The sequence below is a fragment of the Gossypium hirsutum genome, chromosome A08 (assembly GCF_007990345.1).
Source record: "Gossypium hirsutum isolate 1008001.06 chromosome A08, Gossypium_hirsutum_v2.1, whole genome shotgun sequence".
Taxonomy (NCBI): domain Eukaryota; kingdom Viridiplantae; phylum Streptophyta; class Magnoliopsida; order Malvales; family Malvaceae; genus Gossypium; species Gossypium hirsutum.
The window spans coordinates 16,805,132-16,877,220 of record NC_053431.1 but is presented as its reverse complement, the minus strand read 5'-3'; the positions used below and the strand labels follow the sequence as shown (position 1 = coordinate 16,877,220).

Genomic DNA, 72,089 nt, shown 5'->3' with positions numbered 1-72,089 from the left:
ATAGATTACCTACTTTCATATGAGCATATGTTAGAAGTTGTGACCCAAATTCTTGTTAAAGTAAATACAAGTGGAAAGATAAGGGGATCTACGAGGGCGAAGGCTGCACAAGTGAAATCTTTATAGAAGTTTACTTCTTTTATTTGATGTTGATTAGAATAAGGTGTTTTAACCTTACTGCATTACTTCTATTTGACTTTGATTAGAATATGATTTTACAAACCTATAAATAGATGTAGTCTATACTCTTCTTGTATCATTCAAATTCGACATAGTGAATTTTCTTCTCCTCTGCTCGTGGCTTTTTCAAAAAAAGGTTTCTACGTAAAATTTTGTGTTCTATTTTTCTTTCTTTTCTTTGCGATCCATTGTCATTATCAACGTTTTATTTTTATAGCATATATAAATGTCACATACCATATATTTTCACTTTCATTTGCAATTCATCAACTAAGGACATTAAGACACAAATAAGCTTGGCACAAACTCAAAACAAACCAAATTATTAAATCAACATTCAAGCCCTATTATATGCCAAAGCTAATATATATCATTTAACCTAAAAGTTTATCCAATATACCCTTAATGGTACCACAAGTTAACATCCAAATAAACTCAAACTCAATGCCATAAACTCATACTTTAACTTATAATACACATTTGTCATTTAACCACTTTATTCACACATCCATGAACTAAAAGCCATCTAAATCACAAGGCATTCACAAGTTACCAAAAGCCATACTTACGTGTATACATTTATAAGCCAACATTAAGGCATATAAACAAATAAACTTAAACCACATCACATTGGTAAATAGCATAAAATAACTCCTATTACATGCCATTTATAAACGTTAACCAAAACTACCAATATAAAGAATGGACAGTGTGATGGTACTCCGACGAGATTCCAATCGGTCAAGCTTTCCGATGACCTACAAGAAAAGAAAACAACTAACGTAAGTAATAATGCTTAGTAAGCTCGTATAAATCTTAAACGTAACTTACCAATTAAGCTTAATTAAAATAACTCATGTATACTACCATTAGCATGCTCAATAGTTAACCATTTCCTATAAACATCACCAAGTTCACAAGTTAGTGAATTTGTACATGAAACATATAATTTATCTATAAGCTCAAAACATAACAATAAACATTGCATTTATCATCTTTCTATCTTGTATCATTCATTCCTTTTCAATTAATTACACAAATACTTTCCATTTCATAATTTAATAAGTGACATATAATATATTTATGTTCTCTTGAATTAAACTATTCAAACGTTTCTCATAAATCATATGAATACTTTCCTTTCCTATCCTCAACATTCTACATGAATAGTAGATATAATTAAAAATATATCAACCTATAAAATATAGGACGACATGAATTAGATTTCAATGCATAAGCGGTCCATTACATATTTCACTTGTTATATTTTTCCATCCAATTACACATAATACATTTTCCTTTCTGTATTCTTAATAACATAAGTCATCTCATATACACACTTTTCCATTTTAAACTTTAATTACCTGTTGAACTAGCTAGAATAACATCGGATACTTGGGAAATGATTACACATAGTGTGTCTTTACATGTAATTGTAACCATATCATATAATGCTCATATGAGATGTGAAATGGGCCTACTCACACGAGCTATGGGTAGGGATGTTAGCTACACGATGCTGCTCGCATGAGTTGTGGAGAATCCGCAACAAATGCATGACCTCAGCCATCTGTAGGACATCTAGGACTAGCACCCGAAATCGTATAATCCTTAATGACATGTCATTCCCTAATGACATGTCATTTGTATCCTAAGTATTCACGAGGTTCAAATAAGACTAGTTTACATATCCATAGCCATAATTTTCATTCCATTATATCCTTTCCAAATATACATTTCCTAATCATAATACCATTTTTGAATATTTCATCCAAACCAAACCATTACGTTATTCAAATTACTTAACATCATACTTTGATCAATATTACCAAAATATTATGCAACTATTAATCTAATCTATTTGTAACATAATATTTATTAACATTGCATACAAAATAACACATAATAACTTAGTTATTATATGAACTTACCTAATATATACCAACGGTTGACTCATAGGGACTATTCCACAATTTTTCCTTTTCCTCGATTATCCGTACGAATCAAATCTTGATTTATAATAATTAAATTCAAGTTTATCAAACTCAAGTACATATTCCAACTCACTTTTATGCATATGACCCTTAAATTTTCATTATTTACAGATTTTTCCTGAACTTTTATATTCCTCACAATTTAATCTCTAAACCCAATGTAACACCCCTAACCCATAGCCGTCACCGAAATAGGGTTACGAGACATTACCGGACTTATACACTAACTTTTATACAAAACCGAGTCATAAATTAGCATTCCAAGTCAATTCTTTTCAAATTTCACCATAAAGTCCCTAATATGGGCCTACCAGGCCCAATACATGCTTTAGAAGTGGTTCGGGACTAAGCTGACAACTTTGGAAATTTTTCCTTGAAGATAGGGGCACATGCCTGTGTGGCCTGGGACATGGCTGTGCGGCTAGCCCGTGAGCAGATCTGACTTGCAATTTCTTAAGCATTAGAGAGGCACATGGCCTGGGCACACGCCCATGTGGCTAGGCCGTGTGATATACTAATTTTTCACCATTTTAAAGTCATTTTTATATGTTTTTGACACACGACCGTGCTTAAAACCCGTGTCCTTCACACGGCCAAGACACACGTTTGTGTCTTTTGCCCGTGTACTATCCTAACTTCACATTTAAGGATGCAGGGGACACACGGCCTAACAACACACCTATGTGCAAGTCGTGTATTTCACATGGTCTGGTCACACGCCTGTGTGTCAAACCATGTGGGCTCTAAATGAACTTTAAAATTCAAATTTACCAATCCTGCAAACTTTAAACGACAAGCAATCTAATATTCAAACTTTCAACTACTCCAAAATGTGATAAACACAATACTCAATAACCATCATACCATAGACTAACTTTTATATTTAATAACCCTTAAATAAACTACTTCAAAATTTGACTTAAGTACCATTCAATTCAATTCAAAAAGAACTATATTATAACACACACATTACATTAATTAGCTATCTATTAACATTCTTTACCAACATCACTTATAAACAAAATAACTTCAAAAATAACCTAGGTACATGTCATTTCTAAAGATTAGATACATCACTAAGTATTTGAGTTCGGGAGTTGGCTCGAATGTTGAAACGATATCTACTCCGTACCTAACCTGCACACGAAAACAAGCCGTACGCTGAGTATACACTTAGTGGTATTTCTATAAACTAATACTTAAAGCAATAAATAGTCATATACATATTTGGACTTGAAGATTCTATTTCCATCATCTTAAAGGTTCTTTTACTTATCTTCATCTTATAGCACTTAAATCGTGTTAATCACTTTCAGTATACCTTTCATATCATTCAATAACAGTCAACATTTAGTAAAATCACTTAATCAGTAACAGTCAGTCTTTAGTGCCTTCATTGACCCTTATTAACATAACTCGACTTGCACGGATACACGGATCTAAACCCACACACCGGGATATCATAGAGTGTTTCATTGGCTGAAGCCGAAATACACCGTAAGGGTAACAGTAACAGTAACAATAACAGTAGCGGTACACAGAGTTCCTCATCGGAAAAAATTCGAAATAGTAACAATAACAGTAAGGCAACACTTATAGTGTCTCATTGACACAAAGTCGGAATATCTCTTAACACTTCCAATCCTATGGCATGCCAACTATATCCGACTAGCCCGACTCTGTTAATAGGGTTTTCATAATTCGATAATAAATGTACTTACCTTTATGTTCATCTACTATACATTTTAGGGATAATAATAATTATGCATTAAGTTTAGTTTATAGAAATACAAACCGTAATTGCTCGGGTTTACTCGATATCCTCGTTTGCTTTCTCCTTTCCTTTCTTTGATGACGTTTCTGGTGCTACGTTGGTTACAGAAAAATTAACATTTAATATGATCAATACATATCATTTAATAACACACTCTTCTATTTTTCCATGTAACTTTTACATAAATTCCAATTTAGTCCTTCCACCATAATCATTATTTCTGTTTAAATAAATCTCATATTTTCATTTAATACCTACTTTAAACAAGTTTCAACTCTTATTATTCAATATAAAACATCAACTCTACAATTTAAACAATTTAGTCCCTACTATAACTAAACTTATATCTCTCTTTACAAATTAATCCTTCTCCCACTTCTAACTTGAATTTTCTATCATTTTATCTCATAATTTACTCAATAATTCAACTTAATCAACATCTAAAAATTCACTATCTTCTTAAATTTCAACATAATTCAAGTAGGGCTTTATTCCAAGATTCCAAAAACATCAAAATTACAAGAAAATGGATCAAATTGACTTACTAATCAAGCTTAAAATCTTAAAACCCTAATTTTCCCTTTTCTTTTTCTTTCTTTTTTTCCTTCTTTCTTTCCCTGCTCATTCGTGCCTTTCTTTTTCTTTTTCTTTGTTTTTATTTCTTTTATTCATTCTTTGTTAAATTAATATATTATAATTATATAATTTAAAATAATTTACTTTTTATAATTATTTACTTATATAATAAGTAAATTTATATATATAAATACATTTGTACCAATTAAAATATTACATATGTATTTTTACTTACCACCCACTTGTCTCTTAAGGTTTATTTGCTAACTTAGTCCCTTGGCTTTTCTTATAGTTTATAATTAAACTTTCACACTCTATTCAATCTAGTCCTTTCACTAAATTGACCTTAATTAAACTAAATTTGTTTAATTAAAATTTAATTAACCTCTCACTTAACTTCGTAAATATTTCTAATAAATATTTACGAATCTCATTTTCAGAATCGAATACCCGAAAATTCACTTTTTCGATGACCTTAAAATTTGGGTCGTTACATTTCTCCCCCTTAATAAATTTCGTCCTCGAAATTTACCTAAAAAGAGATGGGGGTACTATGATCTCATTGTATCTTTCGGTTTCCATGTTGCTTCTTCAATATTATGACTTCTCCATAACACTTTTACTAAGGGAACTAGTTTATTATGTAATTCCTTTACCTCACGTGCCAATATCTTAACCGGTTCTTCTTCATATGACAAATCAGGTCGAATCTCTATATCTTCAGTTGAAATCACATGAGATGGATCTGATCGGTATCTTCTTAACATAGAAACATGGAAAACATCATGAATCTTCTTTAATTCAGGAGGTAGAGCTATACGATATGCCACCGATCCAATTCTTTCTATAGTCTCATATGGTCCAATATATCATGGACTCAATTTACCCTTCCGACTAAATCTCAAGATTTTCTTCCAAGGAGAGACTTTAAGAAATACTTTGTCTCCAACTGAGTACTCAATGTCCCGTTGTTTTAGATCTGCGTATGATTTCTGCTTATCAAAAGCTGCTTTCAATCGTTCTCGAATCTTTCTAAAAGTGTTTTCTGTTTCTTGAATTAACTCTGGACCAACCACTTTTCTTTCATTCAATTCCGTCCAACACAATGGTGATCGACATCTCCGACCATATAGAGCTTCATACGGTGCCATTTGAATACTTGATTGGTAACTATTGTTATACACAAACTCAACCACGGTAAATACCGTTCCCAATTAGATTCAAAGTCAATCATGTAGGCTCAGAGCATGTCTTCCAAAATCTGTATTACCCATTCAGATTGTCCGTCAGTTTGTGGATGAAAAGCTGTACTGAAATGAAGTTGAATACCAAGAGACTCATGTAATTGCTTCTAAAACCTCGACGTAAATCGTGGATTTTTGTAAAAAATTATTGATTCTAGAATACCGTGTAACCTTACAATTTCTCGAATATACACCTCCGCAAGTTTCTGTAGTGACCAGTTAGTTTGACGGCTATAAAATGAGCTGATTTCGTAGGTCGGTCAATGATTACCCAGATAGCATTCTTTTCACTCGTAGACAGTGGCAACCTAGTTACAAAATCTATTGTTATTCGGCCGTATTTCCATTCAGGAATACTAATAGGCTGAAGCAGCCCTGTCGGAACTTGATGTTCCGCCTTTACCCGTTGACAAGTCAAACATTTAGCTACATATTCAATTATATTCTTTTTCATTCCTGGCCACAAATAAAATTCTCGTAAATTACGATACATTTTTATGCCTTCGGGATGTAAGGAAAATTGACCATTGTGAGCTTCTTGAAGAATTAATTCCTTTATTTCAGAAGTAGTTGGAATACAGAGCTGATTTTGAAATCTCAAACAATCATTTTCGTCCCTGCTGTATCGTTTTGTACCATCTCTCTTTTCTTCATTAATTTGTCATCTTTCAACTGTGCTGATCTAATATGATCAAACATTACTGGTTTCACTCTTAATTCGGCCAAGAGTCCTCCGTCATCAGTAATACTGAGCTGTGCAAACATCACTTTCAGTTCTATTGTGGCTTTTCTACTCAGTGCATCAGCTACAACATTAGTTTTACCTGGGTGATAATCTATGACACAGTCATAATCTTTCAATAGCTCTATCCATCGTCTCTGCCTCAGGTTCCGTTCCTTTTGAGAAAGTAGGTATTTCATACTTTTATGATCAGTATAAATATAGCACTTTTCACCGTATAGGTAATGTCTCCAAATTTTCAAGGCAAATATCACAGCTGCTAATTCTAGATCATGTGTTGGATAATTGCGTTCATACAATTTCAATTACTGTGAAGCATAAGCAAGTACCTTTCCGTTTTGCATCAGTACACACCCGAGACCATTTAAAGAAGCATCACTGTATACAACGAAGTCTTTTCCTGACTCTGGCAAAGTCAATACTGGTGCTTCTGTCAACATTTGCTTCAACATTTCACAACTTTTCTGACACTGCTCACCCCAAACAAAAGGAACATTCTTTTGCAGTAACTTTGTCATTGGTAAAGCTATTTTTGAAAATCCATTCACAAACCTTCGATAATATCCAACCAACCCAAGGAAACTACCTACCTCTGACACATTTCTGGGAATTTTCCACTGAAGTATGGCTTCAATCTTCTTTGGATCTACTCTTATCCCATCTGCTGATACTACATGACCAAGGATACAACCTCCATTAACCAAAACTCACACTTACTCAATTTCCCATATAATTGTTTCTTTCGCAATATTTGCAAAACAATTCGAAGATGCTGCTCATGTTCAGTTTCAGACTTTGAATATACTAGAATATCATCTATAAAAACCACTACAAATTGATCCAAGTATGGTTGAAAAATTTGGTTTATAAGATCCATAAAAGCAACCAGAGCATTGGTTAACCCAAATGGCTCACCAAAAATTCATAATGTCCATAACATGTATGAAATGCTATCTTCGGTACATTGCTCTCCTTTACCTTCAACTGATAATATCCCGACCTCAAATCAATTTTTTAAAATACAAAAGCTCCTTTTAGTTGATCAAATAGATCATCAATGCGAGGTAACGGGTATTTATTCTTGATAGTCACATTATTCAACTGTCGATAATAAATACACAATCGCATCGAATCATCTTCCTTTTTAACGAATAACACTGAAGCTTCCCATGGTGACATACTAGGTCGTATAAAACCTCGATCCAATAAGTCTTGCAGTTGTACCTTCAGCTCCTTTAACTCAATAGGTGACATTTGATATGGATGTATTGACACCGGATTCCTACCCGTGTATACTTCAATCACAAATTCAACTTCCCGATTAGGAGGTAATCCAGACAATTCTTCAGGAAACACATCAGGAAATTCACATACAGTTCGAACTTTACTGCACTGACTCTCAACTGGATCAGAATTAATAACATATGCTAAGAAAGCAACACATCCCTGATTAAGAAGCTTACTTGATTTAATTGCTGAAATAACACGAACAGTCCCACTGGTCCGAATACCTTTTGCTTCGACTTGATCACCATTTTCATTCTGAATAGTGAATTTCTTTTTATAACAGTCCAAAATTACTCCATGTTCTGACAGCCAATCCATACCTAGTATAATATCAAAGTTGCCAAATGGCATAATCAACAGATCAACAGAAAGGATTTTATCCTGAATCATTAATGAACATCTTCGACATATCTGATTCACTAACATAGTTTGCCCCAATGGACTAGACACTTTTATTGTTACTTTAGACAATTCAGGTTTTGTATTGACATAAGAATGTGACGATCCTGGATCTATTAAAACATAAATGGGTTCTGAATGTAATAAAAATATATCTGTTACCACATCATGAGCATCTCCCTCATCTCGAGTTTTTACAACATATGCTCGGCCTGGAGCTCTTACTTCAGATTGTTGTGTAGCATTTTCACTAGTTCTTCTAGTACCTCCTCTAGTAACTGGACGACTTCGACCTAAACCTCGACTTCTAGATGCAGATTCTGATATTTGGGAAACCGTTGGTGTTGCTTTATTAAGCTTCGGGCAGTCCTTTACAAAATGATCAGTGGATCCACATCGGAAACAACCCCCAGTTAACTTTCTACATTCTTCCCTATGTCTGTTTCCATAATATTCACATTTTGGAATTTCAGTGTTCTGAGCTGGGCTTCTAATACTGCCAGTAGATACAGTAGTTTGTCTCTTTCGACTTTTGTCTCCCCTTTCTGATCTTGAACTGAATCTTCCACTACCATGAGATTCCTTTGATCGTTTGAATTGCGGACTTGAAATAGTAGTTCCAGGACGTTTTCCAACTGAACGGGCAGTTTCGGACTTTTTACTCTTTCCCAGCACTTGCTTAATCATTTTAGCTCTTTCTATTAAGTTTGCAAACTTTGTAATCCGTAGAGGCATCAATTGTAGTTGGAATTCATCTCGCAGTCCTCTTAGAAATCTCTTACATCTGTCAGCTTCAGTCAGTACAAATTCGGTTACATATCTACTTAGTCTCAGAAATTCCCATTCATAATCCACTATGGACATATCTCTCTGTTTCAGCATCAAAAACTCCTATTTCCAGTCTTCCACATATGTCTTTCCCAAATACTTCTTCTGAAATTCCCGTTGAAAGAATCCACAGTTTATTTGTTCTTCAGGTATATTTTGAATCACTGATTCCCACCATATGTAGGCCTCTTCTTGTAACAGAGAAATAATACTACTAAAATTTCTTGTGGTGTGCATTCTAATTGCTTCAAAATCTCTTGGTAGTCTCTAACCAATTTTCAGCTGTTGTTGAATCAATTCCCTTTGAACCTAGAAATTCTGTAGCTCCATACTTTCGCAGTTCCTTAATAGGGGCTCGTCGGGTAACAAGGGTAGAAGTAGTAACAGGCATACTTCCTACTGCTTTTTGAAGAGCTTCAGCAATCATTCTAAATATTTATGTATTATCCCTTCCAATATTCGGTGGTTGGTTACCTACCAGGTTTATACTTGGGGTTGCAGATTCAGATTCATTTACATCACGTGATTCATCTCTACTGTACATTTCTTGATCAGTACCCTCGAAACTTTCGTCAAACATCTTTTACTCACTATAAAACAGAATTAATTTATCAATATATATATATTAGCATCCAATCCCGACTCAATTTAACATAAAAATTACATGTACCTCATGACTCCTTTTAATACTCGACTTAATCCTAGAATCGACTAAATCAGGTTAGCTTTGATACCACTAAATGCCATACCCTTAACCCATATCTATCACCAAAATAGGGTTACGAGATATTACCAAACTTATACACTAATTTTTATACAAAACCGAGTCATAAATCAGCATTCCAGATCAATTCTTTTCAAATTTCACTAGAAAGTCCCTAATATGGGCCTACGGGGCCCAATACATGCTTTAGAAGTGGTTCGGGACTAAACTGGAAACTTTGGAAATTTTTCCTTAAAGATAGGGGCACATGCCCGTGTGGCCTAGGACATGGCTGTGTGGCCAGCCCGTAGGTAGATCTGACTTGCAATTTCTTAAGCATCAGAGGGGCACACGGCCTGGGCACACGCCCATGTGGCTAGGCCATGTGGTATACTAATTTTTCACCATTTTCAAGCCATTTTCACATGTTTTTGACACATGACCATGCTTAAAACCTGTGTCCTTCACAGGGCCAAGACATACGGCCGTGTCTTTTTCCCATGTACTATTCGGACTTTACATTTAAGGATGCAGGGGACACACGACCTAACAACACACCTATGTACAAGCCGTATGTCTCACACGGTCTGGTCACACGCCCGTGTGTCAAACCGTGTGGGCTCTAAGTAAACTTTAAAATTCAAATTTACCAACCTTGCAAACTTTAAACAACAAGCAATCTAGTATTCAAACTTTTAACCAATCCAAAATATGATAAACACACTTAATACTCAGTAACCATCATACCAAAGAATAACTCTTATATTTAATAACCCTTAAACAAACTACTTCAAAATTTGCACTTAAGTACCATTCAATTCAATTCAAAAAGAACTATATTATAACACACACATTACATTAATTAGCTATCTATTAACATTCTTCACCAACATAACTTATAAACAAAATAACTTCAAAAATAACCTAGGTACATGCCATTTCTCAAGATTAGATACATCACCAAGTATTTAAGTTCGGGAATTGTCTTGGATGTTGAAACAATATCTATTCCGTACCTAACCTGCACACAGAAACAAGCCGTACGCTGTGTATACAATCAGTGGTATTTCTATAAACTAATACTTAAAGCAATAAATAGTCATATACATATTTGGACTTGAAGATTCTATTTCCATCATCTTAAAGGTTCTTTTACTTATCTTCATCTTATAGCACTTAAATCATGTTAATCACTTTCAGTATACCTTTCATATCATTCGATAACAGTCAACATTTAGTAAAATCACTTAATCACTAACAGACAGTCTTTAGTGCCTTCATTTACCCTTATTAACATAACTCGGACTTGCACGGATACACGGATCCAAACCCACACACCGGGATATCATACAGTGTTTCATCAGCCGAAGCCAGAATACACCGTAAGGGTTTTCATAATTCGATAATAAATTTACTTACCTTTATGTTCATCTACTATACATTTTAGGGATAATAATAATTATGCATTAAGTTTAGTTTATATAAATACAAACCGTAATTGCTCGGGTTTACTCGATATCCTCGTTTGCTTTCTCCTTTCCTTTCTTTGATGACGTTTCCGGTGCTACATTAGCTATGGAAAAATTAACATTTAATACGATCAATACATATCATTTAATAACACACTCTTCTATTTTTCCATGTAACTTTTACATAAATTCCAATTTAGTCCTTCCACCATAATCATTCTTTCTCTTTAAATAAATCTCATATTTTCATTTAATACCTACTTTAAACAAGTTTCAACTCTTATTATTCAATATAAAACATCAACTCTACAATTTAAACAATTTAGTCCCTACTATAACAAAACTTATATCTCTCTTTACAAATTAATCCTTCTCCCACTTCTAACTTGAATTTTCTATCATTTTATCTCATAATTTACTCAATAATTCAACTTAATCAACATCTAAAAATTCACTATCTTCCTAAATTTCAACATAACTCAAGTAGGCCTTTATTCCAAGATTCCAAAAACATCAAAATTACAAGAAAATGGATCAAATTGACTTACCAATCAAGTTTAAAATCTTAAAACCCTAATTTTCCCTTTTCTTTTTCTTTCTTTTTTTCCCTGCTCATTCGTGCCTTTCTTTTTCTTTTTCTTTGTTTTTATTCCTTTTATTCATTCTTTATTAAATTAATATATTATAATTATATAATTTTATATAATTTACTTTTTATAATTATTTACTTATATAATAAGTAAATTTATATATATACATACATTTGTACCAATTAAAATATTACATATGTATTTTTACTTACCACCCACTTGTCTCTTAAGGTTTATTTGCTAACTTAGTCCCTTGGCTTTTCTTATAGTTTATAATTAAACTTTCACACTTTATTCAATCTAATCCTTTCACTAAATTGACCTTAATTAAAATATTTTTTTTTAATTAAAATCTAATTAATCTCTCACTTAACTTCATAAATATTTCTAATAAATATTTACGAATCTCATTTTTAGAATCGAATACCCGAAAATTTACTTATCCGATGACCTTAAAATTTGGGTCGTTATACTCGAAATTCTAAATTTAACAAAATTTCTCAAATACCCAAGCTAGTCGAATTCATTCCCATACTAGGAGAGTCCATATTAATTAAAATTTTACAGAACTTCCATGCCAATTTTAACATTTCATCGAATTTATACTTTAACTTAAACTATCAAAAATTAATTTATAAACTACTTCTAATCAACAACCAATAACAAAGATTCATCAATGGAAAAATCCAAAATCTTTAACAGTTTCAAAAACGAAGGTACAAGTTAGCTAGACCCAGTTGTAACGATCTCAAAAACATAAAATTTACGAGAAACGTATAGGAATTTAGCTTACATGCAAGGTTATATGCTTGGCCAAATTCCTTAAGCGAGCAATAATGGAGTTTCAGGTGGGAAAAGCCAAATGAAAACGATGGTGCTTTATTTATTTATTTTTATGTTTTTAAATTTTATTTATTTTATTTTAACTTTAATTTAATTTAATTTTCATTATAAAATTTACCAAATACCATCCACTGTCAATTTTTATGGCTTAATTGCCATATGAAACCACCCAATTAAGTCTTTGTATTCAATTAGCCCTTTTTAACTAATAGCGATTGACTTTTACACTTTTTACGATTTAGTCCTTTTTCTTTAATTAACAAATTAAACAATAAAATTTTCGAACCAAAACTTCACATATCTAAATAGTAACTCCATTAATATTCAGTAAAAATATTTACGAGCTCGATTTACAAAAATGAGGTCTCGATACCTCATTTTCTAAAACCTCTTGACTTTAGTAACACAACACTTAAACCAAATTATTCTTTCAATTAACAAAATTTATCAAACTAAAATTTCAATAATATTATACTTGACTCATAAAGATTACTAAATGATATTTTGGAACTCTCTTATTAGATTTGTGGTCCCAAAATCACTTTTTCCGACACCACTGAAAAACGGGTTGTTAAATTAGTAATCGTCCTGATGAACTCGACCTTTTCACAAGTTGGTTCGCAAAACGACCTGAAAACTTGGGCAACTCTGACCAGCAGGAAATTCACCGTGTTTTCAACCTTAATTTTCCATTAGACTAGGAGATTTCCAACCCATCTAACCAGGAGACTTCCCAATAGCAACTCGTAAGCTTATAAGAGTAACTACATATTTTAAAGGAGTAGATGTCCCGACAAAACATTAGATATGAGTAACAAAAATTTTTCCATCAGAAGCAACTTAGGCAAAATGAAGAAAGGGTATTGAAGATATAGTCAGATATTCAGGCTATCATGATAACATTATGCCCTTACAGGATGAGGGCTATGGAACGTATACAAAGCCATAGCAACATGAGGTGGATGCTTTGCTTCGGGATTTCCAAGTTTCTTTATAGTCAAATGTCCAAGATATGGATTCAATTTTTTGTTCCAACAACCCTTTGGCCCCAAAAATTGCACCTGTAAGTTTAGGCCCGAAGTTTAAGGTGCCAAAAGTAGTTTTTGAGGGAAAAAGGGATCAATGAACTCATTTAATGCAGTACAATAACTATATAAATCTCCTAGGGGATTCGGATGCCACGAAATGCAAGGCTTTTTCTATGACTTTGAGAGGAAGCGCCAAGGATTGGTATGTATCTATCTTTGCCCCGGGGATCCATTAGGAGCTTCACGCAGGTAGGTCTGATGTTTTGGGAAAGATTTTGCACTCATAGAACAATCAGGAGCACGCTAATTGGCTTAATGCCAGTCAAGTAGAGGGTAGGAAAGTATTTGTAGAAATACATAAAGTGTTTTCATACAGTAACCTTGAACACAAAAAAAAAATTGGAAGATTAGTGAGTCATTGATGTTTTCATCATGGGTGTATTAAATGAGCATGTTCAGTATTCGTTCACCAATAACAGGCCGCAGAACCTCGCTGACCACTACGAAAGGGCTTACAAATTTGTCAAAGCAGAAGAAATAAAAAAGTCAACTCACAGTTCCTTTCACCGGGAAGATAATCGTGCTAGAGGGCAGCCAAGTGCTCTTGGGTAGTCAAGATACGCCTTACAAAGTTCGCGGATACAACGTGGGAGATAGCACAAGAACTTTTCACTGGGTGATTCCTTGTGAAACAAGAACTTTTCACTGGGCGATTCCTTGTGAAACTTTTAGAAACCCCAGCATGAGCCCATAAGAAGTCAGGTTAGAAACTTGGGTATACTAGTGAACCCACCCCTATAAGGCCTAGTCAGTTGAGATCCAGTTCCAGGAATGATGCTTTCTTCAAATGAGGATCTTATTGGAATATAGAGTAACACCCAATTGCGATAGAGAGGCGTTAGAGCTCTACAGGGAGAGAATAGAGAAATGAGCAAAAAAGAGTTAGCCAAAGTGAAACCAGGTATTTCACAATATCATTTCATGATATTCAGTCTATCTTTTATTTCTTAGTTTTAGTTAGTTAAGTTTCCTGAATTCATTTCCTTTGGATACATCCTCGCACTTAATTCATTTCCTTTGGATACATTCACTCTTGGAACACTCGTCATCTACAGAAATACTATTTGAACACATTAAATTAAGTGAATGAATCAGGCTTGATTTCATCGTTTGTCATAGTTTCAAGTTAGCTGATAAGCACAAGCATCTTACGGTTCATCGATTTACAATCTCAACTTCCTACTTATGAGATTTTTAGAATCTCGCGGTTTGCTAATTTACGATCGCGACCTCCCATTTACAAGATTTTCAAAATCTTATGGTTTACCGATTTACGATGCAACCATTTACTCCAATTACAAGATTTTCAAAATCTTACGGTTCGTCAATTGAAAATCGCAACTATTTACTCCAATTACAATATTTTCAAAATCTTACGGTTCACCGATTTACGATCGTAACTATTTACTCCAGTTACAAAATTTTTAAAATCTTATAGTTTGCCGATTTACAATCATGACCTCCCATTTACAAGATTTTCAGAATCTTATGATTCATTGATTTACAATCGCAACCATTTACTTCACTTGCAAGATTTTCAAATCTTATTTACTCCATTTATAAGATTTTTGAATCTTTTACTTGTAAATTTAATATCACAATTTTCTCATACGGTTTGCCGAATTAAGATCGTAACCTAGCACTTTCAGGATTTTTAGAATCTTGTAGTTGCTGATTCAAGATCACAACTTTCTCATACGGTTTATCAAATTAATATAACAACATGCTTATGTGACTCGTCAATTTATTGTTTTCAGAAAAGCACTGTATTTTTGTCAGCATAGCTCACATAGTTTCTTGCGCAACTCGTAATTCCTGAATAGCTCGTGCATTTTTATTAAGTAGCTCACTATTTTGCATAACTTTCTATTGTATAGTTCACATAATTTTTTGCTGCACAACTAGCATAATATATGTTGTATAGTTCACATAATTTTATGTGGCACAACTAGCATAATTTTCTACTGCACAGCTAGCATAATTTTTGGCTGCCCAGCTAGCATAATTTTTATTGCTGCACAGCTAACAAAATTTTCTGTTGCACAGTTCACATAATTTTCTGCTGCACAACTAGCATAATTTTTCGCTGCACAGCTAGCATAATTTTTCGTTCATCGCTCCCATAATTTTCTACTGTAGAGCTCGCATAATTTTTTGTTGCATAACTAGCGTAATTTTTGCTGCATAGCTCGAGCATTTGCTTTTATGTAGCTTACTATATTTGTATGCTTTTGCAATATAGACAGTCGTTTGTTCATAATACAACTCACGTATTTTTGCTCTACAACTCGTATTTTTGCAATACAGTTCGTCAAACTCATCCATTATACTCAATGTTATGAGTTAAATTGAAAAATTGGATTTGTAGCGGTATTTTGTTAGCTTACATATTTCAATACTTCACCATTTACACTACCAAATTGGCAGTTAAAATTTAACACAATTAAATAATATAATATTTTTTTCCAAACAACAACTTGATAGTAAAAATAAAAAAAAAGCACGCTACAATTCATCTAAAATTAGAAATACATAAAACCAAAACAAATAAAAAATAGATTAGTATGTATAAGCCAGCTAGTCGTGTAACACCCCTAACGTGTATCCGTCGCCAGAATAGGGTTATAGAGTATTACCGGGGTTTACGGATCAATTAGACAAAAATTTCAAACATTTCATTGCGTAACAATATTCATAATAAAAACAATCAAAATCATATATATTGTCCCTTAAACGAGCCCTCAAGGCCTGAAATACATATTAGAATCAATTCGGGACTAAATCAGAAACTTAGAGAATTTTTTAGAAATATTTAAAATTTTCAACACTGCAGGGATCATACGGTCGTGTGGCTAGGTCGTGTGAGTCACACGGTTAAGAGACACGCCCGTGTCTTAGGCTGTGTGGGCATTCGAAATAAGGACAGACGACCATGTCTCAGCCCATGTCCGTGCTCGTGTGAGTATACTGACTTGGGTCACACGGCCAAGTCACACGCCCGTGTGCTAGGCCGTGTAAGCATATTGACTTGCATTCTTAAGAAGATACAGGGGACACACAACCGTGTCACTTGGCCGTGCGTCACACACGGCTAAGACATACGCCCATGTCTCTACCCATGTGGACGAAAATAGGTCATTTTCTAGGCCATATTTCTCACCCAAATTGAAATCAACTTAGCCTCAACAAAATGCACATCAACCATATAAGGCAAATATGTACAACCCAAAATATGCCAAACACAAGCCAAATAAGTGGTTAATCTAAACAAAATACATATAGGCCAACATTAAGCAGAATACCTATACATGCTATTATAATCAAAATCAAAACATCCAAAAGTACCAATAGCACCGATGGATAGTGTGGTATAACTCCGACAGGTTTTCAACCCGATCGAGCTTCTGATAATTTGTGAAGTAAGGAATAAACAACTACATAAGTAATGAATGCTTAGTAAGTTCATACAAACTTTAAACTTAATATTCCAATTCAATAATAGACTTTATATGTCAATTATGAAGCTATACCAATACCTCAAGATTTATCAACTACATAACCACCAACTCATAAATGAGTAAGTCTATCAACATTATATATATATTCATTTCTAATTTAATAGGATTTTATAAACATTATACACCATCATTAATATTTTCATAGAAATGTGATTTACTTCCTTTACTTACTTTCCATTCCATTTAGTAAGCATAAACTTAAATAACAACATCAACTTACTGATTTGTATATTTATACACATCATAAATAAGTTCATCCATAACATACCTAAATTTTCATATATAAGTACATCATTCAATTCACCAATCCCTTTTTCGACATATCACATTTCAATAATGAACTTACTGTTCACTTCCTTTTTTTACCCGTTTCATTTGTATAATACCAAACATAAGCATAAACATCAATCATGATATCAAGTTTGACATAAGCCTAATCACCATCATCAATACACAAGTTAGTGCATTTTAGTATAGAACTCATTTGGAGTCTGTCACATGATAAAACCATTTTATAAAAAAATTTACCTTTTGAATCATACCAGCTTTTCCATTCAAAGAACGACTTACGAATAAGAGTACATCGTTAACAGAAGCTCGAGAGAGCTGAACAGAAGCTCGAAAGAGCTAAACAGAAAGTAAAACACGAGAGTTCACAACAAATGCTAAACCCCGATTTACTTGGGTAATTTTTTGATATCTTCCTCCAATACCGTCATACGCCAAATCACGAATGTACTCAAATCTCTTGTTCAATTCAGACCGAATATCCAATTCAATATTATAATTCGAGCAATAAATTATTTCCAATAGTAAAATATATGCTTAATACCAATCATCAATTTATACAAATATTAAAATTTAACCGTACAAACTTACCTGACTAAATTCCAGAAATGTCAAAGTACAGGGGATTTTGGTAATTTTATTCTCCTCGATTCTCCACTCGATTTTGATCTAAATTAATCATTTCATTCAATATATTAACTTAGAAAATAAAACAATTCATTTCATGTAGTTTGGTCATTTTTGATATTTTTACAAAATTGCCCCTAAAGTTTTAATTTTATTCAATTTAGTCCCTCGGCCTAAAACATGCAAATCAACAATTTTTAATGCAAACCCAAGCTAACCAAATGTTCATGACATTCAAAAAATCTCATTTATGCAACAATTTCACATTAAATCCTTGTACTTTTATTAATTTAAGAAATTAATCCCTAATTGAAAAATTCATCAAAATCACTTAACAAAATGCTTTTAAATAACAACTAATATCTCAAATTCATCATTTAGCATAAAAAAATCAAATATATTCATCAAGGGCAACATCCAAAATCTTTAACAATTTCAAAATCGAAGGTATGGATTAGCTGGACCTAGTTGCAACGATCTCAAAAACATAAAAATTAAAAGAAACCGGTGAAAGATGGCTTACTATGCATGAATTGAAGCATGGCTAAACCTTATTTCTACTTTCCATGGTGTTTCGGTGGTTTGGAGAAGATGATAAGTACCAAAATATCTTTCTTTCTTTTGATTTTACTTATTTTAATTTAATTCATCAAATTATCATATTACCCTTGGTTAATAATTAATTTAAAACACCAAATCTATGCCAATATTTGTCCATTACATAAATATATGACACAATTACCATCAAAGGAAGGTTTAATTTCACAATTGGTCCATCAATTTAATTAAATTCTAACTAAATAAATTTATTTTACAATTTAATCTCAAACTTACTAGGACTAAAAGAACAATTAATCCAAAAGCTAGTGGAATCAATCATAACACCACCACTTGGAAACTTTGACCATGGTTCAATTACCATTTAAGTCCATTTTCCTTTATTCAATTATCCATTTAATCAAATAATGATTAAATTTTACATCTTTTACAATTTAGTCCTTTTTTAATTCATTAACTATCGAAACGTTAAAATTTTTCAATGAAAATTTACTACTACCTTAATGACACTCTATAAATAGAAACGAGGTCTTGATACCTCATTTTCTAAAACCACTTGACCTTAGGGTCATACCCCTTGAACTTAATAAATCGTTTATATAACATATATTATCATATCAAAAGCTTTTTAAAAACCATATTTTACTCATAAATATTAAATATAATATTTACAAACTTACTTGTTGGGTTTGGTGGCCCCGAAACCACTATTTTTGACACCATTAAAAAACGGGCTATTACAAGTCGTTTCAGTGTGCAGTCTCCAGGATAGTTTCCTTAAAATAGATTCCCCAATAGTCTTTTAACTCTTGTACCATATTTTCAGATAAAAAAACTTTCACAGTAAATTTTAAGTTAAAAATTATGATGTAAGCTTCCAGTTACGCACTTGACGTGCCTGTCTCATAAGTCACTTTATAACTCTTCTTCAACAAGGTGAGGGACAAATTGTTATAGAATATATCACAACCTGGCCCAAGATATGATCTGCCTTGGTGACCTAGAGTTGACCCGATCAAGGAAAGATAACATCGCCACCTTCCAGCTCACCAGCCACTCTGTAGCTCGCTGTCTTTTAGCTCCTAGCTTGCCACCTCACAGCAGGGATATCTATAAGGATATGTGTCGAGCCTAAGGGGGTAAAGTGTTATTATGCATGTCGTCTAGTTACCCGTAGCATGTCATATCAAGAAATCGTACTTTATAAAAATGAATAATAGCCTTCGTGAGAAGGGGACCGAGAAAAAAGCCATCAACAGTCCTCAACTTTTAGATTCAATTAAATTATTTGTCGTTGGATAAAAAAGTTACTAAATTGTTAAAATTACTTTTTATTTTAACCAAATTTTAAAGATTGAAAAGTAAAATGATCCAGAAAATAGAATTAATATCAAAAGTAATAAATTGAATAAATATTAGGGACTAAATTATCGTTATAATTTTATTTTATATATTCATGGGCTACTAGGCCATTAAGACCCAAGTTACGATCCATAACATAAATTTACAATTATTATGTATTTGTTTTCATTTTGTAATCAATTTTTAATTACTTTGATTTTATTTTTTTTCAAATTTAGTAAAATCATTTTATATATAATAAATTTTTCCTAATATTTACCCTTTTTGTTTGCCCTAATTATTTGTTTATCACTTGGGTCTTTTAACTTTTAAATTTTTATTAAATTATTTTTTGAGGTGAAAATAATTGATTGTTTTGTTAAAATTTTAAGGTAAACTACATCCAAGGTCATTAAACCATTAGCAACTTTATGTTTTGGTCACTTAACTTTAAAAAGTTACAAAATAGTCACTAAATTATTTGAATTTTTTTTATTTAAATCACTAGGCTATTAAAATCGTTGTCGTATGACATTTGTTATCACCTCTGGCACCAATAGAAAGGACAAACTTCCCCTTCTCTTCTATAGTTTATTTTTTTTTCATGGAACAGTTTTGAATGTCACGAATCTGCATACCGAAATCCAAACAATTTTCTTCTCTAATCTTTGACATCGGCCTTTAGAACAACTTGGATCTGACATATGTTCTTCTACTCATCGATGGGTATTGTTCCACCATACCGATCGCTAAATCATTGCTCGAAGGTTGCTAGCTAGACTTTAGGAAAAAAAATTAATAGTTCAGTGACTTGAATGAAAATATTTGAATAGTTCAATATCAGGGGCGAAGCCAGGAAATTTCAAGTGGGGAGGGGCCGAGATAATGAAAAATAATTAATTTAAAAATAAAAATTAATTAAAGAAAAATAATTTAATAAGTAAAAATAAACTAGAAAGAAATCTTAAAATTTATTTGAATTGCACTCTTCGATCCTTGACCTTACTAAAATCATCAATTATTTCGCTCATATCAAACTTTTCTGCAATTTCTTTCTCAATGTACATAACCAAAGAACTTCTTAAAAAATCATCTTCTATCTTGCTACGAAGTCGAGTCTTCACAATCTTCATAGCAGAAAAAGCACGTTCTGAGGATGCTGCTGAAACTGGAAGAGTCAATATAAGGCGAATCAATTTGTCAACGAGTGGGTACATGACTGACTTTCCACTTTCAACTAAGCTTCTGCAAAGTTCAGAAAGTGTTGATATATTTCTCAAATCAGGATGCTTACATACATCAAGTTCATAATGCTTCAACTCATATGGGAGACGTTCTTTCTCTTGTTGAGAAAAATCTTTTGGATATAACTTGTTCACAAGAATGCAAATTTTATCAATATCAAATAACTTAAAAAACTCCTTGAGATCTAAAGCTGTAGTAAGAGAAAAACTCCTTGAGATCTAAAGCTGTAGTAAGAGTGAGAAGCTCGACAACATTTTTGTTAAACCTGCTCTTCAATTCTTGCAACTGAGTATCTATTGTAGCAAAAAAATATATCCACTCGATAATGATGCTCCACTGTAACATCTTCCTTCTTGTTGCGACTACGACCCACAATGTATTGAGCATTCATATTTGGAAAATCCAACTCCGAAGTTTCACAAAAAGATATCACATTTTTCAACAATTCATTCCATCCATCATCTCTCAACTTTTGAATTAAATCTTTCGTTGTCAAAACTAAACTTATGGTATTTAATATATCTTGAGAACGACGTTGCAAAGCTTGACAAAGGTTATCAGTAATCCCTAAAACTTCCTTCATCACATGCAAAATAAAAATAAACTCAAAAGATCTCAATCTATTATATGCATTATGAGCATCTCCTCGTTGAGAATAGTTAGAAGCGGTATTTCTTAGATTTTCAAGAATTATGCTAGTAGCATTGTACATCTTCAGTAAACTAGTAACTGAATTTAAATGGGAACTCCATCGAGTCTCACCGGGACGTTGTAAAGTGCCAATCTGATTCATTCCTGTTCCAGTTGCTAACTCATTGATGGATACCAAACGAGATATTTCAGCTGCTTGGGCTTTTTGTAATTCATCGTGTCGTTTGGAAGAAGCCGAAGCAATATTAACAATATCAGACAAGTCTTTAAAAAATTGATGCACTTCAACCACTTCTCTAGCTGCTACAACCAAAGCTAACTAAAGACGATGAGCAAAACAGTGAACATAATAAGCATATCGACAATCATTCAAAATCAAAGCTTGCAAGCCGTTAAATTCCCCACGCATATTACTTGCTCCATCATAGGCTTGACCTCGGATATTTTGTATGTCAAAACTATGTTGCAAGAGAACATTAAAAATTACATTCTTCAAAGTCAATGATGCAGTATCTTTAACATGGACTATATCAAAAAATCGTTATTTTACCTGTCCTTGTTTATCAACAAATCTCAAAATAATTGCCATTTGCTCTTTTTTCGACTCGTCTGTCACTTCATCCACAATAATCCTGAACTTTCTGTCACCAATTTCTTCACGAATTACATTACGAACTCTATTGGCATAAATTTGCAATATCTTTTTTTGTATTGTTGAAGAAGTATAACTAGCATTTTGTGGAGCACTTTTCAAAACATCTTCAACTTTCTCATCATACGATGCTAATAGTGATAACAGTTCAAGAAAGTTCCCACGATTTTTTGATCCCGAGCTTTCATCATGACCTCTAAAAGCACACCCTTGAAATGAAAACCATCGAACAACATCTATACTAGTTTTCAGACGTAGACGATTAGCTGAAATTTTTTGTGTAGTTTGTCTATCAAGTGATACATCAATATGTTGAGCTTGATTCATTAAATCTACATAAGCTCGTTGTGCATTGTTATGCAGTAAATTCGGATCTTTTCCCATATGTGTCAAAAAAGCACAATTGCATCCATCGTGTACCTTTTTCCAATTACTAAAGCCATTATGAGTAAATGCAGTTGATCCAAAACGACTAGTTGGATTGCTATTAAAAAGAAAACAAGGCAAACAAAATATTGCATCTTTAGAAGGTGAATATTCTAACTAGGAAAATTGTTTAAACCATGATGGTTGAAAATAACGAGGATGCTTTTTTGAATTGGAAGCAGGATATTCTGAAAGAATAGGTTGATAAGGTCCAGCCTTAATATAAGCTCTTCGAATTTTATCACGCATATTAACTGGATACTCATATATTTTCTTACGTAACCCGGGTTCACGTTCTAAGTTAGACAAATCAAGTGCATCATCTTCAACTCTAGGAATTTTAGAAGGACGAGTATCAAAGTTTAAAGGAACAAATGATGAATGTGGTACCTCAATTTGAAATGCTTCTGAAGGTGATTGTGTAGTCTCTGTACTTTTCTTTTTAAAAAACGAATCAATTGTTTTCGACTTTAAACTTTAAACTTTAAACTTTAAACTTTAAAACACAATAAAAACAAAATTAATAACTACAAAATAAAATTACAATCTAAACTTTAAAACACAATAAAAACAATTGTAAAATTACAAAAAGATGAAAAGAAAAACCTTAGAAGATGAACTCGAAGCCGCATTTGAAGGACAAACGTTGATGACAATAGTTGTTAATAGCAATAGGAAAAGAGACTTCTTTTTCACTAGTTAACAAATTGAATTTTAACCTAAGTTCACATTTAATATTATATTAAAAACTATCATCTAAAAAAGAAAGTTGGAAATATATCAATATTATATTTAATGTTATATTAATGTTGATTACAATAATATATTATATAAATATTTAAAGTTAAATAGTTAAAATATATTATATGGATAAAATAAAAAAAATAAAGTTTTTTTTTAATGTTCAAAGTTGGAAAGGGGGCCAAACAACAATTTAAGAGGGGGCAAAGTTTTAAAATCTAAAGGGACTAAACAATAAATATTTTTTTTATAATTTTAGGGGGGGTCGGGGCCACTGCCAGCCCCCTCTAGATTCGCCACTGTTCAATATGCTTTGTAGTACAAATAGTAATTAAATAATTGCATAATTTATATATTTTTAAAAAAAATATTTACTATAAAAAATTATCAGTACAATAAAAAAATTTGTAAACTAGTAACAAAAAATCAAATCAAGTCATCATATGAAATATATTACTCCAACAAAGTAGTTGATAATACAATTACTTATAAAAATAACAAGAAAAATAAGCATCATATGTAATTTTATCTAATTGCTCTAGCATTTTATAATTGTTAGCCTCTTTAACATTTAACATCTACTCCTTATTATCGTCTGTTGGTTCTTGATAGAGTTATTCATCATCTAAATCTGAATATGTATCATTAAAATTATGAAGATCTTCTTCCATGTGCTCTTTAAAGTATGGATTATCCCAATTCCACTTATGAATGATGTTATTAAGTATGCAACATACTAGTACGTACAATCCAACTCTTTTTTATGCTATACTGAGGTGATGTTAATATGAGAAATCTTTTTCAGAACAACAAATGTCCTATCAACTACATTTTGAAGCTTTCAATGTCTTAAATTAAAGAGTTGATGTGTAACGACCTGAAAGTCAATGGTGCCGAAAATAGTGGTTTCAGAACCCCATTTTCGATGTTTGATTTTGTAATTATTATTTAATATTTACGAGATTAGTATGAAATTTAATTAAATTTTGGTCATTTAATTTTGTTAATTGTATAGTTAATTAAGGTACAAGTATATCGACTCTAAAGTCAATGGTGTTGGAAAATGAGGTATAGAGACCTCGTTTCTGTAAACTGAGCCCAAAATTATTTTTACTAAATATTTACGGAATTACTATATAGGTTAATTGAAGTTTGGATAAGTAATTTTGCCGAATTAGTGATTAATTGTAGTAAAATGGCTAAATTATAAAATAGTAAAAATTAATTGATATAGATTTTTATTTTTTTTAAAGGCTTAAATAATAATTAAATCAATGGTTAATGTAGAAATTGAGTCATTATAGATAATTAGAAATTGAGTCATTATAGATAATAGTAGACAACTGGTGACATATTTGTGTGTAAAACCATTTAAATTGTATTATATTCAAAATTTATAATAATAATAACATATGTCATAAAATAAATTAAAAAGGAAAAAAAAGAGAAGAAAACCACTCACCTTTCATTCCCATCTTTTCTTGGCCGAACTTAGGAGGAAAAAAGAGAACTGAGCTTCAATCTTTTATCCCTTCCATGGTAAGCATTTTTAGTTCATTTTCATAAATTTTATATTTTTGAGATCGTGATAGTTCGATTTAATTAATTTGTGTGTTATTTTTCAAAATTTTTTAAGTTTCAAAATGTTCTCATTGATGAATGTTTGATGAAATTGGTATTCTTTGGTTAGATTTGATGTTAGAAATGAGAAAATGACTAATTTGTAAAGTGAAAATTATTAGTTTTGAACATTGGAACTAAAGTGTAAATATTTCAAAACTGGTATGAAATTTCTATAATTATAGATAATATAGGGATGTAGAAGGATGAAATTGAGATTTGTTTTGAAATTGAAGCTCAAATTCGAAAGTTATAGCAATTTTGGTTTTAATGACTAAATTGAATAAAATACAGAACTTTAGAAGACATCCAAAAGATGAAATTGAATTGATACATGCTTAACATAAGTTGCTATAAGGTATTTGGAATTGATTAATTAAAATGAATTATTATTTAGATCGGGAATTGAACCAATCGGAGGATAATCTCGAAAAGAGAAAAATTGCATATTAGTCATTGACATCTTACTGGTAGTTGTTTTGTCTAGTAAGTTCATATGGAACTTACTATGTAAATTTTATGATATGTTTGATTATATTTAATTTTTATTAGTTAGATTAGTTATAACTTTGATGATATTGGCTTATAAGGGACTAAATCGTAAATTATGAATTGTATGACAAGTATGAATAGGTACATGGATGTTGGCTTAAATTTATTATATGTTTAATATTAGTAGATGATATGCTAGAATTATATAAGTTTGGAATGGAAATTTGGAATAAATTATTTGTGCCTTATTGAGTTGAGTAAGTTGGAATGATTATACAAATGAGAATGTTGTAAGTCAGAAATGGTATGTATGTAGGGCTAATATATATGTTTATTTTGGGATGATAGTTTTGGTTTGAACCTTGATGAATGTTTACTTTTGAAATGGTAAAGGATATATGAAGATGTGTATGTGATGGTAGCTTGTTAAATAGCATATGTATCATTTGAATGACAAAATTTGGTAGATTTATAATAGTTTGAACTTGGTTATATGTGACATATACTTAGGAGATGTCATATTATCTTGTTATGCTTAGTTTGGTTAGGAACTTAGTTGATATTGAGCCTATAACGTAATTGACAAATGTTTAATATGCACAAGTTTATTATCATGTTCTGGTATATATATGTTGGTTTTTAAGTTACATGACTAAGCACGAATGAATTGAATAATTGGATGGTTAATTAATTAAAATGGTATGTTAAAGTTGTTGTGAATTGGTGCATTTGAGGTATATTGGTTAGTTTATTATTAGGTTATCCAAACAGGAAATTTTGTGTATGCTTTTAAGATGATTTTATATAGGTTTTAAGTGTCTAAGACACTAATTGGAAAGAGTTTGAGTTTGGGGTATGAAAAGTACTAAAAACATATGATTTTTGGCCATCTAGGAAAAGGTATTGATATCTTGGTTCGAGTTATCGATACTTTTCCAAATGAACAATGTTTTAAAAATGGCAGAATGCCAATTTGGTATTGGTACCTAGCCTTGGTATCGATACGTACACTTGAATTTTAAAAAAAAAATAGTTTGGTCCTCCTGCAAGCCCGGGATAACTCTAGAGCTCTCGTAAGATCGTTTAAGGCCCATTTTTAATTTAATATTAATTTATGCATGAATTTATACCTTGAATCAATGATGGAATAATTTTTTTTATATTTATATGTACTTTGTGGGTGTTGCACGAACTAGGTTTATATGTGAATTGAGTCAATGTGTGGACCGTGTAAATGTGTAAGTTGTGTCAAGGCACAAACTGTCACTGTAACATATGTGTGGACTGATTTTGTAAGTAGTCATGCACTAAGTGATTTTGTCATGTATATGTTACGGGGCTAGAACTTTAGTGTTACAATCTGTGTGGCCTTAGGCAATTTATTTGATTCAAACATACCTAAGTCAAAAGATGATTCAGATAGAATTCCTCCAAGGCACCAATGAAAAGCAAAGCGAAAGCAACACAAAAGTTGAAAGAAATCGAAAGATGAATAAAGTCAGAGAAAAGCAATAACACGAGAGAATGTTTGAATGAATGCTCTCAAGAATTCTATTACTCAATGAATGAATTACAATGAGGGGGCCTCTATTTATAGTTGAGCCTCCCCAAAATCAACAGTACATATTAAAGTATATTAATGATTAGGATTAAAAGTTATCTACAAATCAAACCTTTAAGATTACATATCTTCGAAGATTACGTTTTATATTTTCCATGCTTTGTAAATGGGCCTTCAATCTCTCCAAGAAATGGGCCAATCCGGTTAGGCCAAATAACCTCCTTTTGAACATGATGGATCGCACAATTATGTCATGGTTGCGGGATCTCATGCGCAACCCATGACATTCTCCCCCACCTATTCTAGTGGCGCTCTTTTCGTGTTATCCATATTGCACTGGTCTATCTTGGCTTGGAATTGCCACAAGGCCTCGATAGGTTCCCAACTTGTTTCACTGTCAGGAAGTCCCTTCTATCGAATTAAGTATTCATGCTGTGACCTATAATACTTCCTTCTGATCACATGGTCTGCCTCAATGCTTTCAACTTCACGATTGTAGGAGACCTTTACCCCTATTGGTGCTTTTTCAGACATTCCTCCATTTGGATCCTCATGATCTTCATGGAATGGCTTAACCATACTAACATGGAATACCAAATGAACCTTGAGTTTTGGTGGCAACTCAAGTTTGTAAACCACCTTGTCTACTCTCTTCGTAACTCGAAATGCGCCCCTATACCATTGCACAAGTCTTTTGTACAAGCCATTGTGGCACAAAGTCAAATGTAACTTTACAAGGATTGAATTACAAACCTAAAATTACACATCCCTACTATTTTGATCAGTCCATTTCTTATTGTGTTTACCTACCTTATGTAGACAAGCTCTAGCTAAGTCATTTTGCTCTTATCAATCCTTCACAAAATGATAAGTTACTGGATTTGGTCCTATATAATGGGCCATAAAAGCATCGGGTGTGAGTGGTTGTTACCCCATCACTATATCAAACGGACTTTGGTTCGTGGCCCCACTTCGCTGCAAGTTGTATGAAAATTGGGTCACCTCCAACAACCTTGGCCAGTCCCTCTGTGTCGCACTCACATAGTGTCAAGAATACGTCTCCAACAACGCATTCACTCTTGCAGTTTGCCATCTATTTGCGAATGCATGCTAGTGGAAAAGTTCAAGTTTGAGCCCATCAACTTGAACTACTTCGTCCAGAACTGGCTCGTAAATCACCTGTCCTGATCACTGATGATAGACTGTGGCATTTCCTAATATTTCACCACATCTCTAAGTAACAAACAAGCTGCCTCCTCAATAGGGTACTCTTTGGTTGCTGGAATGAACGTTCCATACTTGGAAAACCTGTCTATCACAACAAAAATACTCGTAAACCCATCAGACTTAGGCAAACAAAAAATACTCTCCCGTAGACGCTCCGAAATGGGCAAAGGTTGTAGCAATCTGGCTGAAGTCTTCAACTCTACCTTGTCTTGTTGGAAAACTGGGTTTGGATATGCAACAGAAAATAAATTTAGGAAAAAACTAGAGTTTTAAAATTTTCCCAAAACAAGATCTTGGTTGTGATATCTAAAGTAATAAACACTTAATCAAAATTGTATATTTTTTATTTGTCTAGGATGAACTCTTCAATTGAGTAGTCTTCTCTGCTATCCTCAAGCTCATGTCTGTCGAGTGTGGGTTCACTTTGAATTAGAAAATTTTTCGAAAATTTTTCAAAAATTTACCTGTGGGTTAATTTTGCAAGTTTTCTAAACTTTTGGGTCAAGTTGTAAATCAAAAAAGTATCACTAGAAATCTTCTGAAATAATCTCTTCAGAGAATTTTCTCTATACAACTTTCTCTTGAATTCAAGAATGTGTAAAAAATGACCCAAGGCTTTCTTTATAGAGGGAGATTTTAGAGAGTTCAACTATGATTAAACTTAATCAATTTTAATATTAAATTTAATTTAATGTTAAATCTTATTAAAATAATAGAATGTTTATCTACAAAATAAATATTAAATTAAATTTAATATTAAATCTTATTAAAATAATAGAATGTTTATCTGCAAGATAAACATTAAATTAAATTTAATATTAAGATAATAACTTTAATATTAAATTAAATTAAATACTTATCTTATAAGTATTTAATTTAACTTAATATTAAACTATTAAAATAATATTATTTTTGGAATAGTTAATCTGAAATCAAATTCTTTGGTAGAGTCCTAATAAGAGTGTAACTTTTCCATTGCTCAACCACCGATGACTAACCACCGTTTTGGCCATCGGGACGCTACCGTCGCAGCCACTGGCACTGCCATGTTCGGTATGCAGGTGCGACACCCTTACGGCACCTCAAGCCGGTTCAACTACTGTCGGTTCGATCCGAGTCAATGACGACCCAATCATACCGATCTAGTCACCAGTTGGATTGTCGGCTCGGTTTAACATACCAGGTCCAGTTTGATTAGTTTTGGGGTTTTGATCTCAATTTTGGGCTCCCAGACCCAGTTTATGATCTCGGACCCAATTTTCAAGTTCAATTACCCATTAGGCCGATTGTCTGACTCGAAAATTAACTTTTAAAAATATCATATTAATTTTAATTGATTTGATTAATTTAATTTTACTTGATCAACATTAATTTTTCTAAAAATCACTTAGATTTTCCAAATTAATTTTTTAAGAAAATTCCTTATTCAAAATCCCTAGTTGAACAATTTTTACGACTACCTAATTTAATTCCACATTAAATAAATCGACTCAATTAAATTATTCTCAAAGTTGTACAATTTTCTTCTGATTCAAATGCAGTTTGATTGAGCTTTTTTTGAGCTAGCAGAGGGACCAACCGGACATATGCAATTAGGCTCTAGTGATTGCAATTATGTCCAAAAGCATCATTTCCTTTAATTCTCAATTATTTAATCATGGAGTCAGTCCACAAGAAGTATCATGATTGCAATTTTATCTCATTGTCATCCTTGTATCTTCTGAATGATTAATATGATTACTGTCAACAAATGACAATGATAAATTGCTCGTTCGAGAATAAGCAACCCGTGGCCACTGTAACACCCTAACCCGTGTCCGTCGCCGGATTAGGATTAAGAGGTATTTCCGATCACACAGAACATTTAACTAACATTTCACAACTCAATAAACATTCATTATCAAATAACATTCATTCGCATATACAATGTCCCTTAAATAGGTGTACGAGACCTTAAACATGCTTAAAAGTGATTTGGGACTAAACCAATAACATTTACAAACTTTGAGAAACTTATAAAATTTTCAAGCATTCAAGAGCCACACCCCTGTGTGAATAGGCCGTGTGAGGCACGCTCGTGTCGCAGACAATGTGAAAACAAGGCATACATACTGACTTGCACCACACGGCCGAGGACACGCCCATGTGCCATGGCCATGGAAAAACTGGAGAGGTCACTAACTTGGGTCACACGGCCGACCACATGCCAATGTGCCATCCCGTGTGTCACACATGGCCAGAAGACACGCCCACGTGTCTAGGCCGTGCCAAACCTGTAGGGTATACTGACTTAAATTTGAAGGGCTACCCTAAGGGACACACGGCTGTGTAGCATGACCGTGTGTCGCACACGACTGAGACACACGCCCGTGTGGACAAAAATAGGCTATTTGCATAACCATTTCATCATCTCAAAATCAAGCCAATTCACAACATGCCATTTTTCAAACAATATTACACCAATTGACAATTTACTAATTGAGCAACCATATAACCATCATAACAACCATACCAAAAATGCCAAAACACAAGGCAATATATACATCACATATCACTTACCAAGTTCATACATCTAGCCAACTCAAATGGTCAAAATACACACCAACGTTTACATAAAAAACAAGCCAAATCTCATGGCTATATCATATCTCAGAACATATCATCAACTCACTAGCCTATACATGCCATATACCATATATACAAAGCTTCAAAAGTACCAATAAGATGATCGATAGTGTGATGACGTTTCCCAACAATCCCCGAGTCTGAGCTAGCTTTAATTATCTATAAAATAAGGAAAGAACACACAAAGTAAGCTTTAAAAGCTTAGTAAGCCATATACAAATAAAGTCATCACATTAATCAATATCATTTCCATCAATAAGCAACTATGAATAAACATTTATAAGACCACAAACCTTTCTCATCGTACACATATTCAATATCATAATTGAATTCATCAAATACTTCCCTTTCATTACTTGTATGAATCTCGTACATACCTGAGCCATTTACTCATTCACACATTCTTTCTTGACTTGACTTTTCCTGTTGTACCATTCGAAATCGTTAAGGATACTCAGAAATCACATAAAGCTTGTACAATGTCATATCCCAGATATGGTCTTACATATTATCACATATCGATACCACTGTCCCAGACAGGGTCTTACACCAAATCAATTAACGATGCCAATGTCCCAGACATGGTCTTACATGTAATCACATCTCGGTAACCTAATGTCATGACATTTGTATCCTATAATATTCCTAAGGTTCATACGGGACTTTCGGATATCGTAACTTCGTCGATTCTTGCTCGTATTTACTCATTCAACATTCATAGAAATTCAAAGACAATTAAACATATATAATTCAATTTAAAGACATTCATTTGCATATGAACTTACCTCGTATATACACTAAACGGATCAGATCAACTACTCGACAACTTTCAATTTCCTCCGATCTAAATCCGATTTCTTTCGTTCTTGATCTATATACTTTCAAAATTAACTCATTTATTCATTGATTTATTCAATTTAATCTACAAACACATATTTGGGAATTTTTACACTTTATCCCTTAAAGTTCCACATTTATTCAATTTAGTCCCTATTTCATAATTACAAAAAATTCACAAAATTCAATAATACTCATGCTTGACCGAATTACCCTTATGCCCTTAGTAGCCCATATCTTTCATTTATTCACACTTTTAACCCCACATTTTTATCTTTTCACAAATTAATCCCTAATTTTCTCTAAAAATCACTTAACAAAACATATTAATCTATCATTTATCTTCCATTTTTCATCATCAATCATCACAAAACACAAAGATTCAACAATGGAACTTCATAAAATCATCAAAAAGTTCAAAAATTAAGGCATGGGCTAGTTAATACTCGAAGCAACGATCTTAAAAACAAAAAAATTATCAAAAATCAAGCTAGAACTATACCTTAATTAGGCCAAATATGTGTCGAACCCTAAAGGCTCTTCCATGGTTTCTTTTTCTTCTAATTTCAGTTGAAATAAAATAAATATGAACATGTTTTCATCTTTTGTTTTATTTAATATACATTGTTTATTAAATTACTAAATTAACCTTGTTTAAATAACATTTAAAATATTAAATACATGCCCATTTATGACAAATCCCACTATCAATGGTCTAATATGAACATAAGAACCTTTCATTTAATAAGCCATACCAATTAAACACCTTTATAAAAAAGAATGAAACTTTTACATTTTATGCGATTTAGTCCTTTTCTCAAATTGAGCTATTAAATGATAAAATTAGCTCACAAAATTTTTACACATATATAATCTCATGCTTAAACACCAAAAATAATATTAAAATAATTTTTATGACCTTATATTTGTAGTTCTGAAACCACTATTTCGATTTAGCTAAAACCGGGCTGTTATAGCCACGTTCCATATTTATCAATCCACACAATGCTAATGAGAGGATATCATTGAATTTTTAATTGAGCTATGAATTTCACTGTTGCTAGTAAATCCATCTAATGCACAAGTCATGTACGCAACATACCGGTTATGGGCTCAATCATCTTTAGAGCATAAGCCTTGCTTATATCAAAGCACATGAGTTGCGTATGTATGGTCAGTGACTAACTTAGGATTTAGGTAAATCACACCATGAATGTCACAAATGAATTAATTCACAAATGGATTTAGAATTAATTCATCTTGGGTCCAGTCCAATATATCATTCTACCAATGAATACATCTATGTCTCTATTTGTAGAGTCAATTGCTCCAATAGCCAAAACTAGTCATCTCCTCAATTGAAATTTTAGACGACATAATAATCCTTCTCAGTATTTGAATCAAATGTTCACTTTGATTCTTTTATGGGATTATAGGTTCATTTAAATTATCTACTGAAGTAAGGTGCCTTTTTCACAATGTAAATGTAACACCCCTTGCCCAAGTCTGAGGCCGGGATAGGGTACGAGGCATTACTGGACTAAAACATACACATACATGTAAAACTGGGTCATAAAATTTCGTTCAAAATAAAAACATTCATTCATGTTCATAATGTCCCTTATAAGGGCTCACGAGGCCCAAAACATATATTGGGGGTGGTTCAGGACTAAATCGAGAACTTACGAACCTTTTTCAACACTTAGGAAATTTTCCATGTTTAGAGAGTCACACGTTCGTGTGGGTTAGGCCGTGTGGTCACACACGCTCGTGTCCTCAGCCCGTGTAACTCTCTTTTTATGACGTCGACAATGAAATAGGGTCACACGACCAAGTCACAAGCCCGTGTGCTAGACCATGTCCTCCACACGGATGAAACACACGACTATGTCTCTGCCCGTGTGGCCTAGAAAATGGCTCTTTACGAAGCCATTTGGCACCCTCGTTAGCACTTACTTAAACATAACTTTAATGGCACTTTTCGTGGCAATTTCATATCAATTTATTCATGCAAAAGGCACTGTACTTTACCTAGTTTAAACTTATCAACTTCATGCCATGATTATTGTTAACACATTCTTACACTTCATACTTATGCTAAGGTCTATCCATAAGCCAATTTAGTCACTTTAAAATCATCAAGTAATCTAGGGCACATTCACAATTCATCCATACTAAACACACATGACCACACCATATGAAACCTTTAGCACATACATGCATATATGAATAGGTTTACAACCCAATAACCAATATGAGCCATATCACATGGCCATATACAAAATGAATCATATTCCCATTATGAGCCAATACATTTGGCCAAATCAAATGACACATATCCAATTGACTAAGTCCTTATACATGCCATAGACTTAAAGTGCTTGAAATCATTTATACCCTTCAATAGCTGGATAGTGTGATAGAATCGCCGGCGATCTCCAACCCGAGCTAGCTTAGTGACCCTATAAAATGAGAAAAAAGGAAAGGGTAAGCTATATAACTTAGTAAGTCCATACGAAAATAATAAGAGATTTATTAACATGTTTTTTGCCATATTCTCACAACATGTTCTCAAGGTAACACAATCATAATTGCACATGATTCCACTATTTATTCATATTCCAGCCAAGCTGTCACGCGAGTCATAGTCACTAAATTATTGATAACTTGAGCTACAGAATTCTAAATTAAGATTTGTTAAAGGAATTTGAAACTAGACTCATATACCAATAAGTATAGTTTATTCTTCAAAGTTATCCCTATCCTGCTGTTTGACAGCTTCGACCTTTCTTTACTAAAAATTAATTATCTCACAGTACAGGACTTGGATAATGTTCCTGTCTATTTCTCTTAAAAATAGACTCATTAAGGATTTTTTTTCATATGAATTCTACCCGATAATTATTTTCATACAATTTTTAATGATTTTCCAAAGTTAAGAAAAGGGGACCCGAAATCACTCTAACCCTGTCTCACAGAAATCCAAATGTCTCATAACATGAAATTCTTTTGCTTACACCGTTTCTTCTATGTGAAACTAGACTCGATAGCTTTAATTTCATATTTTATTTAACCTCTAACTCAATTTCCAAAATTTTGGGTGGATTTTCAAAGTCAGGCTACTGTTGTCCAAAACTGTTTTAGTGTAAAATAATGATAACTAAGTTTATAACACCTTTACAAATCATTTCAACCATCATGGTAAAAATACATATTTGTACATCATAAGCATAGACTCATAATCACACGGTCATCACAAAATCATTCTCATGGGCATGACTTACTTATTTGCATCCTTACCAAAGGTGCATCATAAACCGAAATAATTTCTCATGAGTTTTGCACACATACCTGTACCACTTGCAACATAATCATAACTTTTCTCAATTATGACACAATCTTTTAATCATCCATTGAACCAGTTAGAATACTAAAGGATACTCGATAAGCTTCATACAAAATGGTAAAATGCCGATGCCATGTCCCAGACATGGTCTTACAGTGGCTCTCATACATCGGTGCCTATGCCATGCCCCAGACATGGTCTTAGACTGACACATATAACAATGTTGATGTCATGTTTCAAACATGGCCTTACACTGGCTCGCATATTGAGGCTGATGTCATGACCTAGATATGGTTTTACACTGGCTCACATAACAATGCTGATGCCATGATCCAAATATGGTCTTACACTGGCTCGCATATTGAGGCCGATGCCATGTCCCAGACATGGTATTACACTGGCTCACATAAAAATGCCGATTCCATGTTCCAAACATAGCCTTACAGTGGCTCGCATATACCGGTGTCGATGCCATGTCCCAGACATGGTCTTACACTGACACGTATCGAGGCTGATGCCATGTCCCAGGCATGGTCTTACACTGGCTTTCATATCGCCATAGTCCAACCATGGTCTTTTTCTTCAATTCATCACGAATCTTAGTCCGATTGTACTCGACCCTGCATTTTTCTTAGATTGATCTTTCAATTCAATCTCATATTATCATGATTCGATAACAATTGTACGTAATAATAATACATTATATCATTTCTAATTTAATAGTTGATCACTGTCAACTAACCATATGAACTTACCTCGTTCGCTGAAACAACAAATTAAGTCGACTAACCCAATACTTTGTTTTCCCTAGTTCTCTGTCCAGATCTCATCTCCCCCAATCTATATAATAACAACTTTTACTTATTTAGTCATCAATTTATACAATTTAGTCCAAAAATTCACATTAGGACAACTTTACACTTTTGCCCCTAATGTTTTACATTCTTGCAATTTAGTCTCTACCACATAAAAAATGCAAATTCATGAAATTAAACACAACCCAAGCTTAGCCGAATTTTTATAATTATTACTAGCTACCCATAAAACATACTTTGGTAAATTTATAGTTTTACCCCTAAGCTTTCACAAAATTATGATTTTGCCCCTAAGCCCGTAAAATGATTTTCATCGAATTTCCTCATTAGCCAAGCCTAGCCGAAACTAATTTAAGCTTATAGAAACTCTCAATTTCAATTATTCCATACATTTATCACCTATTTTATAACCTTTACAAAAAGGTCCATTTTAGGTGATTACATGAAAAATCCTTTCACAAAAGTTGTTAATTAAACAATCAAGATTCATTTTATTTCATAAAAATTTAGCAAACAACATGAGTATTCACATGAAAAACCCTAGACTCTCAACCATTTTGTAAACTAGTTCCTGCATTAGTTAGCTTAAGCTATAAGGGCCACAAAGATACAAAAATTATCAAGAAAGACCTTCAAAAACACTTACTTGCAAGAGAACTAAGTGGTTGAAAGTTTGGGCTCTCAAAACCCCCATGTTTGCTGCCATTTTCAGTGGATGAAGAAGAAAGATGAAAAGATGACAACCTTTTTCCTTTTTGTTTTATTTTATTACTAAATAATTCACCTAATGCCCACCAAACTTTAACTTTTCAATTTCTTTGTCTCCATGTTCAACCACTAATTTTTATTGGTCTATTTGTTCACTAAGGACCTCTAATTTAGTGTTCCATAGCTATTTAACAACATTATCTTGTAGAACAAGTCTTTCGCACTTTATGCGATTTAGTCCTTTTTCACAATTAAGCACGAAATCGCTAAAATTAATTCACCAAATTTTTCATACACTCATATAATCATGCTATAACACATAAAATAATAAAAAAATTTCTCCGACCTTGGATTAATAGTTCCGACTAGGCCCAAAATCAGGGTGTTACAGTAAACGCTCTTACAATGCCACTTATTTTCAGTTTGAAGTTTAGACAATCAACGAGCTGATATTTGCTTGTCACAATTTCGCTATGCATGCAAAATATAAATGATAGAAAATACATAAGACATAATAGTGAAATGTGACATTAACTTTATTTATTTATTCATCGTTTAAATAAATAAATAAAAATTATGTGTTTACTACAATATTGACACATTTCCTAACACCATGGACACTCCGAAATGGGCAAAGGTTGTAGCGGTCCTCCAAAAGAGTAAACACATAAGTCTTAACATCATTACTCATGTGAGGCCAATTGTAGCGGTCCTCCAAAAGAGTCATAGTGCGGTGCATACCTAGATGACCCGTCCATCTCGACTCATGATATTCATTCATGACTTCCTTGAGCAAACTCTCATATTGAGGCACATAAAGATGATGCCCCAAGTGAATAACAATTCTCTCTCAAGTCAAAATCACCTTGTTTTTCCATCATTGGCAAGCTCTGTCAAATTTTTAGTTGTGGGATCATAGAACAATCCCCCTCGAATGTGCTCCAATAGAAAGCTATCGGGCTGAATAATTTCCGCAAACTCCATCGTTCGACTAAGCGCATTAGCCACAGTGTTGGCACTCCCCGACTTGTATTTTATGCTAAAATAAAGCTCTACTAGGAAAATCTGCCAATGAGCCTGCTTGAGAGACAACTTTTTCTGAGTTAAAAAATAACTATTTGCAACATAATTTGTGAATATCACAAACCTAGAACCCAGCAAATAGTGCCTCCAAGTGCACAAACAGTGCACCATAACAGTCATCTTTTTTTCTTGGATTGTATATCTTCGCTTCATCTCAATAAGCTTTCGACTTTCGAAAGCAATTGGATGCTCATCTTGCATCTATACTCTCCCAATCACATTGTTTGATGCATCTATGCATACCTTGTACAGCTTCAAATAATCCAGCAAAGCAAGTACGGGCTCTCTAGTCATCACTTGCTTTACTTGGTTAAAGGAATTCTCACATTAAAGATTTCAATCTCACACCTTACCCTTTTTCAACAAGTTCGTCAAGGGTGTGGTGATTTTAGAGTAGCCTTCAATGAAGCATCGATAGTAGTTTGCCAACCCAAGAAAAGATCTTATTTTTGTCATCTTGGTTGGTGGTTCCCACCAAAAATGGCCCAAATTTTGCTTTCATCTATCCGGATCTTGCCACCTCCTACAACCTAACCTAAAAATGGCACCTCGCATTGGGCAAATGAGAAATTTTCCTCTTTGAAATATATCCCATTTCCTGCAAGATTTGGAACACATTTCTCGAATGTTCCACATGCTCTTCAAATGACTTACTGTACACCACAATTTCGTCAAGATAAACAAGCACAAAATAATCTAGGAATGGTTGAAGTATCTTATTCATATGGATGCAAAATGTGGTTGAAGCATTTGTTAACCTGAAGGGCATCATAAGGAACTCATACGAATTATAGCATGTCACACAAGCTATCTTTGGCCTATCCCCCTCGACTATTCAAACTTGATGGTACCCCGATCTCAAATCTAACTTGGTAAACTATTTCGCACTACCAAGTTGATCAAACAAATCTACAATAAGAGGAACTGGGTACTTGTTCTTCACAAGGAACTGGCTCGATAATCGATGTAGCTTATCAACTATCAATCGTGCTTCTTTTGAAACAACACTAGCGCACCGAATAAAGATTTAGATGGTCTAATAAACCCTGTATCTAAAATATCCTTCAATTATTTCCATAACTTTTCTAATTTTGGTGGAGACATACGATATGGGGTCATAGTTGGCGACTCTATGTTGGGAACTAACTCAATCATGTTATCTACTTCCCTCTTTGATGGTAATTTCTTGGGCAATTCAGCAGGCATCACATCTCAAAAAAATTATAATAACTGTCCCACTTCTTTCAGAATCGCACTAATGAGCTTAAGAACTTCCTTGGCCTTCAATGTGGCTAAATAGGAAGCTTCATCTCTACACGCTCCTTTGAAAAATTAGATTGTTGATAGGGTTTTTCCTTCCATACCTCATTTTTTTTTCATTCGTATCATACATTGATGGTTTGGGTCCGAAATCACAATGTAATTGCCAGAAGGAAAAATATTGTCATTAATTCGGTCAAGAAAATTTAATCCAATCGCAAAGTCAAAGTCATCAAGTGATATTATCTTGATGGTGTCTTTACCAGTCCAATCACTAAGTTGGAGTTCCACTCCTTTAGCCACACCCTCTATCTCAACACTTTTTGAATTAACCATCTTGATCCAACCCGATTCCTTCTCAATTTTGAGCCCAAGGTTACGAGCAATCTTTTTGGACATGAACAAATCTAACGCACCTGCGTCATCAAATGCATTCAATTTTCTGCCAACCACAATGATGTCTACAAACATCAGCCCATGACTTGCCTTGTCTTCGACACCACCTAATATTGAGCCAAGATTCTTGGTTACCCCATCATCACTTTCCATGGCAGAAACTGCTGCCTTTTTCAGGCAGTCCCTTACCATATGTAGGCCATCACAATGGAAGCAAGTTAAAGGCCATCTCTTATTCTTTTCCCACGGCTTTTGAGCCTTACTATTGTCATTATTAGTGGGCTTATCTTTGTTTCCCCTCACCATTTCCCATTGGTTTGAATTTGGGCTTGGAAGACTTAGGCTTGTATTTCTTTAAACCAATCTCGAAAAAAAATTCTGCTACTTTCGTGGCTTTGTAAGCTCTTGAACTCCTTGGCATTGTAACTCTTGATTCGTCTATGGCTTTAATCCATCCATAAAGGAAAATAATGTCTCTTTCTTGCCCATATCCAAGATCTGAAGTATGAGTTCACTGAACTCCCATACATACTCCCTAATAGTGCCTTGTTATATAAGCCAACGTAACTTTGCCTGAGCCTCATCCTTAGTATACTCAGGGTAAAACTGTGTTTTGAACTCCCTTTGAAACTCCTCTCAAGTCCCAATTTCAGTCCTACCACGCCTCACATCTGTGGATTTAGGATGCCACCACAATAAAACAACATCAATAAAATAAATATTAGTAGTATTTACCTTAGTAGCATCATTCATGATGCCTTTGGCATAAAAGTATTATTCCATTTCCCACATAAAATTATCTAAATCTTTCGCGAACCTTGTACCCTTGAATTCTTTGGGCTTAAGAGCATTCACATTGGACTTGGGTGTTGCAACAAACTCTTCATTTCCCAAACCAACCTTGTATATTGTGAGTTCAACCTTGAGCTCCACAATCTCCTCTTTCAAGACTGTCACCATAGGCTCGAGGGTGTAATCTCTAACAGAACTGAGAGACTCCTACACTAGTCCCTAAGTTACTCCTTCATTGATTGCAACCCATCGATGAATCCCCCCTTGACTTCATCGAGTCTCTCTTTCACGTCCCCCCTAAACTCCTCGAGAGTGAATACATGTCCTTCTAAAGCCGACAATATGTCCCTCGAACAACTGGCTTTTCTGGCCTTCCCACGAGTCTCTACTGGATCATTCTAATCAACAACTTCTTTTGACCTCTTTCAACGATGCCTTCGAAACCTTAGCTCAGATACCAACTGTCACGGGGCTAGAACTTTAGTCTTAAAATCCGTGTGGCCTTAGGCGATTTATTCGATTCAAACACGCATAAGTCAACCTAACTCCCAACAATTGAGGATTCAAACAAAATCCCTCCAAGGCACCAACAAAAAATAAAGCAGAAGCAACATAAAATTTGAAAGAACTCGAAAGATGAACAAAGTCACAGAAAAGCAAGAACACAAAAGAGAATGTTTGAATGAATGCTCTCAAGAATTCTATTACTCAATTAATGAATTACAATGAGAGGGAGAGGCCTCTATTTATAGTTGAGTCTCCCTAAAATCAACGATGCAAATTCAAGTACATTAATGGCTAAGATTAAAAGCTATCTAAAAATCAAATCTTTAAGATTCAATATCTTCAAAGATTACGTTCCATATTTGTCATGCTTTGTAGATGGGTCTTCAATCTCTCCAAGCAACGAACCAGTCCAGTTGGGCCAAGTGACCTTCCTTGAACATGATGGATCACACAATTGTGCCATGGTTGTAGGCTCCCATGCGCAACCCTTGACATATATGCGAACTGGATTTGTCAAGCATGTGCAAAATAATTCATTAAAATTGGTATAAGTGAACTGACTTGGTATTATATGTAGATGCGAACTTTTGGTAAAGTATCTAAGTGCAAGCTAAACCGCTGAAATATCCTATAGCCAATGACCAGATCGGGCGAAGGGTGTCACAAGTTTTGTTTACCTAACATGTTTATATAGAGAATGTTAAGCTTGGTGACTTCAAGTTATATGTAAATGGTAGATATGTGCATAAATATATACATATTTACCTAGATTAGAACTGTTAATGCTATTAATATATTTTTTTAAATTATAGAAATACCATTGAATGCTTTACTTAGCATATGAATTATTTTTCCCATCGTAGGTTAGATTTAATGCAAGACTTCTATGCATCTACTTCAGCATCCAATCTATAGTCCTGGTCTCAACAATGTTTGTTTGTTTCAAGTGCTACTTATGGGTGGCATGTACCTAATAGGTTAAGTTTTGTGGTAGCTGGACGATGTTTTAATAAATGTTATACCTTATATCCTAGTAGAAAAATATATATTGTATTCATTGTATGTTATCAAGTGTTTTTATAAAACAAATATAGATTTTCTTTAGTATGATTAAGGAATGTTTGTTATCAGATAATTTTCATATCAATTGTATAATTAAATTATGAGTTGATCGCAGTTGCTCTGGTAACAAATGTGACACACTGTCACTCAGATTTAACGATTGGGTCGAGTTTAAAGGTGTTAAATGACCAATTGTCTCTAATGCTTTTATCTAGCTCCGCTCTCTCAAATAATATTGTACCCCACGATATGGTACAAAAAAATCTTTTTTTGTTTGAATAACTAGCATATAAATGGATACTGTGTCTCTTTTACTCTTTCTTCTTTTTTCTTTAGCAAGTTCTTTATATGATGGGCAGTAGTACTAAATCGCGGCCGTAACGCGTCGTAACAGTTTTGGAAGTCACCACGCCGCAATATCGGCACAACACAACAGAGGAACCGCATAACGACTATAGCAGTCAAATACATAGTGTACTGTTATCTCAGGTCAGGGTTTGTTACCTTTCTTCATCCTTTTCTTCCTTCGTTCTAAATTTTCGACTAAAGACCGATCAAGTTTCATTCCTACAGCTTTCTTGGCCCTGTATGATAGAAGTAATCAGAAATTTATAACCCTGGAAATCGCATGCGCGAAGATACGTTTCAACTCATAAGTCATAACCAAACAAAAGAATGATGAATATAGATTCGCAAAGCCCATTGTCAATTAAGCTTAAACGCGGTAGGAACATAAGATATAAAACTACAAAGATGCAAATCTCATGTCAAAATGGTAACCTACAAAATCTACTCTAAACAGACTTCATTTGTTGCTGCTGCCGCTGCTGTCGGCATCATTGATTGGTCTTTCTAAGGGTGTAAATATGAGACCTTAAGATGATGATGCATTGTTGGTGTTGCTGCCCTCCTTATGGTCACCAAATATACGTTGCCGGAAGTCCGAAACCATTAGAGGGAGACCCTTTCGAAGCGACACCTTGGGTTCCCAACCAATTAGCTCTTTGGCTCTTGAGATATCAGGCTTCCTCTTGTGTGGATCATCTTCTGTGTTGGGTCTGAACTCTATCTTTGCATTCGGGTCAATCGTTTCTTGAACCACCTGTAAAATCCATGGTAAAACCATACTGCGGTCATCATCATTACCTAACACATTTCTTATTAGCTTTATAAGTTCCTCATAGGAAATAATGTCAATATTACTGTTCAGTTCATAAGCAAGATTAATGGGTAGTATATGCTTACCTCGGCAAGCTCAAGCATGGTAAATTCTCCTGGATTTCCAAGATTAAAAGGTCCAATATGTTCCCCTTCCATCAACCGCATCAGACCCTCCACCTTTTCAGATAATGAAAATACAGTTTAGCAAATGGCAAATATATTTGTTATGAAATGCATGCCATGATACCAAAATATTGAAGAAGAAATATATTTGTTATGAAATGCATGCCATGATATCAAAATATTGAAGTATTATAGAAATTTTTATATTAAAATTCAGATTGCATTTTATTTTCACTAAAAAATCTGGCTCTAGGAAAGTGTCCATGTGGGACTTTCATTTGGTGCTACTCACATGGTGTTATGTCTATTCAGTTAATTTCTACACTCAGCAAAGGAAAAATTCAGGACCAGAGATGATCCTATCTGTAAACTGTATGTGTTCTCAATCTTATTGCAGGAGGCACAACATTTTTTATCCTGAATTATCATATTTTTTAAAATTCACGTGGGACTGTCTTAGTTTACTAGTTTTCCGCTAGAAATTGCAGGCTTAGGCCAGCTAAGAAACATAGGTTAAAAAAAGAATTGTAGTAATAGGGGGGAAAAAGGAAAAGTGGTAACGTGGCACCAATATTTGCAACGATCAATAAAGAGAAATTTAAAATTTAAAAATATAAATAAAATAATCATAAAAAGCAGGTAGAAAAACAATAATAAAAAAGATTTACCAGATCAGAAACATATTGAAAACTCCTTGTCTGCTTACCATCACCATACACAGTCAATGGCTCCTTCCTTAAGGCCTGCATTCATTATTTATTCATCCCCATTAACACCTCAATAATGTCTCGAGAAAATAAATTTAAAAAAAAAAAAAAAACCCAAGTACCTGAGCTACGAAATTGCTAACAACACGACCATCGTCTATGCACATACGTGGTCCATAAGTATTGAAAATTCTGGCAATCCTAACCTGAAACCGTAGATTTTATAAAATTTACCGATGATTAGAAATTTAGAATTTTGTTGCTATATGCTACAATATTATTATATTATCTAATTTCACCATAATATTATTTTTACACTAACACAAAATAAATTTACTGTTCATCCAAACCCTTTTGATTAAGATAAAAGGTTAGGAAAGGTAACCTCGACGCCGGCTCCGCGGTGATAGTCCATGGTCAACGTTTCAGCAGTACGCTTTCCCTCATCGTAACAGCTTCGGACACCTGTCCCATATTTTCATTACAAACTTTTGAAAAATTGTAAGCTCGGAAAGGTTCTGTCAGAGACACGCGTCTAAACTACACCTAGATCTGAACTTTAACATTGAATCTCACTTTACATAAATGTCCCCAACATGCCTACCATTTGATGTGAAAAACATAAGCTTTTGATGGCTAACCGATGGGATTGACGTTGCCCCAATAAGTTTCTTTCTGAGGATGTTGCAGTGGATCTCCATAGACTTCGCTTGTACTGGTCAACAAGAACCTAGCACCTACTCTTTTTGCCAGGCCTAACATGTTCAATGTTCCCACCACATTTGTCTTGTGCAAAACACATGGTTTGGTTAAAGAAACAAAACAATTAACATGCTTGCAGTAAACCAGTAATAAGATTTTGATGCAATATAAAGGATATGATAGTTTTCACGGGATTGAATTTGTAATGAACTGGGGAAGCTGGGCAAGCGAGATGATAGATTTGGTCAACTTCCAACAGCAACGGTTCAACGACGTCGTGTCGGATAAGCTCGAAGTTGGGGTTGCCGAAGTGGTGCATCACGTTCTGTTTCCTTCCGGTGAAGAAATTATCAACGACGATCACGCTGTCTCCTCTGGCAATCAGACGGTCCACGAGGTGGGATCCCACGAACCCGGCTCCGCCCGTTACCACGATTCTTAAACCTTTCCGCTTCAGCCCCAACGGGATCTTGCCTGTCGGGTTGGCCGACCCGAACCCGAGGCGGTGCGCGGAGGAGAACTTCTGTTGGGTCTCGATGGGGAAGTAGGTGATGGAATCGGGGATCAGGGTGGTGAAGCGGCTATGAGGAGCGACGTACGGAGCGGGTGAAGTTGGGAAGACGGTGAAAATCAGGGTGGCGATCGCAATGCCGACGAAGACGAAGAGGAGGCGTTGTTCACGGAGGAGGTAATGGATGGGGCGGGTGACGGAGGCCCATGGTTTTACGGGTTTGGGCGAATATGAATCTGAAGAAGGCTGGGTCTCAGAGCCTCTATAAATCAGCTCCGACCCCATCGTATTTTCGACTTCCAAGAAAATCAAACTCGATTCGTAAGAAACAATTCAAAAGAATTTGTTGAAGTGAGTAGCCGGCGTGTAGAAGCTGAGTTGGAATGGAGGTGGTGGTGTTAAACAAGAAATGAAAACAGGGAATTCTCAATTCTGGCCTGAAGAACAAAGGAGGAGAATAAATATAAATAAGGGTTTAGGAAAGGTATGACATTACGGAAATGGCCTTACTTTTTCAAAGTTATTTTAGTTTGAAAATTAAAAAGGACCGTAATGTGGACAAATTTTAACTTTTATTACCAAAACGGTCCGTCATTTCTGGGCTTATTACAAAATCTACCCAAATTTTGGTATGTTTAAAATATTTTTGTTTTTCTCCACATTCAACCAAATATTCTTCACTAAAGTTCCGCCATTTATTGCTTTTAACGTGTGTATATTGGTAGATAATTTTATGTCTTAATGTTTATAATTTTTGCTAATTTATTGTTTTTTAATTAAATTTTATTATTACTTTTTCTTTTAAAAAAAGTTAAATTATTTTTTAAACGAAACTGCTAACTAAAACATAAATTATTAATGATGTTGCCATGACAACTTGCATGATAATTTGTGTTTATTTCATGTTGATATGATGTTATTTAACTTATATACCATATATACAAATAATTTAAAAGTTATAAAATATTAACAACACAAATAAATTCATAATTTTTAAAAAATTATAAAAAGTTCATAAAATTCAAAAAAAAAGGTATAAAATACACATGAATTGTCATGCAAGTTATGATGTTTAAAATTTTAAAATTTTAATTAGTATTAACTATAATTAAATTCTTTTTAAAAGGTTAAAGATTAAATGCAGCTCAAAAAGAATAATGATTAAATTAGCAAAACATGTAGACGAGACATTATACATAATAAATACAACACATGGTTAAAAATGAGATTAGTTATGAAGCATGCGAACGAGGGGTTTGAATTAGTATAAATTGGAATTTGAGTATGAAAATGAAATGAAGGAATGGGTATATAAATTTGGTGAAGAGAGGATGTCCATTTTTCTTGCGTAGGTGGTTGTGCCAAATGATTACGTTTTCCCTTATTCTTGTTAATTTTTTTTTCTTCTAAACGACAAGGGATTTGCACGTTTTAGATCAAAGGCAAGAGAAATAGGTAAATACTATGTTCACTTCACAATTCATCCTTAATTAGAGTTGGGTGGCTGCTGCCTTTCCTTCTCATTTGCAAGGTCGTTGGCGCCCACATCTTAAGCGACGTTGACTTTCCTCCCTGCACGTGCCTCCCATACTTTCTTTTTCTATGTTTTAAATCTCAATGAGTTGGTGTCAAGTTTTACACCAAGTAATAGATTTTAGATACGAAGCAACCTAAAAGAAATCAAATTTTATACATAAATACTTCCTCGAAAAACGATAATCTTTGTTGGCTAACACCATAAATTCCATCCTAAACTCCTACTTAATTATACTACATTGGTAGTATCTAAAAAACCACCTAATAATTTAATTTGGGTGTAATTGTTCATAATTACACAATGATGATACGTTTAGATAATTATTCTACCAAATTGAGTGTAATTGGAGCATTCCAATTATAATTTTTAATTTTTAATGGAGATGAGAATTGGAGTAATTACACGTAAATTCAAATTTAAAAATTTATTTGTATACAAGTTACAAAAATTATATTATAAACATGAACATATATGAATATTTAGGATGATTATAATAAAAATATATATTATATTATACATCATAAATAAATTATGTATGTTATAATGTTATAACAAAATATTATATTATTTGAATCCTAGAAGTTTTTTAACTTATGGCTAAAAAAGTTATTATAAAAAATAATTTACATGTGTTATATTATATTTATTTATAAAAACTTATGGTCAAGAAGTGTGAATATGACTTATTTATGTGTTCATGTTATATATTATAAAAATAATATACTTATTTATAAATGTATATATATATTTTTATTATTATAACTTGTTTATAAAAAAAATTCTAAAGTTATGACAAAAAATTATATTATTTATAAGAAGTGTTATGAAAGTTATTAGACAATTTATAAAATATTTTTTTTAAAGGTTATACATTATGAATTTTATATTATTTTTATTTAATTTGAGTGTTATAAAAAATGATGTACCCTAGCATAAGTTTTTTTTTCAAATTAAGTTTATATAACTTTTTATAATTAAAAATATAGACTATTTGGACTATAAACACAAATATTGTAAGGTCAATCCTAATTATGCAAATACAAAAAGCTTTCTTGCACCATATCGTAGAGTATGACACCATTTGAGAGTATGGTTTTGGACATGAGCATCATAAATAGCGGTTAAAACCCGTTTGGACTACCACATAGGATAGCCGTTAGGGAGGTAATGGAACTTAATGGCAGAGTGACCACTTTGTAATAAAAAGATAAAATAAGTGACTAAAACGTAACATTTCAAACATAAGTAACTAAAATATAATCCGAGGTAAACAAAAATGACTATTTTTATAGTTTACCCAAAATAAATTATAAATGTTAAGATTTAAACTATATCTTGATACTCTTTTTACATTTTAATTTTATTGCATGAACTGTTTCACCTACATTATTTGTATATATATTGATAATGTCATTAATTGAGTTGGTATCATAATTTATACTGATTTTATGTTTTAATTACGTACATATTGCATATTCGTTATTATTATTTCTAACCTTATATTTCATTATTTATTATATAATATTTTTAAACACACGCCTATATTTCAAATACATTAAATTTACGCAATATTTCCCAAACCAGCCATGGTGTTAGAAAAATTCGAGTTGATGAATTAAAAAAAGAAGAGGACATATTTTTACGTTTTGTGTTGCTTGGGTTGAAGATTAATTAATAAAGTTTTAGTTCTAAGGTTGCCTTGCTCATATATGTTGGGAGCAAAGGAAAAGGTGAAGTAGGCAGAAACTGAAATTTTGAAGTGAAATGCAAAAACTTGATAGCAAATCAAAACGTAGTTCACACATCATTAGTGGGAAACAAGTTTGAAATGTTGGCCATTGGTTATTGAATAGCGGCTCTCTGCCTCAGGGGCTTGCTTCCACTTGTATTAGCAGCGTTAGTGAGTTGATCCAAAGGGGACGCTACCTGGTTACACTACTAAATGCTTTGCCTCCTCAACTAGGCTTAATAGCTATTTTGTCCTTATTTTTTACAGTCTCTCATTTTGTTATCTCAAGATTAAGTTTTTATCATTTTGGTCCCTGTACTATCATTTCGCATATAGTAATAGTTCCCTCATTTGACATTTATCTAGATTCATTTTAAACCTGTACTGTTATTAACTTCATGCTTTTTTTTCTAATTTCAAAAAACAATAATTTTTAAAAAGCTCGATTTTTTTTAGTTTTTTTCTTTGGAATTTTATGTTTTTAGAAATTTTTAATTTTTATGATTTTTTTATATGTTCTATTTTTGGGACTTACTTTTTTTTAACATGTGGCATTGTTTCATTGGTTGATGGGATTTTTCTAACCAAAATGTAAAATGGGGTAATGCGATGACAGTACGTGTGTCAAAAGTGAATATAAAAAATTTCTTAAGATACCAAACTGGGAATTTGTATACAGTAAAAGGGTAAAAAAAAGTTATTAAGCCAATATATATTAAGAAAAGGCTAGAAGAGCCTTTTTGGTCATGAACTGTTTTTCCGGCTGACCTGGGCTATCCGCATAAAGGGTGCCGAAATAGGTTAGAGTGAAGAACATTTTAAAGCTAAAACATGTGATTAGAAGATCTGGTAGGTTGCCTTCTTGCAGAAGATCAAATTATGCACATGCAGCAAGACCATTGGCGTTGGAGCTCCTTGCTTTCGCCTTCAAATCAAATCCCTTTCAGATTTCAGAAAATTCTGTTTCCTTGTGAACAAGTCGCAAACAGTGTACCATAGTTCAAATCAGCTAAATGAAATTAATTTCACAGGTTCATCAAGTACTTATCAGTCAGTTGTATAATGCTAAAGACATCATTTTGGCAATCACTACTGAAAATACATGGTGGGTTGATTAATGACTGTTTCTGCAGCAATGGTGTTTTGCATGAAAGGAGAGGGGCATCATCACCAAATCCTATTTGGTTCAAGTCCACATGATTCTGTCAAATAATGATGCAATTCACATGAATGTAGTGATTAGGGCTACTATAACATCAACCTCATTCTGTAGCCCCTCCACTTTTAATAAATTGCAAGTGCACTGCAGCATTAGACCAAAGCTTTTCCTAAACTTTTGAAGTTGGTAGTGTCATACAAGGCCTTCATTTTCGTCATTGGTGACAGACATTGCAACTTAGAGCTGTTGCAGAAATAATCTGACCATAACCAAGTGACTGGTAGAAACTCTACCATAAACCCAAATGTGTCAACAGCTCTAAAATGACTTTGACAAGAGAAAAAAAACCATATTATATCCCATGAATGATCATAATACAAAATGAACTACCAACACAGTGAGTGCTTAGACAGTCGAACTGTAGAATATAAACTGATTTCACTTCACTTGTTTTCTTTTCCCTCTTTAACATTGTCTTAATATGAATGTTTCAGGTTAAACTTCTTCTTGACAGAGAACTGTGCTAGATAATTATAGTAAAGGCACAAAGCTTATCCGTTTTCGACATTATTCAATCAGACTACAGCTGTTTGGTGTCTTCCATAGAATCAGAAATTTGTGCACAACCATCAAGTACCTAATCTTAATAACCTTCAGATGTAGCCCGCTTTATAACTAAGTATCCATAGATTGTGATACCTCTAGTTTAACATATCTTGAACTCAAGGCATTGATACATTGTAAAATGCACAAATCACGCTGCTAGAAGGCTTGTTTTACCTAATAGGGATTTTATCAAGTAAAAATTTGCCACATAATTGTTTCACATTGAATAAAATTTTAGAGCAACCCATTAAAATGGTTTTTGCTTTGGATAGATCTCTACCAAGTTTTGCAAAACAGAAGTAAGCTCAAGGGTCAAATGTATCCACTAGCAGACAGCAAAAATAGCAAACAAATAGAGCAGTATGCATCTGATAAAAGCCCAAGTTCATTGTTTAGACTGTGATGCAGATTTTCTGATGATCTCTTCGGAAGGAATCTCCAAAGTAGCTCCTGCATGCTCCTTACTCGGCTTCACCTCTGCAGCAATCAGCAACAGCGCTTATCATGACGAACCTTAACTAAGCAGTTAAGTAGTTGAAGAGAGAAAAAGTATTCTTACAAGAGGTCAAACAGACAATGCATCGAACAGGTGGTGATCATAGAATATGAGGCATTCATACAAAACGTGCATGTAAAATTGAATGGAAAACATGAAAAAAAAGATAAGTTACCGTAGCCGCCGCGTTCGTTGAGCTTGGCTTGAACAATCATGGTGGAAACGAAATGGGAGGCCTCCCGTGCTTCCTCGAGGAGTTTCTGGATCTCAGGCTCCGAGGTGACATGACGATTGGCTTCAAATTTCTGACGAACCTCAACGGCAGAGGCGTTCAACATCAAGGTGTCGCCGGCAAATGATTTGCGGGTGGCTCTTAGAAGAGCCCTATACGCGCTTAGTGCTTTTCCTCTTACCATCTTTCACTTCTCTCTCTCTCTCTCTCTCTCTCACTCGGAGTCTGCCTTCTAATTCTGCGCTGCTGCTTGCTTGCCAGAATTTGCTGCTACTAACTTCGAGACGCTGTCGTTTCTTCAACTATAATTATTTAAGATTTTGCACGCTACTAAAAAAAAAAAGAGTTAACTAACCTTTTTTCTTTAACAAGTTTTTCTTTTTTTAAATAATATTAAATATATATTTATAAAAAAATTATTGAACAAATTTTTTCAAAAAATAATTCCATTTATATATAAAATGTTAGAGATAAATCTCAAAACTATACATGAACTATGGTTTAATGTGCAATTGTATATATGAACTTCAATTTTTTGTAATTTTATACATGAAATTATGATTTAATCCAATTCTTGTAAATTATTAACACAATTATTGATATAACATCATTTTATGTTTATATATTGCATACATGAATAATTTATATTTATCCAATATAAAAATAAATTGATGTATTTATTTCTTTAAATGTGTATGATTAAATCAAAATTAAAGTTTGAAGTATACATTTGAACCACAATTAGAGTTTCATTTGTATAATTGCACCAAATTAAAATTCATGTATACAGTTGCACATTTAATAAAAGTTTATGTATAATTTTGAGATTTGTTCCTAAAATATTACAATCAAATGGAATAAGCCCTAAAAGTTGCTATACATTGGAAATTAAGTCAATATATATATATCAAAGGAAATGATGTCAATGCTTAACTAAAAGTTAAGTCATATCAACCATGGGAGTTAGGTGAGATCCAATGGGTTTCTCTTACATTACCCAATGGTTGACGGTTCGATACTCGCCTTAGGTATGGAGTGGCTTTAAAACTCGTGACTAATGTCTACCCCCTTAATGAGCCTACAGAACGTGAAGGATAAGTCACTGAATCGCTCTAGTGGATACTTGACCGCGTGCACGCATGATAAACAATTTTATAAAATAATTTAAATTTTCGATTTTAACTGCAAGCGGACAGTGTCGAGTTGTAATATTTATAATGTTCAATGGAACACCAGAGTTTTCTAAGGATCGAACCCAAAGGAGTTAGCGATTCAGTGATCCCTAATTAATTAACATGCAATTAAAGAAGTCTAGCTAACCACTCACTAAGCATTATATTACGGCAGGCCATACAAGAGATTAATTACACTAGTTTGCTAACTAATCAATAAAAAGGACCAAATTGTAAAATAGGTAAACTTATGAAATTAACAAATTAATAACAGACAACGGTTGGTTGACTTATGTGTTGCTAATTAACTTTTGGACTCGAGATCTAAACCTGTAACACCCCTAACCTACATCTGTCGTCGAAATAGGGTTTCGAAGCATTATCGATCAAACAGACATGATTTCAAAACATTTCATATCATATAATATTCAAGTCAAAATCAATCAAACTCATACATATTGTCTCTTATTCGAGCCCTTGAGGCCCAAAATACGTGATAGAAACAAGTTGAGACTAATTCGGAAACTCAAAAAAATTTTCGCAAAATATTAAAATTTTCAAAGCTGTAGGGTTCACACGGTCGTGTCCCAGCCTTTGTAACTCTCTGACTTGGGTTACACGGCCGAGCCACATGCCCGTGTGCTAGCCATGTGGACTCAAAATGTACATTAAACAACAAGTTTACCAGTCCTGCAAGCTTGGATAATAAGCAACTCAAAAATTATTCATTTAACTAATTCGAAACACGATCAAACACATCCAAAACATGTCAAATTCAATTTAATTTTCCTAATTCATGTTCATTCAAACATTAACTTAAACATGCCATAATATGACCTCAAACATAAACACATAATTATATGTATATAACCAACCAATATTAACTTATAATCTTATTACAATTAATTCACAAAATAACTATTAATAAGACACTCTAGGTACATGCCGGCACAGTTCAAAAGGATAAACATCACCATGTTTGAGTTCAGGATCGTTGTTGGATGCTGAATCGGTGATCAAAATTAAGTAACTAACCTGCGTATGGAAAATAAAATCGTACATTGAGTAAAACTTTGTGGTATTTCTATAATCCGAATATTTAAAGACAAGATAATATAATATGCACATTTTAATTATAAGCACAATTGAATATTAAAAACCACATTCAGTCATACAATGACATTAGTCATTCAATATTCAATTCATAAATACATCATTCATACCATACTCAATTCTCATCATTTGCTATATAATAACTTTTCACAATATGATACACATATAATTTAAACAACAATATTGTTGATTCCATATCCAATTCATGAATACACAATTCATGTGTCTCAATCTATAATTCAATTCACTATCCAATTTTCATTTCACATAAAATATCATCTAATATCAATCATAGTGCCATTTTAATTAATCACCCCTATTAACAATACTCGGACTCGGACGGATACACGGATCCAACCAAACACACTAGTTTGGCACCTAGTGCCTCATCGGATAATTCGAAGTAGTAAATTGACACTCAGTATCTCATCGGTTAAACCAAAGTAAATTGGCACCTAGTGCCTCATCGAATAAATTCGAAGTAATAAATTGACACCTAGTGTCTCAGCGACTCGAAGTCGAAGAAATCCCTGAACTCGTCCAATTCTATGGCATGTCATCTATATCCGACTCAGCTCGATATAGTTAATAGGGTTTAATTTCACTTTTCAAATACAACCAATATTCATTTCAATTCAAATAATCAATATATTCAATATATATATACCAATTCAATCAATATAAATTCAATAAATTCATTAAATCAATCCATTTCAATTGCAAAACATAATGATTCTCACCTTAAAACTTACCATATACATTAAATTGAATTATAATAATTAGCAATTAAATTCGGATTATAGAAATACAAACCAGAAATTCCAAGCTATTCCTTGTCGACTTTATCTTTTCCCTTTTTAGTCAAGGATTCCGGTACAACGTTAGTTACGAAATTAAAACAATTAAAAATCATCAGTACAACACAATTCAATTTCATATTGAATATTTCAATTTTTACTCAAATATTGCCTAAAATTCAATTTAGTCCCTAAACCAAGACTAACTTTTATTCTTCATATTTAATTCTTTATTTTCATGCAAATTCCACTTTAGACTAAATTCAACTCTCTATTTTCACATAAATTCATAAATTTTAAATTTTTCACAATTTAGTCCTTGTTACACAAAATTTACTATTTGTTCTACAATTTAATCCTTTTTCATTTCTAGCTTAAAAATATATCAATTTAATCACTAATACTAAAATTATTCAACATAGACAACACTTAAAACTCAATAATTTCTAAAATTTTGAAATGGTTCGGGTAGTATTTAATATCGAGATTCCAAAAATATAAAAATAACAAGAAAAAGGGACTAAATTGACTAACCAATTGAGCTTGAAACTTTGAAACCCTTAGCTTTAGTGTTTCTCCTTTTCTTTCCTCTTTCTTTCTTTTTTTCCCTTCTGTTTCGTTTGTTCTTTCTTTTTCTATTTCTTATTTATTCATTCTTTATTTATTTGTTTTATTATAATATAATATAATATAATATACTTAATTCTTAAGGTAAATATATTATAATATATATTTTAACTTAAAATTTTATAATATTTTCATCCCTATGCCGCCTCATTTTAAGACAATGGCATAATTGCTTCTTTGGTCCCTTTAATTTTTCTTTAATTTATAATACAACTTTTACCCTATATGCAATTTAGTCTTTATACTTAATTACTCTTAATTCATGCAAATTCACTTAACCAAAACTTAATTAACCACACAACTAAATATTTATGAGTCTGATGTACAAAAACGGAGTCTCAAAAATGTATTTTCCGACACCCGTGACTATCGGTCGTTACAAAACCACTTAAACTCCTAAATTTGTGCAAGTATACCTTTTGGTTTCCACTTTACCAACTTAGACAAATTAGTTCGGTTTATATCTTGACCTCACCAACTAATTTGGGACTATTGGATTGGTGCTCGATAAGATCTTCTCTCGGCCTCACATACCTAAATTTTCCCTTAGAGTCGTCAGTCCTAAGTTTTGAAGTCTATTCGATTTAGTTTAATTTTTACGATTTAGTCTCTATACCAAGAACTAACTAGGCAACACTTTCATCAACCACCTAAGCTTTAGATACTAATACTCATCCCTAAACGCACAAACAACAAAAATTTAAGTAAAGAAGTCATCAACTTAAACTTAAAGAAAAACGAATAAAAACTCAAGCTTTATTGCAAAAGCTTGAAAAACACAATAATGGCAACAAGATTGATGAATAAAAATACCAAAGATAAGATTTTTAACAAGTAAAAGAAAACAAAGCTGAATGATATTAAGCAAAAGGATTAAAGTGTAAATATAATGAAAGTCAAGGTATTAGAAAGCAATTAATAATAAGATATAATAAACTTAGCTAACTACTAAACTACCCTAAAATTAGAAAAGTAAACTAAAACCTAAAAAAAAAAATCCCTAATCCTAAACTAAAGCTCTCTCCCTTTCTTTTCAGCCAAAAATGACTTTTTAATTTTATCATAACCCAATTTTTGTTATCAAATTGGCCATGATCGTCTAATTTTGGTTGAGGGACATTTTGGACAAAGACTACCCCTGCAGTTATTTTTTATCTTTTTTCAATAGTGATATCATGATATTCTCGATAATCTTGAAATGGGGGTCCTTTGAAAGTTTTGGGTATCGCGATACTACTATTGGTGGCTCAATCTTCCTTATTTTCAACACTATCAAGGGTATCACGACTTCCATACTTCAATATTATGATACCCCTTCTTGGTGATATTTTTGTTCACGTTCAGGCAACCATTGACACGCTACAACACTCAGTCAACTGTTAGGTTCCATATGGTGCATTTGGCCAATTAGAGTCTCTAAAATAGCGTAAAACATACTAATTCACTTATTAAAACAAAAGATTAAAATTAAGTAAAAACACGGAAAATACAGTCAAATTGTTTAAGAATAAGCTTATCAAGTGTAATGGAGAGCTTAATTTGACATATCAAATTACGACAAATCAATACCTTGGGAAACAAAAAAAAAGTTACCTTGGGAAACAAAAAAAAAGTTAAGTCATATTGATAAAAACGCTTAACCCTAGGAAATAAAACTTGAAAGAATGCGAATGTCACAAATCAAGCAACATCAATTAGCGTCAACCTCTAGAATAGATCTCTCGAACTAAAGCCTTGGATCCGACATCGAGGATCTTGTCCTTCTTGAATAACCTACAAAACTTCATAAGAATTAAATCATTCAAATCAAACATAGACAAAATTAAGTCAACTGCAACTTGAGGGACCAAGTCATAATGGACTCGAGAAAACACAAGTTCTTATCGATTCGAGCAAAAATATCCCTCATGGGAGAGCCAAAGGTCAGAAAAAAAAAGTGGTCGGTGAGGAGAAAAATGGTGGTGGTAGTAAAGAGGTGGAGGATGAAAGAGAGGAAAACAAGGAAAAGGAAAAGTAAAGAAAATGAGGAAAGAAAAGAATTTTTGAAAAAGAAAAAAGAGAGTGAAAAGTAGGGGTGAGAGGGGAAGAAGGGATAAGGGTTGCTGCTGGCGAGAAGATGGCACCAACAACCACTCCAACAACCTCACCCATGGTAGTAAACGAAGAAAAAAGGTAAAAGAAAAAAATGAGGAAAAAGGGGAAAGAGATAAGGAAAATGAAGGGGACAATAGGAGAAAGTGCCATGAAGGAAAGAAAGAAGGGACGAAGAGAAAGGACCAAAAATTAATTAACTGGTCAGAAAAAGAAGAGTTTTTAAAAAAGAGTTTGAAGATATTTTGAAATCCAAAGAGTTTTTTCAAGAAGGTGTTTGAGGTTCATAAAAATTACCCCACACTTGAATTAGGGATGGAGTGGTATAATACATATAAATAAATTCTCATTAAGTTCAATCCTTCGATATTTGGTTTTTAGATTAGTTGTTTCAAATAAATATTTCATATAAAAATAGTAAAAGAAAAAAATAGCATTAATTTTTACTGATTCCATTAATAAGTTAGTATTAAGTTAACTCACAACACCAACTTAACTAACCACATTATATATAATATAAATTAATTTAGTGAATTAAGTAATAGCTCACATGTTGCAGTTTTAAGTAGTGTTAGTCACATAATATTCAACAACTAGATTAAAATCTTGGAAAAGCAACACCATATAGCTCTTGGATTATGTCACGTTAGATACTCAAGAAATATGCTGATTACCTTTGAATACCTTCAATCGATTTGGATATACAAAATGGATAGAGAAGCCCATTACTAGTTTTAAGCTTTTGAATTTCCACTTTAATGCAATTTTTATGAATTCAGCAAAATCTCTTCAATGCAAGAAGAAGAAGTAAAGAGAAATGGTTCGCAAGCCTTTTTTTTCACTAGAATGGAATGTCATTGTGTGATGAAGATGCATTATTACATAATTAAATTTAGGGTAAACTATACCTTTATTCACTAAATTATGGGTTTTTTTGGTCATTTAATTAAAAAAGTTACAATTTGGTCATTGAACTATTCAAAAAATTTTATTTAAATCACTAGGCTGTTAAGATTTTTTTATAGTTTCGCTAGCGAACTCTAAGTGATGAATTGATGATTGATACAATGAATCAGTACCAATCAACAAGTAAAAGAACATACCTTATATCTAAGTTGATTTGGCGGTCAATGTCAAAGATCAAAGAGAAAAAAACTGTTTGAATTTTGGTTTACAAATTCGTGACATCCAAAACTGTTTCATGAAAAGAAATTGAACCGTAGAAGGGAAAGGAGAAAGAGAACATTCGATTGGTGCAAGAAGTGTGAATAAAGAAAGCCATATAATATCGAATTTAACAACCCAATGAGTTAAATGGAAACTTTTGAATAGTCTAGTAACCAAATTTTAACTCTCTTTTTTTTTTTAGTTAAGTGACTTAACAAGAAAACTTACTCATAGTTTAGTGACTAATGATATAGTTTAACCTGAAATTTAAATTCAAAGATAAAAGTATCATGAAAGCCCTTGTATTAGGAGGCAGATTGCAATTTATCCCTTCTACTCAAAAAATGGGCAAATAAGTATAAATTGACACTTTTGTTAAAAATCACATCTATAAGTGTTATTAATTGATAATTTTTCTTTTTCATTTTTTTTAAAAAGTGACTTGGAATTAAAGGATGAGTAGGATTAGATAAAAGTATCATGAAAGCCCATGCATTAGGAGTTGGGTTGCATTTTACTCTTTTTAATGAAAAACTGGGCAAATTAGCTCCTTTACGTTAAATTCAAAGAACAATTTAGTCCTTCTGTTAAAATTTCTATCCATCTCCACTATTAAATGTTGATGTGGCTAATGGAGGAACCAGAAATTAACACATGACGCGCCATATTTACCTCATACTAAAATGATAATATTTTAAAATTTTAAAAATCCTAAAATTTATAATTATTTAAAAAAATCATATCTTGGATGAACCTAGACAAATTTGTCCTAAATCATTTCATCCTAAACATAGTTTTTAAAAAAATTATAAAGATATAGAGTTTTGCTTAAAATTATAATAAAAAATTTAAAATTATTAAAAAGAGAATATTTTAGAAAAAGTCTAAAATATCCTCAACAAATGGTTCTACTCTAGGTGCGTTCTAGAGTGCTTTATTTTAAAATAATTATAAAATATTATTTAAAAGTTTATCAAGAATTATAAGAAGCTATAAATAATAATTAAAATTTTTAAATTTTTTTAAATTATAAAAGTTATATAATATGTTCAAAGAATTTAAATATACCCATACACATGCATTTTTTTAATCGAATGGATATTTGTAGTTAGTCAAATTGATTAGTACTATTTTAGTTAATTTCTTATAATTCTTAATATGTCTTAAGTAATATTATATAATTATATATAATTTTGTATAATTATGTAAGAAACTACTCCAAAATCTAGACAAATGGTTGTTTAGGTTCATTTGAAGTTGGACAACCATGTGTCCGAGTTCATTTTAAATATTATTTTTAATAATTTTTAAATAATTTCAGAAAAAACTTATAATTTCTTATAAATCGTAATAATTTTTAAATAATTTTCTACAATATTTTTATAATCATTTAAAAATCACATCCAAAATGAATTAATTTTTTATTCCCGATTCTTAATACAAGAACTCCAAAGTACTTTTATACAATTGCTCTATCCCTTAATTTCATGTCACTTAAAAAACCGAAACATTACTTAACAACACATAATTGAAAATTTAAACGGCAAGACTAAGTTGTATTTTCTTTTTAATGTATTAAGGATTAGTTTGTCCCTTTTTTAAGAAAAAGAAAACAAAATATAAATCAACTTTTTATGCAAAAACATCCATGATAATTTTACTGAACTCAAAATATTAACATTTATATATTATAATTAAATATAAAAAATTAAAATATTTTGTTATTTAAATACTTCTTTAAATCTAAAATTGGTCCAAAAGCGCTTCTATGAGAAGCTGAAAATTTCAGCTTCTAAGCACTCCAGAGAAGCATAAACTAGGGTTAAGAAGGGCATTGGGATATATAGAAAAGTTTGATTTTTAGAATTAGACTGCAAAATATTGCTGCACCATACGGATGGGTAAATGATTCTTTTGAATGCACCATAACAAAAGATCTCGTAAGCATCATTGCAATTAAGCTATCTAAGTTTGACTTTTGGCCACAATCCGTGCTTTAAATACAAACATTTCATTTCACTCTTAAGTGTACATCAATTTCATTCTTCTTTCGACAAATAAAAAATAAAAAAGAAACCTTTCAACCCAGGCAGAGACTTGACAATCTCAATACCGCAATTTACATTTGCTTCCTTCAACAAATTTTCAACAATCAACCTATAACCAAAATCATATCTTATATGTATGCTTACTTTATAGAATATATTGCATGAAACCATATCTCTCTGGTCGGACTCTTTTTAAAGAATGTCACCGCATACCAAATTGAAATACCTTTTGACTGCACTAAGTTGTAACTTGTAAGGTTATTGAAACATTAACATCTCTCTCAAGTAGCAATCCAGAAGGAGAAGTATTAAATATGACCAAGCTGGTATAAAGGGAGCATGTTGTGTTCAAAAGATGAATAATTTAACTCAGGGAATCAACCATTCTATAATCATGTTTTTTGCGACGGCATCTATGGTGAGCTTTCTGATCAGAGAATGTGTTCTCCCCAACAATCTCCATTTTTGAATGCGAATCTGCTGCAAAGGAAAAGGCATTCAGTTCATGACACAAGAAGAAAAACAGAAATGTATAGCAAAGGAAGAAGTGCAGGCACAACATTAGTTTCTTCTAAACCACGGCCAAGTTCACAGACGTGAACTCAAGAACCTGAAGGCTATTCATTAAATAAAGAAACAAAAGGTAGATCCAAAAATGCAACAAAACTCCAAAATACAAGGAAAAACTTTCGATTTTTGTGACAGGATTATATTGCTTAGTGGGAATTATGGAATGGGGATTCACAGAGTTCATTAAAGAAGAACTTAGAAATGAAAGACAACAGAGGTAGTATGAGTCTAACAACCACTTAATGTGAAAAGTTACTTTTGTATCAATACTACCACCAAGAATATGGCTTCTGCAATTTTTTTCACTCAAAATAAATTGCCACTCAAAGTCAAACTAATTTCCTCATCTGATCCTCCAAATTGCCTAAGACCGCTAAAAGTGGTTGGCCACCTGATCTGATACTCCAATTTGCCTTTAGAGAAAGGCTACCATACATCGCTTCCAAGTTGCATGAAAATTTTATGTAACATAAGAGCATGGAAGCCTATATGATCCCAACTGTAAATCTTGCCCACTGGAAACTCCATTTACAGCTTTCCACACTTAGCTGATCCAAATGCTAATCATATGTAATTTACTACTCAAGCTCATTTAGTGTATCACTTCATTGGATAGAAACCATGACTTAATGATTTTATCTTTAGAAAGAGCTAATTATGGTAAACTTACCCTTTCTAATCAGATAAATTATATCCTTTTATCAAGACTCCATTTTTACTTAGTACTTGTGCCTGAGAAGCATACTACACAGGTTACAAGAATTGATCCTCTAAACATATGAAAAAACCTAAAAGACCAAGCATTCTCATATAACGCATACAGTATACTATAGCTGACAGTCACCCAAGTCCAACTAACATAGGTTAAATCGATATACATTACAGGGAAGGGGAAAGGGACATGGTCCGAACCCACTTCAAGTTATTTTGCCACTAGACAAGTGAATTGTTGGCAAAAACGATTAAACGAAATAAAAGTTTTCCACCGCTAGGATTTGAACCTAGAATCCAAGGAAGGATTTGCCAAGTGCTACAGTGGACGTTATTGTTATATGTACACATTCTAAAACCTTCATGCTTAATAGAAATAGCAGTGTAAACACAAAGACTTTTGACCACACTGCCTTGAGCAGACATAATTAACAAATAAATCAGACAAGAAGAATTAACTGAAACCAACATTGCTGCAATTATACCAACAACAAAAACCCTAAATCCAGAGATCAAAAATTCATATAGGTTAAATTTTTCAACAAAAAAAAAGCAGCAGCAAAATTCCAGAAATTTATAAAAGAAAGTAAAAAATAAGGACCTAAGAAGTCAAAGAACAAGAACATTAGCAATACCTCCAAAGTGATCCCCCCACAGCAACAACCGATTGTCGTCTTCTTCTTCATCAACCTCATCCCCATATCCAAACTCTCCATCCCCACGATACCCAGGCTCACTCCCATACCCAGATTCATTCCCTTGAGCATCAAAAACCCCAATTTGCCCGCATAAAGTCTCCTTCTCTCCACTCCCACCATCCCCTCTTTCCCTCCTGATATTCCGGGCCTCGCTCACATCCGAGACCCAATACGAATCCCCACCATTGCCAAACAGTTCCCCACTCGAGTCCGTCCCGATCGCCACAGGAAAATCCGAGCACGTACCATAGGCTGCCGAAGCCCCCACAGAACAGCACCTTCTAGTCCCACTTCGATCGGAGCTCCGACCCGAAACCGACCTCGACCCACGGCGGCGGCGTTTTCTGGCAAACAGCCTGAAACCACTCCTCTTGGGATTGGCAGATATAGGGTTGTTGTTGTTATCATCGTCGAGGAGGGTTAGCTTGGAGAGATCAATAGAAAAAGAAGTGGTACGATCGGAGAGGCAAGGACGCTTGGGATGGAAGCCATTGGAGGAGGAAAGCTTAGGAGGAGTAAGTTGGGGATCGGAGGAGTCTAGAGCTTGCTGGAGGTGGAAAGGTCTCCACGAATGGAGCTGGAAGGCGCAAGCATCTACTGAATGGCGGGAGTCTAGAGCCTTGTGCGACATTGAATGACAGAATCTTGAACGGAAGGATCAGGATTTGAAACTAAACAAAAGGTTTGGAGATCCAGGTTTCGCAAATCCAATTTGCAGCACCTTGTTTTTAAATTAAAAAATAAAAATGGTTTTGTTTAGAAAGATATTTTTAAAAAGACTTGAAATCAACAGTAAAAATAAGAACTAAGAGTAAATCTTGTTCGTGGTTTAAATAAGCGACAGAGGACTATTCTATTGGGTCAAGCTAGATCCTTCCAGAGCACGCGTCATTCTTGATTTTTGATAACCATACATACATGCATATGCATACATACATACATACATACAGACGGGTTAATTACTCAGTTCATCATCTATCTTTAAGGTGATTTCATTTTAGTGAAGAAAGTATTAAATCTTTAACTATGGTTGAATATACATATCACTATCATATTTAAATTTTCATTTTGGTAGCTTAATTTTTAAGTCGTTTTAACTTTGGTCACCCAAAAAATTCTCTTTTTATGTATTGATCAGGATAAAAAATACAAAAATTAAAGTGAAAAATTGTAGAAACTAAAATAATACATTGCAATTTTTTTCTCATATTGTACTTGTTTACCCCTTTGTCGAAAGTTCTATTTTTTTCAATATTAAATTTTAAAATTTTAAAACATCACCACCAATTAAATAAATTGTTAAAAAAATTTATCTCCATTTGTTACTGTAATATTGAATTTAATTTAATTAATTAATTAATTTAACTTCCTAAAATTTAAATTTTCATTTTATATTTCAAAATTAAAATGAAATCAAATAACTCATCTTTAATAATTGTCTACACAACTTAAAATTTTTTTTAATTAATACGATTGTGAATTTTTCATGCTAAGCTAAAAGTAAAAGAAAAAGGTCTTGTAATTAATTAAACTAATTAACTTTGTCTACAAGCCAAACCAGACCTAAAATTATTTTCATCATTTTTTTTACCCAAATGAAGAATAAGCAATGAATTTAATTGATTGTAATGATGTTTTCTTTGCTTTTAACATGACATGAAAGATTCAAGATTATATAATCAAAATAGATTTAAGTTTATAGACAATTATTAAATATAAGTTATTTGAGTTGATTTTGTTAAGGATAATTTGAAAAAAATATATTAATAGGTTAAATTGATTAATTTATTTATTTTTATTATTATAGTAACAAATCAGTTGATATTATTAATGGATAAAAAGTTCAGCAATTTATTTAATTAATTTTAAAATTTTGTAAATTAAAATTTCAAGATTGGGAAAAAAATAGAATTTTTAGCAATAGGATAAACAAGTGCAATTTGATAAATTTTTAATGCATTATTTTAGTTTCTATTGTTTTTTCACTTTAACACATTTTTTTTTACATGGATCAAGACTTAAAGAAAAAAGATTTTTTTCAGTGACCTAAAAGTTGGGTGACCAAAATGAAAGTTTAAATATGATGTGGACATGATTTGGTGTGTATAGTCAACCGTAGTTAAGGATTTAACACTCCGACGACTAAAATGAAAGCACCTTAAAAGTTGGGTGTAACACCCACACCCTCAACCCGATACAATTTGCTAGATCCGGGTTTTGGGTATTACCACACGAGTACAGACAAAAACTTAATATACTTATACAATTTATTAATTGCAACTCAAATCCACACTGACTTAAACTAGTTTACATATGTATGTACAATAGGTAAATACAATTGCAGTACATGGTAATTTAATTACAAGAAATCTAAATTGAAATCCTCATCTATTATAGTTATCCCAAAATATGGAGTCTGAAGAAACATTTCAAACTTTGGACACGCCATTGAAACTCGCTCTGCATGCATAATAACTTGATACGCCATTTTATTTGGCGTAACCCTGTCATCGTCCCTCTTGGCGTAGACTCACATTGTATCACCTGAAATACAATACACACAAGTTAAGTTCATTAGAACTTAGTAAGAGAAACATCATTTACTTGAGTGATACTTGCACATTGCAACTAATGAATCATAATGACGATTTTATCGTTCTTACCCTTTAACTTTGTCTCTAGCAAGTACTTCTTCAAATTCTATTTTTATACATATCAGATATCATACCATACTCTGCAATCATTCCTTTGCCCATCAATGTCTTCAATACATCACTACATCCTTCAATCTCTGAACCATCATATCTTCACAATTCAAGAATGAACACGTATACAAATGACAGATACTTCCTTTGAATAATCAAACTTAAATCCTTACTCGATTCGCACTTTCAATACAACCCTTTTACTTCTCTATATCTCTTCAATTCATTATTTTCAATCGAGTCACAGTCTTAAATATTAATTTATCGTATAACCCTAGAGACATCATACCTTACTAAATTGTAACAGCCATTTTTTAGTGAAATCAGAACAGTGGTTTCGGGACCACAAATCCGATCCGAAAATAAGGTTTATTTTAATTTTATTATATGGTCTGTATTATAATAGGCATGTCATGTGAAAATGTTGATACGAAAATTTTATTGATTAAGTGTTTAATTACGAGAAGGACTAAATCGCATAAAATGCAAAAGTTGAATTCTAGTAGCTATAAGGATCAAATAGCTATGGAATTCAAAACTAGAGGTCCTTATGTGGTAATTAGACTATGAAATAAAATCATGTAGATTCTTGGTGACTCATCCATGGAAATATAGAAAAAGGGCAATGACTAAATTGGAAATTGTAAAATACTTAATTAATTAAAAGATGAAAAGAAAAATATCATCTTATTTTCTCATCATCTTCAACCTAAAAACACATGAAAACCCTAAGAGAGAGAGAAGATACTTTCAAGGCCTAATTTGGTAAGCTTTCTTGTTCCGTTTTTAGTAATTTTGATATTTTTCAAACCGGGATAGCTTAATCTCTCTATTTGAGGGATTAATTTGAAAAGTTATCAAAGTATGGAAAATGGGTCAAGGATGTATATGCTGAAAATTAGAAATTTATGGTATAAATTGAAAGGTTGTTGATAGATAAACAACTTTTACAAAGTGATTTTTGATGAAAACATGATTTAGGGACTAAAATGTAAACTTGTGAAATTTGATGAAAAATTCTTAATTTTTATGAATACATGTGCTTTAAAATTTGTAATGGGATTTTGGTTAGGCTTGGAATAGGGAGTAAACTACACAAGTTTCATTTTCCGAGCCTAGGGACGAAATCAAAATTTATGGAAAAGTTAGGGGCAAAATGGTAATTTTTCCTAGGACGTAAATTGAGTCCATTTAAATATGAAATGTGTGAAATTGACGGTTAAATTCATTTATATAGATCCGGACAACACTAATGCAATGTTAGATCGAGGAAAAGAAAATGTTTCGGATTAGTAGATTTCTAACGCGAACAAGTGTCGAGTTAAGTTCGTGTAACTTAATCGGGCATGTAAATATGTTTAATTGAATGTTGTGTTGTATGTAATGTAACTTATATTGATGTACATTACTTGAATGCTATAATGAGAAATTTAATACATGCTTGATATGGTGAAAAAGGGTTAAGTCCCGATTGAATATTGAATTCCGATGAATATATGCGCTTTCCCGAAGTAAATAAGATCTTGCATTTGTTGCGGACGGGATTTAGCTGGGACGAGTGATCTTATTGACCTTGTTATAAAAATGATTTAGCCCGGACGGGTAATCCTGATATAATACCTCTCGAGTATACGATATGATTAGGGTTTAGCCTGGACTGGCAATCTTAATTGAACTCTTTTGAGCATATGTTATATAAAGGATTTAGCCTGGATTGGTAATCCTACTATACGATATGTGGCTCGAGAGTGTGTTCCCTGATTAAGTGCCTTAATGGGTACCCTTGAATAAGAATTGACGAATTATGGAATTGTACACCTCGAGTGTACTACTTGAGCATCCATTGGAATTTCAATGATTCAACGGACATAGAACTCTTAACATGGCATGAGAATTTTGAGATGAAATGGTAATGACTTGAAAGGACTATTGTATGATGAGCTCATCTATGTTTACTTGATTGATATGAAGATTTTGGTGACTAACATGTTTGATTGAATGTATGTGTTTAAACAAATTAGCCAAATGGATGGAAAACATTATATTGTATGCTTAGATTTAATAAACGGGATTGGCAAGTTTAGTTTCCGTTATATGAACTTACTAAGCATGTAATGCTTACTCCGTTTTATTTTTCCCCTGTTTTATAGTGCTCGAAAGCTCACGAAGGTTGGAAGATCATTAGAGCATCATCACACTATTAACTAGTCATTTTGGGTATACTTAGTAAAATCATTTTGGTATAATGGCATGTATAGGACAACTTAGCCATCAGTGGCTTGAAAATGATGTTTTGTAACTTAGCCATTGGAATGGCTAGTAATGGTTCATTTTGGTATTACTAAATAGATTATTATCATAATATATATACATATGTTATGTTAAATATATGTGAATCAAATGGTGTTAATGTCTAAGTTAATCCAAGGTAAGTTTATAATCACATAAGCATGTAATGGTATGCCATGTTGAATGATGGAAATTGCCTAATTTGAATGCTTGAAATGGTTGGTATTGGATGTGTGTTTTAAGTGCAGGTCTTGGGTGAAATTTTGAGTGAGAAATAAAGCTAAAAATGGCTTCATTTTGTCCACACGGACAGACACACAGGCGTGTGTCTAGACCGTGTATGACACACGGCCTGGTACTATGGGTATGTGGTTAGGCTGTGCGTCTCCTGCACCTTAATTTTGAGAAACAGAATGCTCAGAATTGAGCACACGGGCAGAGACATGAGCTTGTGTCTCAGCCGTGTGTGCTACACGGGCGTGTGTCTTGGCCATGTGAAACCTGCACCTAATTTTGAATTAAATTAATTAACCACACGGCCTAGCACACGGGCGTGTGGCATGGTCGTGTGTGCAAGTCAGAGAGTTACACGGGGTTGAACACGGCCTGTAGCACGGGCGTGTCCTAGGATCACACGGGCATGTCCCTCGGACCATACGGGCATGTGAACCCTGCACCTTTGAAAAATTTTGCAATTTCGCAAAAAATTCTTAGAGGTTCTGATTAAGTCCTAACTCGATCCTAATGCTCGTATTTTGTAACCCCCTAGCCTATATTCGTCGCCGAAACAGGAATATTACAGATCAAATATGAACATTACATAATTATCTAACAAACATATTATTTCTCATATAATATCCCAATCAATTCAATTACTTCATTCAAATCAAATCTATTGTTCATACTGAAACATACTATTTATAATCTTAATATAGTACAAAAATATTATATATATTCAATAACATTTAATAACATATTTTGCAACACTTTTCAAAATGACAAATACAAATGTCCTAGGTACATGCTATTACCAAAAAGATATGTACTTCACCACAATGAGTTCGGAATTGGCCTTGGATGCTAATTCAACAATTCGACTTTAACCTAACCTGTACACGGAAACAAATCATACGCTGAGTATAAAAATCAATAGTATTTCTAGAATCTGAATACTTTAGAGAAAATGATATTATAAAGCATACACATTTTATCATACAGTAGACATAGTTTTACAAATAATCATTTCATAGATAAAGCATTTGTACTCATTCTATTCAATCAATTTGCTATCCAAGATAGCTTTCACTATATGACACAATCATGTGTCTCAAATCACATTTTAATTCATTATTCGATTTCAATCATAGCACTGTCTCATTCAATAACCATTCCGTGAACACATGGTTCATACATTTCATTTGCATGTCTCAATTCAATTCATTTATTTACCCCTATTAGCATGACTAAGACTCGAACGGATACACAGATCCAACCAAAACACACCAGTATGGCACCCAGTACCTCATCGGATAATTCGAAGTAATAGAGTGACACCCAATGTCTCATCGGCCTTGTCGAAGTAAGTTGGTACACAATACCTCATTGAATTTATCTGAAGTAATAATATGACACCCAGTGTCTCATCGACTCGTGGTCGAAGTATCCTTGAACTCTTCCAATCCTATGGCATGCCAACTATATCCGACTTAGCTTGATACAGTTAATAGGGTTTTCAATCCACTTTTCAATTTCCAATCAATACACATAAACTCATAATTCAATTCGATTAAATTTTCATATTTCAATACAATCAACATCCAATATCCACATTCACATTAATCACAAATTCACTTTCATTCAATTCAATATCAACAATACTAATACTCACCTTAGTTTCACTTATTATGCATATTAATTAATAAATATAACAAATAATTATTAGATTCGGATTATAGAAATACAAACCAGAAATTCCGAGCTATTCCACGTTGACTTTATCTTTCCCGTTTTTAGTCAAGGATTCTGGTACGACGTTAGCTATGGATTTAAAACAATTAAAATTCATCAATACAACGCAATTCAATCTCATATTAAATATTTCAATTTTTATCTAACATTTACCTAAATTTCAATTTAGTCCCTAAACCAAGACTAACTTTATTTCTCACATTTAATTCTTTATTTTCATGCAAATTCCACTTTAGACTAAATTCAGCTCCCTATTTTCACATAAATTCTTAAATTTTGAATTTTTCACAATTTAGTCCGTATTACACAAAATTTACAATGTATTCTACAATTCAATCATTTTTCATTTCTAACTTGAAAATCTATCAATTTTGTCCCTAAGACTCTAATTATTCAACATAGACAGCATTTAAAAACTCAATAATTTCTAAATTTTTGACATGAGTTGGGTAGCATTTAATACCAGGATTCTAAAAACATACAAATTACAGGAAAATGGACTAATTTAACTTACCAATTGAGCTTAGTACCTTGAAAATCCTAGCCTTTTCTCCTTTCTTTCTCTTTTTCTTTTCTTTCTTTCCTTCCCTGTTTCATTTCTGCTTTAGCTTTCTTTTTCTTTTTCTATTTCTATTTATTTACTCTTTCTTTATTTGTTTTATATAATATAATATAATATAATATAATATATATTTATACTTATATGTTAAGTAAAAGATATTTTAATAATATATATTAAATTTAAAAAAAATCTTCCTTATGCAACATCATTTATGAGCAATGACATAATTGCTTATTTAGCCCCTTTAATTTTCTTTAATCTATAATTCAACTTTAACCCTATATGTAATTTAGTCCTTATACCTAATTACTTTTAATTCAAGCAAATTCACTTAACCGAAACCTAATTAACTACACAACTAGCTTCGTAAATATTTTTAATAAATATTTACAAATCTAATTTATGAGAACTAAGTCTCGGGAATGTATTTTTTTAATTTGATCCTTTTTAATTAATTAACTATCAAAACGTTAAAATTTTCTAACGAAACTTTAATACTAACTCAATGACACTCCGTAAATATTTATAAAAATATTTACAGCTTGGTTTATGAAATCGAGGTCTTGATACCTCAGTTTCAAAACTAATTAATTTGATAAATATTTCTAAAGCACAAATCACTGATTCATAAGCCTTCCTAAATTTACGATTGGCTCATAAATACTAAATAATAATTTATAAGCTCACTTGTCAGATTTTAGTGGTCTCGAACCACTTTTTCTAACATCACTGAAAATTGAGCTGTTACAACTAGAGGTGTTTATGGGCCGGGCCGGGCCGAGTTCGGGTCGGGCTCAACTAAAAAATCATGCCCATTTATTGGGCTCGGGCCGAGCCGGGCCCAAAAAATGGGCCTAAAATTTTGCCCAAGCCCGACCCAGATAAAAATACTAAAACCGGGCCCGGCCCGACCTACCCGTATTAATTTTTTATATTATTTTTAAATATATATAATACATCAAAAATACTAAAAATATCAAAATAAATATTTCTCAACAAATTGAAAATAAATTTTTAAAAATATGTAGACTTAAATAACACTAAGATAAATGCAACTTAACAAGCAAATGCTTCTAAAATAATAAAAAAATTTACAAATGCCTTTAAAATAATAAGAAAATTAACAATAAAATAAATTTTATACAATATCCAAACAATAACGACAAAATAATAGCAACATAATAGTAAAATGGTAGCAAAATATGGAGAAAACAACAAGAAAATAACATTAAAAAATAAAAGAATATGCAGATTTTTTTGTCCTTTAGTGAATTCGGGCCGGGCCGGACTGGACCCGGGCTAAAAATACCTTACCCGAGGCTCGGCCCATTTTTTAAACGGGCCTTATTTTTTTGTCCAAGCCCATTTTTTGGGCCTATATTTTTGCCCAAACCCTCCCACATTTTGGGCGGGCATTCGGGCCGGGCCGGGTAGCCCGGCCCATGCACACCTCTAGTTACAACTATCCCCCCTTAAAAATTTATGAATTCAGTCAAACTCTGGCGATAACACCATCCGATAAATAAAACTTTCAACTCTTTCAAAAAAATTTGTGTAATTCAATAGATTAAGAACTTAAGTTGCCTCTACAGTCAAATCGAAAAACTTTCTTCCATGGCAAATTTTTCAGAAACACTTTGTCGCCAACTTGAAACTCTATTTCTTTTCATTTAAAACTCACATAAAATCTCTAACAATCAGAAGTTGCTTTAAACCTGTCTTGGATCTCATCCATATTTCTTCTGTTTCACGGATCATATCAACTCTACATATCTTTTCTTACTAAGCTCAGTCCAATAATATGGAGTTTTACATTTGCAACTACACAGAGTCTTGTATAGTGTCGTTTCAATACTTGACTGAAAACTATTATGATTTGCAATTTAACTAACAACAATTACTTTTTTTCCATTTGCCTTTGAATTCTAAAATATAACACCAAAGCATTCCTTTAAAAATATGAATAACATATTCGGACTGACTATCAGTCTAAAACAAAATGCTGTATCAAAAATTTGTAACTGCTTACCCAGAGCTTCTTATAATTTATTCCAAAATCAGGAAGTGAACTGTGGAACCCTATCAAATATATTGAAGACTGACACTCCATAAAACCTGACAATATCGGAAACATATATCTCATTCAATCTATCAAGTGCACTATCCACTCATGCTGAGATAAAATGTATAGAACTTGTCAAACAATTAGTGATTACCCAAATAACATCTTTCTTTTTCAAAGATAAAGGTATTCCTAATATAAAATTTATAATAACTTTATCCTATTTCTGTTCCAATATCATCACTAGCTGTAACAATTCTGAAAGTATCAGTATTTGATATTCTGCTTTAACTTGCTAACATATTAACATTTAAATATAATTTCAGAAACATCACATCTCATTCTGGTTTTCCAATATATCTTTTTCAAATTAGTATACTTCCCGGATGACAGACATTTTACCATTGTGAGTTCCGTATAAAATTTTCTGTACAGGCTCTAAATTCTTCAG

At 32.8% G+C, this 72,089-nt stretch overlaps 4 protein-coding genes and 1 long non-coding RNA gene across 6 annotated transcripts; 1 reads left to right on the top strand and 4 right to left on the bottom strand.

Moving 5' to 3' along the window:
• Positions 1–21,020: 21,020 nt before the first annotated feature.
• Positions 21,021–22,981, bottom strand: LOC107948449 (uncharacterized). Its single transcript, XM_041075928.1, has 3 exons — positions 22,496–22,981; positions 21,560–22,264; positions 21,021–21,419 (listed from the first exon to the last, which is right to left on the bottom strand). The coding sequence occupies exons 1-3, from the start codon at positions 22,979–22,981 to the stop codon at positions 21,021–21,023; spliced, it is 1,590 nt and encodes a 529-aa protein (XP_040931862.1).
• Positions 22,982–42,755: 19,774 nt separating this feature from the next.
• LOC107927372 (UDP-glucuronic acid decarboxylase 2) lies at positions 42,756–45,759 on the bottom strand. The gene is made up of 7 exons (XM_016858450.2): positions 44,967–45,759; positions 44,728–44,875; positions 44,472–44,551; positions 44,209–44,292; positions 44,048–44,122; positions 43,341–43,433; positions 42,756–43,197 (listed from the first exon to the last, which is right to left on the bottom strand). The coding sequence occupies exons 1-7, from the start codon at positions 45,582–45,584 to the stop codon at positions 42,970–42,972; spliced, it is 1,326 nt and encodes a 441-aa protein (XP_016713939.2). The 5' UTR covers positions 45,585–45,759; the 3' UTR covers positions 42,756–42,969.
• Positions 45,760–49,981: 4,222 nt separating this feature from the next.
• On the top strand, positions 49,982–50,322 carry LOC121204607 (uncharacterized). The gene is made up of 2 exons (XR_005899757.1): positions 49,982–50,121; positions 50,219–50,322. It is a non-coding gene; the product is annotated as an uncharacterized lncRNA (long non-coding RNA).
• A 176-nt stretch (positions 50,323–50,498) lies between these two features.
• On the bottom strand, positions 50,499–51,415 carry LOC107927460 (mitochondrial zinc maintenance protein 1, mitochondrial). The gene is made up of 2 exons (XM_016858554.2): positions 51,002–51,415; positions 50,499–50,807 (listed from the first exon to the last, which is right to left on the bottom strand). The coding sequence occupies exons 1-2, from the start codon at positions 51,240–51,242 to the stop codon at positions 50,716–50,718; spliced, it is 333 nt and encodes a 110-aa protein (XP_016714043.1). The 5' UTR covers positions 51,243–51,415; the 3' UTR covers positions 50,499–50,715.
• An 8,602-nt stretch (positions 51,416–60,017) lies between these two features.
• LOC107927540 (uncharacterized) lies at positions 60,018–62,921 on the bottom strand. Of its 2 annotated transcripts, none has more exons than XM_016858662.2 (2): positions 61,990–62,921; positions 60,018–60,553 (listed from the first exon to the last, which is right to left on the bottom strand). In XM_016858662.2, the coding sequence occupies exons 1-2, from the start codon at positions 62,681–62,683 to the stop codon at positions 60,438–60,440; spliced, it is 810 nt and encodes a 269-aa protein (XP_016714151.2). In that variant the 5' UTR covers positions 62,684–62,921; the 3' UTR covers positions 60,018–60,437. The 2 variants fall into 2 exon arrangements, with proteins under 2 accessions (XP_016714151.2, XP_016714225.2); XM_016858736.2 differs by having other exon boundaries at positions 60,018–60,550; positions 61,990–62,873.
• Positions 62,922–72,089: the final 9,168 nt, after the last annotated feature.

Coding starts and splice junctions, on each gene's coding strand:
- LOC107948449 (XM_041075928.1), bottom strand. CDS start 22,981: ATGGGAAAAGATCCGAATTTACTGCATAACAATGCACAACGAGCTTAT. Junction 22,265..22,495: donor TTGTTGATAAACAAGGACAG/GTAAAATAACGA, acceptor CATCGTCTTTAG/TTAGCTTTGGTTGTAGCAGC. Junction 21,420..21,559: donor TTGCAAGAATTGAAGAGCAG/GTTTAACAAAAA, acceptor CTTGTGAACAAG/TTATATCCAAAAGATTTTTC.
- LOC107927372 (XM_016858450.2), bottom strand. CDS start 45,584: ATGGGGTCGGAGCTGATTTATAGAGGCTCTGAGACCCAGCCTTCTTCA. Junction 44,876..44,966: donor TCAATCCCGTGAAAACTATC/ATATCCTTTATA, acceptor TGTGTTTTGCAC/AAGACAAATGTGGTGGGAAC. Junction 43,434..44,047: donor TTCAATATGTTTCTGATCTG/GTAAATCTTTTT, acceptor TTATCTGAAAAG/GTGGAGGGTCTGATGCGGTT.
- LOC107927460 (XM_016858554.2), bottom strand. CDS start 51,242: ATGGTAAGAGGAAAAGCACTAAGCGCGTATAGGGCTCTTCTAAGAGCC. Junction 50,808..51,001: donor CAACGAACGCGGCGGCTACG/GTAACTTATCTT, acceptor TGATTGCTGCAG/AGGTGAAGCCGAGTAAGGAG.
- LOC107927540 (XM_016858662.2), bottom strand. CDS start 62,683: ATGTCGCACAAGGCTCTAGACTCCCGCCATTCAGTAGATGCTTGCGCC. Junction 60,554..61,989: donor GTGGGGGGATCACTTTGGAG/GTATTGCTAATG, acceptor TTTCCTTTGCAG/CAGATTCGCATTCAAAAATG.